This window comes from Homarus americanus, unplaced genomic scaffold, assembly GCF_018991925.1.
Source record: "Homarus americanus isolate GMGI-L3 unplaced genomic scaffold, GMGI_Hamer_2.0 scaffold57965, whole genome shotgun sequence".
NCBI classification, from domain to species: Eukaryota; Metazoa; Arthropoda; class Malacostraca; order Decapoda; family Nephropidae; genus Homarus; species Homarus americanus.
In genome coordinates this window covers 1,282,495-1,354,583 of record NW_024725031.1, presented here as the reverse complement: position 1 = coordinate 1,354,583, position 72,089 = coordinate 1,282,495, and the positions used below count along the sequence as shown (strand labels likewise).

Below are 72,089 nucleotides of genomic sequence, written 5' to 3'. Positions count from 1 at the left end.
CCTTCCTTTCCCTCCTTCCTCCTGCTCCTCCTCCACTTTCCCTTCTACCCTTCCTTCCTTGTAATCCCCTCACCCTCACCTTCCTCCCCCCCTCTCACGACACCCTGGATCTTCTTTCGTCCATTCCTCCCCCCCCCTCCCCTGCCCTCTCCCCTCCTGCCTCTCCCCTCCTCCCTCCCCCCTCCCTCCCCTCTCCCCTCCCCTGCCTCTCCCTCCTGCCTCTCCCCCCCATTCCTCCTGGTGTGTTCCCAGTAGTGCCCGTCATTGGGGATATTAACCCAGTGTAAGTTCTAGCTACTGGGGGGAGCGATGTGAGGCGGCTGTACACCCAATCTTGTCACTGCTCATCATCCTCCTCCTAACCCCTCTCCTCCTCTCCTCTTCCTCTCTCTACCCCCCTCCTCCTTCACCTCCTCTTCCTCCTCCTCCTTCTCTACCCCAACCTCCTCTCCTCCTCCTCCTCTACCCCAGCCTCCTCCTCTTCCTCCTCCCTGTTTGGATCCTCCCTGTTTGGATGAGATCAAAGCTTATCTGTGGAAAAGGTACTGGTGTAGTGTTGAGGTGTGTGTGTGTGTGTGTGTGTGTGTGTGTGATAATAATAATAATAATAAACGGTTTATTAATAGAATTACAGGGCTGTATAGTACATAAATCAGGAGTTGTTTATTATTTTAACAATAGATGGGAGGGTGCTGTTCTTATATCTATCGGTGCGGGCTCTTATGGGCTGAATTTTGTTGGAGTGGCGGACTGCGCGAGTTGGGTGGGGGGCTGCCGGTGGCAGGAGGTGGCGATGACAAGGAGAGAGAGAGAGAGAGAGAGAAAGAGAGAGAGAGAGACCAGACGAAAACACACCCAAAACGATGTAGTAGTTGTCATGTAAAATAATACCCTGCACAATTGTCGGTGTCATGTACTGTACAGTACATCTGTGTTTGTATATTGCCGGTGTTTTTGAGCGCAAGTGTGTATGATTCTAGGCTATATACACGAATATACTGTATGTATGTGTGTGTGTGTGTGTCGGTTGGAAAGGGGTGGAGGAGAGAAAGAGATAAGGAGGGTGAAATATAATGAGAAGGGGGAGAATGGAAAAGGAAGAAAATTTGGAATGGAAATGGGAATAGACATAAGGGGGAATAGAAGGGAATGGGAATGATCAGTGGGAAAAGGGATAGAAAGAAGGAATAGGAGGGAAGGGAATAAGTTCAAGTTTTAAAACACACACACACACACACACACACACACACACACACACACACACACACACAAGACAATCTTTTATCCAATCACGCGCAGAAATACATTGACTTTTGTGATCTGGTAAGAGAGCTAATTCACCACACACTTTTATGTGATGAGCATTTTTTGGGGGGGAGGATAGTGTATACAGCTGAAGGGGAGGTAACGTAACCCTACACGTGTATTAATCCCGTGTTGCAGTAGTAGTAGTAGTAGTATTGTTTTTATCATATTTTTTTTCTCTTTATATTCCATTACCACACATGATCATCCCCAAGAAAAGTTATAATTTTGTTTTATTACATTTTGGAAAGTAAGTCTCTAGAAACCACTAACAACATGTACGGGATTCATTGTTGGTGTCGGGATCGGAGTCGGAGTCGGAATAGGGATGGGATTACATCGGCAGAAGTTTAGAATTTAGTATGGATAATGTGTCCGCTAGACAGTTGTGCTTGTCCTATCAGCTGTGTCGTGAGTTTTGTAGCAGGTCTCTCTCTCTCTCTCTCTCTCTCTCTCTCTCATTGTGTGTGTGTGTGTGTGATGTATACCGGTATCAGTACATAATTAAGATCGAGATTAATTACCGCCTACCAATCGACTATAGCTCATTATCAGACGACATATTCTTGCTAATTATCTAGTCTTTGGTTAAAAGAAAAACTCTAGGTTGGTTTAACAAATTAATATAAATAAGGTTGTGTTTGGGTTTAGTTAAATTAGGTTTAGGTTGGTTAAACATAATCCCATAAAATATTAATTTGATATACGGACTGTGGAGAGGAAAGTCCATTATAGCGAGGGTCGGTCCATTAGATGTAAACCCTCCGTTATATTGAGGTTTCACTGTACAATCACTCAAAAAAAAATATCCATAGAAAATTGTGTTGAGACAATATAACACAACGGACGAAGGATTTGGGAAACTCTACCGAGACAACAGGAGTCGTAGCGTTCATTCGGAAACTCATCGATCACCCCGAGTACAGATAGTTTTATTGGGTGACTGTACATAGGAAGACACGTTTAACATGGATCATCTTGTATCTTGAGAGTGTTATGTTGTGGCCTATCGAAGAGGAGGAGAGTCAGAGCAGGAAGTGTCACTCTTAGCTTCTCCAAGTGACATTTCTTTCACAATGGATTAGAGATTATGTCTCTCTAACCTTTAATTGTTGATGACCACCAGTGACTGTACTGACTGAAGATACGTGCTTAATGACCTTAGTCGTTGGCACGTACTAATTCATCACCAACATGTATACTAACCTAACCAAACTTAACCTAACCTAACCTAAAGCAACCTCTAACCTAACTTACCAAACATAACCTAACCAACCTAACCTAACCTTAACCTAACCTAACCAAACTTAACCTAACAGCATAGTCTAACCTAACATTCCCTAACCAAACCTAACTTAGCATAACATAATCCAACATAACCTAAGATAACCCAACGTATCTATAAACGTCACGTAGAAGAAAAAATCCCCAAAACATTAAAATCAGGAAATTAATATTTAACGAAAACATCAAAATATCCCCAGTTTTATAACAATGAATATATTCCCAGAAAAAACAAGTTGAGGTCTATATCATTAAGTGATTCGTGTGATGATAACCACTGTGTTGTATTGACTCTGTCTTCCTGATGTGATGTAGAATCTTAGTGTGTGTGTGTGTGTGTGTGTGTGTGTGTGTGTGTGTGTGTGTGTGTGTGTGTGTGTGTGTGTGTGTGTGTGTGTGTGTGTGTGTGTGTGTGTGTGTGTGTGTGTGTGTGTGTGTGTGTGTGTGTGTGTGTGTGTGTGTGTGTGTGTGTGTGTGTGTGTGTGTGTGTGTGTGTGTGTGTGTGTGTCAATATAATAGTAAATAAAAGGGATACATTACTCGTGTCGTTTTTAGTATTATTTTTTTTACGTGTACTCCGATAGGGTGCGTTGATGATAGTATGAGATGAAGTGTAGCTGTCTGTTGATGATGACAGCACGAGATGAAGTGTAGCTGTCTGTTGATGATGACAGCACGAGATGAAGTGTAGCTGTCTGTTGATGATGACAGCACGAGATGAAGTGTAGCTGTCTGTTGATGATGACAGCACGAGATGAAGTGTACTCTCTTCTTAAATAAAGCCGTATATTAAAAGCAGTTCTCAAGTGATGATAACAGAGGAGGTAATGTATCTCTACTGACGACAACACGACAGACCAGGCAGCACCGAGACGAGCTTATCAGTCGACAGAGTGACAACGGATGACCGAGAGCGTGACAAGTGCCGTATCTTATTTTGTCAGGAGAGTGAGTGAGGAATCTTGCTCAAAGAGTGTACATCCGGAGGACCCCCTAGGAAGGCGGCGTGGGTGAGGCAACATCTCGCTCCTACCGACTCCTGCAGGATGTGGAAGGATGCCACTGTTGCCTGTGCCTTGGGGCCTCAGGTCAACAGAGGACTGGTGGTGGCTTCGGCGGCGGTGAGGATTTTGGTGGTTCTGTGGGTGCGTGTTAGATACTGTACACGTACGTACACACACACACACACAAGTGTAACGGTAGACAACAATATATTACCGAGTATATATAAAAATATACAGTACAGATTTACATAACACCTGTACCAGAAGTTGCGTGCATCACACTGACGATCACACCACTTATAAATCGTGGAGAAAGTGTTATAACTGTCCTCAACACCCCCAGTTCGTATACCAGCAACTCAATTCAACTTTTTTTCATCTAAACAAATTATTATGTTTCTTCATGAGGGCAAAGGATACTCTCCCCAAATCCTTTAATTAATTTACTCACTACAGGATAATTTCATATAAAATCCGTCAATAATCGGTATTATGTGTTGAGCGTGTGAAGTAGTTGTTTCTGTAAGGATTCTCAGATCACACAGTACAGCTCTGCCTTGTGTGTATTGTAGTCTTGTCAGTTGTGGTGCTTCCCAGAGCAGATAACCCGCCAACTTGAGGCGACACAGCGTGTTATTGTTATTGAGAAAACGGAAATTCCAGAAGACAAAACTGTATTTCTTGCCAATAACGTTAAGAAGTATGATTTAATTAGTTCTCTTGCAACACCTCTAGAACAAACAGGTGTTCATATCGAGCATGTACAATACTTTGTGAAATAATTGTCATTGTTCAAAGAGTCTTGAGTCTTAAAAAATGAACATGACAGTATTCATGTTACTACCGGTGACATTGGTAGTATTAGTATGAAAAAATTATGTAATACCACATAAATCATAATACTGAAATCTCACAGTAGGAGAAGATAACACACACAAAAACAATAGCACTACTGAAGAGGACTGTAGGTTACGGTCCAGATATACAGAGTTCTTGTTTTTCTGTGTTTAATCATCACCTATAGTGGGATTTCAGTGTTACGGTTCCACAAGTCAAGACAAACTGAGTTAGTGTATTTCTTGTTTATTGATGACGTGTTAGGATGTGGTACAAGAAAATTAGTTTATTGGGTGGTTAAAACTCAAGCCTTAAAACAACTGGTCCCCCCCCCCTCCCAACGTGTAAGGTCCCACGTTACTGCCCCCCAACATGTAAGGTCCCACGTTACTGCCCACAACATGTAAGATCCCACGTTACTGCCCCCAACATGTAAGGTCCCACGTTACTGCCCCCAACATGTAAGGTCTCACGTTACTGCCCACAACATGTCCTGTTAGCCCCCAACATGTAAGGTCCCACGTTACTGCCCCCCAACATGTAAGGTCCCACGTTACTGCCCCCCAACATGTAAGGTCTCACGTTACTGCCCACAACATGTAAGGTCCCACGTCATAAAGTTTGGTCACAGATCATCGACAAAGTGTGAAATGTAGGAAGTTGAGGAGAAATTCAATTGTCTAACTGTACTTCGATGAAAACAAAAAATCCAAGACCCAGATGAATTGCGTTATCTCGGTGTCATTTCAGCCAAATATGTCAAAGGTGAACGTATGTCTCCCGATAGCAAGACGTGTCTGCGAGTACGCCACCGCCATCCTTTGGTAACATGTGAAGACAGAGTTTAATAAAGAAGTGTTTGGATATAATATTGCAAAGAACTGTTACAACACGACTCGGATAATGCTACCGGACCGAAGGAATTGTTGTGGTGTATCATGTTCCTGTAAAAATAACGAGAATTCTTATGCATCTTACACTCGTTTAAAGAAGAGATTACCGTAAGGCTACCTTCATTACACACCTGAGTATCCGAATACCGCACTTATATACCTGTATACCACACCAGCCCAGCCACCCAACACACCCTAAAAGGATGAGGCTCGTATAGATAAACACAAAATTAATAGTGATTTATCATAGTAGGAAACCCAAATAAGTCTTAAAATGCCTTAAAACTTAATAAAAAGAAATGAACTGTACGCAAGTTTGCTATGATCAGGGAAGGTGTAAACACGGTTCAACACACTCCATCATATGTCCGAATGTGGACAGGTGAAGCGGCGTGACGTCAGTGCCCCAGGTGTAGGTTCGATCGCACGTCAGAAAAGTGTTTGTTGGGTGACGCGAGTTGTGTGGGGTGTGACAGTTTGCTTTGCACGGGTTTTGTGGGAGATTTGGGCTTAAATACGTCATGTGATGTGTGTTGGAGGAGGTTGATAGCTGCCAGCCTCAGGACACGCGCTTCATGGTCACGGTTGTCACCTCATTATTATACAGTTGGTGGAACGGTGATGTAGTCTTAACTCTTATGCACCAGTACACTTGTAATCCAGTGCTATTATATCCCAGTATACACGTACACCAGTTCTTCCCTTACACCAGTCTAACCCCTACACCAGTTCTTTCCCTACACCAGTTCTTTCCCTCCACCAGTTCTTTCCCTACACCAGTTCTTTCCCTACACCAGTCTAACCCCTATACCAGTCTAACCCCTACACCAGTCTAACCCCTACACTCGTTGCTCCCAAACACTAGTAAACCAACACTCGCACTTACCAGTTTAGAATTCCTCTTCCTACACTTGTTACACCCTCCCTCTACCACACCAGTACACCCTCCCACTACCACACTAGTACACCCTCCTCTACACCAGTACACCCTCCACTACACCCCTCTACACGTACTGTTCACAAAACACATCCCGACCAATACAGTTTATGATACGTTACCTCAACAACATGATGAAATCCTCTTGTAGATAAATGAGTGACCAAGTCTCTGTCATTCTCTGGTCTATTTTTTTTCCCTTGGTTCGTTATTACCTTTTATTGTACTCGGTTGTGAAGACGTGAGAGTCAGAGCCTCCGTATCCATTTTCAGAGACACACAATATGACAGTATCCAGGATTCCACTTAAAGTTATCCACTACCGTTAAGGAGAACAAGTAAACACGGTGTTATTATTACCAGCCTTATGTGTCGGTCTATGAGTAGCACTTTACTGTGAAAATAACGCTTCCTGTTCGCTCTTAAGGATGGAACGTATCGTTATGTGAAATAAAAAAAGTTGTGACGTGACATCAATGTATGAACGAAATAAGTTCCCATACACCATCATTAACTCGAACATGGTGGGAAGCTACAAGTATAGGTTGGACAGATATATGAGCGATAGGGGTTGGGTGTAAACGGGACTGCCTAGTATGGGCCAATAGATTCGCTGCAGTTTCCTCCATTCTTATGTTCTTATGACCGTTGCTGGAAGTTCATGTTGAGGGTTTGGTATTTGTGTAAGTGAAATGCTGTTAATGATGCTGTGTGGGTTTTTGTTTTCTTTCTTGTAAGTTATTCTGATATTTCTGTCACGGCTGCTGATCTGTCGCTGCATCCTATAAGGTGGATCGGGTCTTTACCGTCTACCTTCCCTGTCCTCCTCCTCCTCCTTGTCTTTCCCTTTCATTTCCCTTTCCTCCTTTCTCTTAACCATTCCCTTCCGACCCCCTTACCCTTACACCCCCTTATTCTTACACCACCTTCCTCCTCATCCTCCCCCCCTCCCATGTAACCCGAAGTGAGTTTTAGACCTGTCGTGTAGAGTTTCCTGTCGGGATGTCGGTTTTTTTACTTCCGTAGGGGGGGAGGGGGGTAAGAGTCCCTCCAACACTACTGAAGGGGTGGGGAGGAAAGTGGAGGGATCAAAAGAAGTCACTGGAAGGAAAAAAAGGAAGGGATTACCAAGAGACTCAGGGAGGGTGAGGAAGGGAAGGGAGGGTAAGTAACAATGAGAGGGAGGTAGGTAATAATGAGAGGGAGGGTAAGTAACAATGAAAGGGAGGGTAAGTAACAATGAGAGGGAGGGAAGGGAGGGTAAGTAACAATGAGAGGGAGGGTAGGGAACAACGAGAAGGGGGGAAGGGAGGGACACTACATCAGGTTCAACAGTCTCACCCTGCCCTCGACTACACACACCTCGGAACTTAACTGCTATATGTCGGTCTGTCTGTCTGTTTGTCATAAGGTAGCTCTATGATTCTTACGTTTATCCTTTCACCGTAGGGAAGATAAGATAATATACAGAAAATCTATTGTGCCCTCGTTCTGTTATTTCTCGTTTCATTATTTTTTTGACTTCATTTATATCTCGTCTCTATTTCATACAGTCTACCTGAAGTTTGCACCTGATGCGGTTTGACAATGCGCTTCTGTGTTCAATTGTTTCGGACCCTTGTGCCTTCCTGTTGGCCTTTTTGTAGAGAAGGTCAGTTAAATGAATGAGTGACTGTCCGTGGTGGCAAAACGGCGCCGGACAGTGAAACTCGGTCCCTGGGTGAAGATTGCTGGCCAGACCAACTTAATATCAGCTGAGCCACGGCGACGAGTCTTTTAGGGTGTAAAGAATGAGAGCGAATGAAAGGAAAAGGTGTGTGTGTGTGTGTGTGAGACTAATACTAACTTCATATTTTCTGCATTTTTTTCTAGTCTTTTTTTCATACTTTCACTTTTTTTCAGTCTTTTTTTTAATATTTTAGTATTATTTTTTTAACCTTTTAATATTTGCTAAATATTCCGTTTTTATCGTTGTCATTTTACTTTTTTATACTTTCATTTTTTCTTTCATTATTTTTTCATTCATTCATTTCTTTCTTTATTCTCTTTACCACATCCATTCATGTATAGACTTTCTTTTACCTTTTTCTTCTTTTTTCATTTGTTTTCAATTATTTTTCTCTTCCTTTCATTTTTGCTTCATTTTTCTATTCAGCAATTTTATCTCAATTTTAATCCATTTTACTTTTATCCTATTTCTTATTTATCCTTTTCTACACTTTAATTCTGTATCCGTGTTTAATTACAGCACAAAAACACCTGTACAGCCCAAGAACATCAGTACAGGTGTTAGCAGGTCCACACTGGTATCAACGACATTAAAGATATATATATAAACAGGTGTAAAAGGCTGTAGATATATGTTAAACAGGTACCAGGTGCTATAAACAGGTGTAAAATGACATGAACGGGTGTAATGCTTTGTGATTAACAGGTGTATTAGTCGTAACTGTTGTAATTAGAAGTATAGAAGCCTTAGGAGGTGTGAATTGTTGTCAAAATATTAAGTGGCTGTAAACACGAGTATACACAGGTGTTAACTAGTGTAAGCCGTTGTAAATATATGTAAATTCATGTAAATCGCAGTAACTACTTGCGAACCAGTTTATACACACGTAAGTCAACAGATGTAAACTAGAAAGAATATTAGTAAATTTATTTCAAATAACATATAAATAAAAAAAATTTGAATAAACAGTTCTAAATCTCAAATGAACTTGTGTATGAACGAACTAAAGTAAACAGCTGTGAACGTGAATGAACTTATATGTAAATGAACCAATGGAAATATGTACTAAAACCGAGATCCGTGAGGCGTTTTTACACATATATTGAGTGAGATGATAAATAACAGTCATACGTACAGATAAAAGATAATGTTCACGTCTCATGTATTATAGTTGTGTCCGTCTAGTAGCTAGTTTAATAGGTTTTCCTCATGGTGTTGGAATCTCTCTTCTTTTGTTTTCATCCGTTATGCATTTTATTGTAGGCCTTTGGATTCTATTTGTTTTTTGTTTTTATGGGGGGTTGGAAGGTGTTTTTTATGTTAGGTTTTTTTTTTTTTTGTTAAATATTCAAAGTCAATGATTTTTCCTTGTGGCTTTAATATAAAATTAATTGAATCTATTTACATTATGTACGTAACAACAAAAAGAAACAAATTTCATATAATCTGGTGGTATAATGCCAACCGTGGTACCTTAGATAACCCCCCTTCACCTCTGTTATCCTTCGTGTCGTGGCAGGATGTAAGACCTGACAACTGACACACACACAACGTTCTATTCCTCTACCGTCAACGAGGAAGAGAATAACACGATAAAAAATAAAACTGACAGACAAATATAGATTTCAATATCCTGTATACTCGTTTCGCACAAACAATAATAAAAAGTACTAGTAAAAATAAATTGTAATCATCAGGTGTACAAAAGGGTTCATCTATATAAACAAACAAGGCGAAGGAAATTTTTTAGATTTGTGAAAAAAAAAGTGATTTGCCCAACATGGCTTCCAAAGAGAAATTCATTTATATTGTGATTGGGTGATATTCTAAACCTGTTATTGAGGCTTACAATATACTACGTGTGTGTGTGTGTGTGTGTGTGTGTGTGTGTGTGTGTGTGTGTGTTCTTCAGGTGGTCCGCCACACCCCATCAGAAATCCAGAGTAAACATATCAACAACCTTTTTTTTAGATAATTCTCTAAAACTTCACCATACGAGAGTTTATGATTTCTACATTTTTGGATGAATTCGTCTCTCTGTGAAGCTTATAATTATTCTTTTAACACTTTGTCTCCCTCCCTTGGTGCCTTAAATCCAGGTTCCCACTCAAGATAAATTGGGGTTACGTTTCTTCCTCTCTCTCTTTCTCACCTCGCTCACAGTAAGAATCTTATTATTATATCTTCTTAGTTATTCTCTCTCTCTCTCTCTCTCTCTCATTAATTATCATTTATTTATTGAGTTACCATCAAACTCGCATTAGTCTTGGTAGATATGTTTCAAGATGACTTTTCATTTCTTCATCCAAAAACTCTTTAAAATCCCAGCCTCTTGTGTCTTCTTTATACATCCACAATGAGGAGTTTATTTTACTGTAGCTCTGTATTCATTCATTTTTTTCGGGGGGTGGGGAGAAATATAGAAATATTTTTTAGGGACAATGGCATATTTAGCAGTGATTAAAAACATTTGTCTAAGTACTATTTAAAAAAATTACGAAAAAGAAAAATATTTGATTATTTGGTTCATTATTCTTCTCCTGACTCTGAACTGGAGGCAGAAGAGACAGTCCTCCTGAAGCCGTCTTTGTTTATCACTCTACAAAACCCGGAAAAAATGACTCGCTGCAAAACCTCTCAGCGTTGTTGAAGAACTTGGCTACAGAAGAAGAAACATGAGGGTTATGAGTGACGCCTTCAGGAAACCAGTTATAAGGTAGTGTACTCTTAAGCTATTAATGTCTGGTATATCCGGGTCAGGTTCTCCATATTTGGACGCTTTGATTCTTTGCTTCATGAATTGCCTTAGGTAATTGTACATGTATGTTTTCCCGTCTGTGTGTGTGTGTGTGTGTGTGTGTGTGTGTGTTCACTTTCTTAAGACTCATCAGAGATAATTCTTGCCGATACTTGATAACCATCGCTAATTTCCCCAGGTAATTACTCTCTCTCACCTGGTGGTACCGGTGGTGTAGATGAGGCAGGTTGGTCGAGGCCCCGGCCGCGAGGGGCACCATGTATCACCGTGTGTGTGTGTGTGTGTGTGTGTGTGTGTGTGTGTGTGTGTTACCTCAACCCGGGCCTTGTAATGACCGCCCAACACCAGGGATGCGGCGGTAGAGTGATCGTAAACGCTCCAATGATGACCATCTGCGGCTCGTTCCTGCGTCGTAAGTCAGCTGTGTGCGCCGTAATTGTACATGAAGTGATCGCCAGCCCTGGTACCTGACCTCAAAGGCGAGGTCTTGTTAAGGCAGGAGCGACTCCAGGTCTTCAGTGAAGATAAAAGGTAATCAGACATCGGATGGTGGAAACAATCTTCTGTTTACACCATTCTTACACGTGACGCCTCCACGTCTTGAAGGTGAGAGCCGCGCCTGGCTGTGATGGGCTGTGAGGATACTGAGTCTGCTGTCTTCGGCGACTTACTCAGGCTAGCACTTAACACTGGTCGAAAAGCCAACTGGCTCAAGAGGCAGTCTACCCCGAGCATTCCGGCGATCAACTGATATCTCAGCCACGGATATATTTAATGGCGTTAAGCAGCTCAGAACAAAGGGTGTAGGTGATGGACGAAGACATTAATCGTGCTGTTAACACGGTAATTAACGTATGGTAATGTTACACTTTGTCAGGAGATGATCAGGATAGCGGAGCCTCCCCCTTTTTCCTTCTGCAGCAGCGTGGTAGTGCCACTGGCCCGCGACGCCCAGGGTAATAAATAGCCCAGACCCTTGAGGTGAGTTCATTGTAGTTATTCTTTTTTGTTATGATCTTTTAATTTCTCCTCGGCTGGAGCACGCCAGAGCCATTTATCATCATAACCAACAGGATCATGGCCAGGATTTACTGCCGCGGCGCGAGTCAACACAATCCCCTCAAATCATTTTCCGAGTCATGGAGTTCAAGGATTATTTTCCTGGTGTGATCTGTAAGATTGGTTTAATAACTTCCTGTGGTGGGTTATTACCATCTTGGACAGACAATAGTGGCGTGGAACATCATGTGAGACGACAGGTGGCAGCATCTACCACCTTCTTATCTACTTCTGGAAAATTGTGTTGCGGCTCAAACAAGTTAAGGCGATAAATTCACACGTTAAGGAATTACGTCCCTCACACACCCAGCATACTGATTATTTACGTCTTTACCGTTACCTGTTGTTTATGGTTTTCCCGTCTCAAAGTTTTTCATAAAAAATATAAAATAGTAATAACTCAACTGTACACTTGGTGCTTTGGTTTATTTTGTCATAATAAGAAATTTGTAATGATGAAAACTGCTCTCGGAATTGAATAAATATTGAGATATGGCAGGTAGTTTTGTGTCATTTATTTTACCATTTGGGGGAATTAAAATGAACACAAGGTATTTTTTTTCAAACGACTGCATCCTAATTAATGGCTGGAATAAACTTCACTACAGACGTGTATAATATTGTGTATAAAGATTAGTAATCGTAAATCGTTTATTCTTGTGGTAAACTAAACCAGAGAATATTAGGACAAGTTAACAGAAAGTACAGTGGAAAGTGAGTGTTATCTTCAGACGCTGGTGTTCCTGCCTCGATCTGGGTGTGGTGGCGTCGATGTGGGTGTGGTGGCGTCGATGTGGGTGTGTGGCGTCGATGTAAGTGTGTTGGCGTCGCACTCAATGGGGGGTGTGCTTTAGCTTACCACCTGTCAACTGTAGTTCTTCCGTGTGAGATCCCCATCCCTCCCCCCTCCCCCCCCCCACTTCTCTCCTACTCTCCTCTCCCCTCCCCCTCTCCTCTCCCCTCCCCCTCTCCTCACCTCTTTTCCTCCCCACTCACCTCCCTTCCTCACCTCTGGTACATGTGTTTATATACAATGACAGTCACCAGCTGTTTCGTGTTCCCATCCCCCTACGACACACTCACACACTTTGGTAATAAGCCATAGTGGGAAACTGTAGCATATATCACAGGCGACCGACCAGCTGTGAGACCAGCTTGGTCCACACCTGCTCTGGCGTTACCGGCAGGCTAGGGAAATCTGTCTTCGGACCAGGAATATTTAATAGGTGGTTGAGAATTAATGTGAGAATGGAAGAGAAGAGTGAGTCTGGCTCATGTGACTTAATCATTGTGTCAGCTGCACTAGTTGATTCAGACGCTGCAAGTGAAATGGGCCCCAGTCCTAATAGACCCCAGGTTTCAAACGGGCCCCCAGGTTTAATACGCCCCAGCGTAAATCTAAACCAACCTTTAGGAGCGGGCCATTACACGTAGGGCCTTGCTGTGTTCTCTTCAGCCAGTCACCAAACAGTCGTACGTGTTGCCCAGACCAGAGGTAAACATTCATGTCTCTCCCCGTACAAACAGAATAAAATAATACCGACGCTTTTATTCTCCACCTCAGAAAGACACAAGTATAATTCCCTAACACACAGACAGACACACAGATACACAGAAATACTTACGGAGTTCATTTGCTTTACAGTCACCATAACAGACATACAGACTGACACTACTCACAGACAGACAGCCGACCAGACAAGGAAGAGAGATTAACAAAAGACGTAAGATACAACAGCCAGATGAGTCATACATACATACATACATACATACATGCACACACTTATGCTGAAGTATACACGTGGATGTTCAACTTCCTTGCAACACATCGTCTTTAAAGAGGTTCCGCTGTACTCAATACTCAGTACTGTATACTGTATAGTGAACAGCTAAGAATAAAAGTACGGTACTTAGCAGTTAAGTAATGTTCTTAACTATAGGAAATTGTCACAGTAAAGTTTGCTCAAAGATAATCCACTTAATGCGAAATTTGATTATGAAAATACTCCAGTTAGGTTGGGGATAACGATAGTCGTGCCCTCTGTTGAGAAGAAGTGTAAACATCATCTGCCACGTCCCCTTTGTATAAAAGCAACGCCTTGTCAACAGTGTGAGATTGGGTGAATACAAGGCAAGATTCTTACAAAATTAACTTGTATTTGTAGAAACTGGAAATATATCAAGAGTAGACTGACCGTAAACATGTATTTAGTTTTTTTTAAGTCAGTTGTCTAGATACAAGAAGCAGAGATGCTCCCCGCGCCATCTAGTTTCGGCAACCTCCTCCTGCAGCTGGTAACGATCGCTTGCCCACTTTCTATGAGGCACAGAAAACTGGTGCGACACAGGGACTAATATTGCAACACATTTCCCCTTTAATCAATATCTCAGTCCGTTTAATGATGCTGAGGTGTATACATCACTTCATATCAACTTTGTTTTCCAGGAAAACATAAATAAGTTAGCCTCGTGTGGCTATTTTAACAGGTGGTATAATAACTCAGTTCCAACAACAGTAACACAATTTATGTTAATACCAGCTTATTATGTCAATTTTGCCAGTTTCAACTCATGTGTTAGTAGTAATACATTCTTAAATAATTTATCTTAACACCTCTGTATAGCATATAATCCACATCAGAAAACATCCTGCTTTTGCTTCCAACTGGAACACAAGTAAAACTGATATACGGACGACCAAAAGTGATAAATCCAATTTACATTCTTTTGAATCAATATATATCCAAACCATAGTTAACTGTTCTGGCTGTACGTAGTCTTTGTAATGTATTCCTCTACGATATGGAAAAGATTTTCGTGAACCATAGGTCAATATTTCATAGCCAGGTAGTCATTTTAGAAGGATTCACGAAATACCTCTTCTGCATAACGTGGAATTATTAAAGGTTGAACTACAGAGAGGTAGAAGATCAGGGGTCGCTGGTAAACAGTGGATAGAGACTCGGTGAAGGATCTAGTCTAACGAGAGGAAGAGGAGAGTGATAACTAGGAAGATTATAATCAAAGCAATACTCGTAGAAGTAAAGATTAATTGAGGATATAGAAAAACTAAAGATTTTCCGTAACTTTTATTATACAAGAACAAACCAATGATGTAAATGAAACTACGATACATGTATACTTGTAAGATATGAATAAAATAAAGGAGAAATATATTCAATTAAAAGAACTGCTATAGAGAAGACGCGGCCATAGATCATAGTGTCGTCTTCACGTCTCAGGAGTGTCGGCCAGGGAGAGCGCACTGTACTCCAGACGTGTTCCAGCTGACTATACTAATCCTCCCATACTGTGTGTTTCTCCAGGGTCAACATCTTTAATTTCATTCATCTGCCACAGTCTCTCCCCTCTCCTGGTCCTCTTACCTACAGTTTAACCTTTTATTATCACGATCGTCATCCCCGTATCTTTAAATTTTATGACTAAATTGTCTCATTTTCCTTATTCTTTAAATTATTTCTTCATTTTTTTTTCTATCATTGTATCTTTCTTCTTTTTTCCTTTAACAACATATTCTGAAAGGCTCCTCGTCCTGGGGTCTGCCGAGTGTCTCTACCTTTCTGACCCAGACATTAGTACTGACCAAACCTAACATTCATAAATCAGATATACTTCATATATAGATAGGTCTTCAAACTTCCACAACCCATTCAATTAAAATTCTTAAACCAAACTTAACTTATTTTTCTTCATTAAAGTGTTTAATTTGGTTTGTATTCTTTCTTTAATAAAACTTAATACAAATAGCTGTGTAAACTAATGTCTTAAACTTTGTTCACTTTAAGACACCTGTATAGTGTTGGGTAAGAGAATAATTTAGTATAATAAATCACTGGGAAGATCTCCTCAGTTTAGTATTTTGATCTCACTAGTGTTAGAAATTCTGCTCAAAGGTGATTAGCCCTACAAACATTATATAATATTTGATTTACAGCTGCCTCATCTTACATCCAGAACTTTTCACTTTATCTAAATGTATTTGTTTACGTTACCTATCGTTATCATTATTTAGATCTTCACTATATGTTATTAACCTTTACTTCTTCTGCCTTAGGATCTTAGTATTGATTATTTTTATACTTCCAACCATTTTATATCTTCCTTTCTAATTTATTGTTATTTCTGTACATCTCTCTGCAATTTGTCTCTTATCGTCTCCCAGTATAATAAATAACAATATATCATGTCCAGCATTAGTGTATATTAAGATATATAAGATAACGAGGAGAAACAAACAGAATGCCAGGGACACATACACATGAACAGACATATACAGACATACAGACAGACATACACACACAACTTCAACACCCCCCCCCCCCTCCAATTTGTGTGTGTGTGCGTGAAATTACTTACATACTGTGTGGGTGCATTATGTTTAATAGTTCATTCAAGGTCAGGTCAGGTTAGGTCAGGTTATCGTTAGCTTAGGGTGTTAGGTTTGGTTATCGTTAGGGTGTTTAGTTAGGCTTAAGATGTAGTGTTAATCTTATCTCTATAATGAAGTGATCACCTTTACGAAGCACTCACCTGGGGGAAAATGTTGATGCCTGTACTTTAATTGTAAACCTTTTCTGATGTTTAATACGATTCATTAATAAACTACCTCCACTAATATGAGTTATGGCATCGACAAGATGGTAGATGCCAGTAGAACTCTCTTCCCATCACTCGCCTCTACCTCCACCTCTCCCCACAGTGATCTTTCTTCCTCGGCTCTCCCATCTTCATAACAACAACACCAGGCGCAAGAACCTCGTGTCAAAAGTGGGGGGGAGGTCGCCTGTCAACAAATTATTTAACGTGAGTTTCATTAACAACTGGCAAAATACCTGAATCCTTAAAATGATAAACACATTTATAACAGAAGTCCAGACGTCAACAACATGGGGGTAATAACACCGTAGGCCGTGTGTTTACGAGCAACTCATCTCAGGTGTAAGGAAGTTTCCGTAGATGTGGTCCCCGCCGGACGACCTACCATCCTCTGACGTCGGTACAGTTTTGTTATTGGTGTTGCTTGGCTGGCGTGGCTCTCACTCATCTGGCATCCTCTTCAAGCCTCAGCGAACTCCTCTACGTTTATTCAAGTAGCCATGAGGCGGTGACGTCAACACGTTGTTTACCATAGTGCCTGGTCTCGCTGAGATGTTTGTCGTTTGCGGTTGCCAGGGTGACGGCCAACGCTCAGAGGAAGGTGGATGGAACCAGTGACCACCTCCTGGCGTAACACACTTCTTGTCTCTCAAATAATCTCAGTTTTCAGCGTGTTTTTATTTTTATGGAGCAGTTTGTTGCTTACGTTCTAGTGTTGGAAAGGAAAGTGTGTGACGTACCTAGTTTTTTATGCTTGTTGACGGTGGTGGTGTTGACGGTGGTGGTGTTGACGGTGGTGGTGCTAGCGGTGGTGGTGTTGACGGTGGTGGTGTTGACGGTGGTGGTGCTAGCGGTGGTGGTGCTAAGAACTGTGATTGTTGTTGTTATTGTCGTTATTGATAGTTTGTTGTTTGCCATATTGTAATCGTTCTTATTATTATTGTTGTTGTTGTTGTTATTGCTTTTGTAATTGTTATTATGAAAGGTTTTGTTTTTACTACTACTACTACTACTACTACTATCACTTTAACCACACGCATACATGTACACAAATGCTCCACCTCCAGAAAACACACACACACACACACACACACACACACACATGCAGACACGTTATAATCATAGTAATGTAGTGTGCACCGTGGATGACAGGAGCCGCCCCCTCCCACAACACCTGTCTGCTGTCCAAAACTCATTAACCTTCTGAAAAACTCTGAATGTTCTTCCTACCTCCACACCTGTACACCTAATATACCCGCCAACACCTGTGCTAAACACTTGAAAACGGTTTTTTCTGTTAGTATGACTTTCTGACTGGTAATTGCGTATTAGTGTTCTTATATAATGGTGCAGGTGTGTGTTTCTGTAGTGGTGTGTGTGTGTGTGTCCCGAGTAAAAAAAACCCCAAGACATTCTCTTTATTCGTACAAAGTCAGGCATAACACACTAGACCACCAACACCTGTGAATTAATTTAGGGTGATGAAAAAGGTGAGACAGGTGTTAGGGTGATGGACAAAGGTGAGACAGGTGTTGGGTTTATCTTTCCACAGGTGTACCTCTCGCGTCCTTCGTTCCCTGTCCCATCTACCACCATCCACAACATATTCCCTTCCTCCTCCCTCCCCCTACCACCAAACCCCAAGATCCTCCCTCACTCCCTATCCCCCCCCCCCCACCCATTCTCCCAACCATCCCCGAATCATAGTTGAATGTGGCTGCTGAGAAGTAAATCATAACTTTTTTTTTTCGAATAAAATTTAATGGAATCACAGTGTCGTTACTATGGTTTGGGAGATCTGACTCACCAAATGATTAGTCTGGGTTAGATTAGGTTTGATATGGTTAGGTTATATTGGGTAGGATTGGGTTAGGTTAGGTTGGGTTGAGTTAGTTAGTTTTTAGATAGAATAGGTTAGGTTAGGTTAGGTTTATTGTTCGAGAAATAGTAATTAGGTTTTCGTGACCAGGTTGTGGTTTAATAAATAACAAAATAATATAACTAAGATAAATATAAAATGTCGATATCATTAATAGTTGAATTTATTGATATCAAGACTCCACATTGTTGGCACGAGTTTAAATTAATATTATTCACACATTTCCTAGCACTCTACCTTCATCATCACAATAAACACGATGAAAATTAAAATCAAAACCTCCTGTATATATCGTTCAGCCCACCCACTCGTTTAGAAACCCAATCATGTCGTCTTTAAAAGCTAACATATCAAATCAACGCACAGGCTACACAAATTACACCCCGTAAAAACAACAACAATATTTAAATCGTGTGATTATGGACAGAAAACCAAACAGCAAGTTGATAATGGTTGACAATGGGGAGTTTTTTTTTTTTTTTTTCGTGTGACATTGTTTTGGTGATGAATGGCTAGCTCTGATGCGGCCATTGTGTTGGGTCATAGTCCTGGAATAAACATATCATGTGTTTTATCCCGCCAACACAATGTCTTGATGGCAGCGGGCAGGAATAACAGGCTTCGGGAAAACAGGGAAAACCGGAAAATTAAACTGATTTTTTTATTATTATTTATCGCAAAAGGGGGAAAAAGAGAGGAAAAAAAGAGGAAAATACAGCTTTGATTTTTTTCCCCCCGAGGCTGATAAAGGTAGAAATTTATATAGTTTTTGCTGTTTATTACTAAAAGAAAATAGGAAAATTTGCTGTTACTTTTCCCTCTCTTATATGACTATAGAAATATAGGAAAATGCCTCCCATCCTTCTCTCGTGATGTGTTAAGCCATTATGAATTTTAATAGCGGATTTTAACGCACATAAAAGCAAGTAATTCAAACCCTTTTCATTTCCCTGGACCAGTTCAAGAAAATAGCTCATTTTACCCCCTTTCTTCTTTCCATTCTAATGAGACAATTAAGCAATTTAAATGCTTAAATGGAATGAATTTAAAAAAAAACTCAACATGGTCTTTTGCCTCAAGCTGGTTATCACTTGAGGGTCTACTGGTTGTTCGTTCGTGCTCAAGTGTTTGGTTCCCCCTGTATAGTGAATGTATAATATTACTCATCAACTTGTTCGCGTTAATAGTCAGTCTCTCTCTCTCTCTCTCTCTCTCTCTCTCATTAATCAAACATCAAGATAACAAACCGTGATACAGACAAGAGATACTCACTAGCTGTGTCTCTACCTCTCTCCCTCCCTCCCCCCTCCCCCTCTCTTCCCCTTCTGTTGCAGTGCTAGTTGGGTGATGTCCTCTCTCTCTCTCTCTCTCTCTCTCGTGCGCGCCTTATCGCTGCCTGTCATCGTCACTATCGCACAGTCTCTCGCACTTACTGTCCTCATTATCAACGCTACTCTAATTATCGTTATCAATCGTCAATATCGCCTCCATCACTCGCTGTCGTCACTTGAAGCAGTTTTACTATCGTCATCCCGCGTTTAAGATCGTCAACACCACACACACACTACTGTCACCATCATCACCATTCCCACCGCACTCAACATCAACACTATCACCATCTTCTCTACAACCAATAACATCACCATCATCACTATTCTTACAGTAGTCACCATCATCATCACCACCACCAGTGCCCAATGTTCTAAAAGACAGATAGATCAGTCACCCCCAGAAGTAGCCTCACGTTTAATATCTATCACCATTAAACATAGCACCATTAAACATCAATTAAACATAGATTTACCTTTACAGAAAACATCGCGAACATCAGGAGTTTGTGGTGGTGTGGTGAGAAGGTTGTGGTGGTGTGGAGTTTGATATTATGAGTAAAAATGAACGTCATCAGGAAAAACATCTTTTATCTATGAGGGCATTAATGGTTTTATAGATTATGTAAATTAAGCAGCTTACCTAGACAAACGTCAACGGGGGTTGGGTGTGGCTCAGCGTGAAGAGATGAGTGCATACCCTCCCCTCCCTTCCCTTCCCTTCCCTTCCCTATACTTTCCGTCTCTCCTTCCTTTCCTTCTCTCCCTCTCATTCTCCTCCTTACAGACAGCATCTACATTCTTGATTTCCTCTCTCTCTCTCTCTCTCTCTCTCTCTCTCTCTCTCTCTCTCCACACACACAGTTGCTCTTTCTAAACTAGGATTTGGATGTGAACAAATTCCTCTAAGTTCTGAACACCCGTGAGACAGCCAACTTGAGAAGGAAGGTATAGTATGGTGGGTAGGAGTGTGTAGTGTGTGGGAGGCGTAGAGGATGTACGGAGCAGCAGACAGTGTGATAGAGGAGACTGGTGTTGGTACTTTGAGGGAGAGACTGGTATTGGTATGGTTGTGTAAGAGACGTAGCACGGGTGGTAGTAGTAGTAGTAGTAGTAGTAGTAGTAGTAGTAGTAGTAGTAGTAGTAGTGGTGGTAGTAGTAGTAGTAGTCTGGTAAGATCACGTGATGATTAGACACGCCAGTTTAATTCACGTAAAGATTAATCACCTTAACGCTAAACTAACCTTTTTCTAACCTATTCTAATCTAACCTAACCTAACCTACATTAACCCTAATCTAACCTAACCTAACACCCCTCCCTCCAAGTAGCGATATGGTGGTTAATCATTAAATAGAATAAACTAGGGTGTCTAATCTTCAGGTGATCCGTCCTGTAGAGGGTTGGGACGTGACAAAATCGGGGAGATGGTAAAGAGAATGGCGAGAGAGAGATGGTGAACGGATGGTGGTGAAAGTCGGTGTAAACAGGATGACCGGTACCATGACGAAACTATGGGACCTAAACTGCGTAATTGGTTAAGGTCATGTCAAGTTTGTGTTCAAAACTTGTTTATGTTTTGGTGATAAAAGGTGAAAAATTGCTCATTATGATCCCACGAAGATTAGTCCAAGGTAAATTTAGGTTAGGGTGATTAATCTATAACGTAAAATTAATTTGTATTATTATAGAAGTGAAAAAAACATGAGAGATTGTAGTGTTTGGATGATGCAGTCAACATCCACGAAAGAAAAATTGGTAAAAAAAATAATGATAATAATTGGTTAGTAGTAAAAAAAAAAATGTGCGTATTTCCCAACTCCTCCACTCGGGGTGTCTCAAGTACGGAGAGAAGCATCATTGTCTGTAGGGTTGGTTATCATACCTTACAAACTACTGATGGAATGAAGAGCCTGAGTGAGTGAGTGAGTGAACGAACATTATCACAAGGCGTATGGAGGAAATTCCCTCGATTCTGACTGGTGTGAAGGATATTAAGATAATATGGAATTACAGGTGAGAGAGAGAAATGAAACGGACAGAATTCCTAAGACAGGTGTACAGGTAAGAAATGACCTGGAAATCAGCTGTATCGTGAGCTGAGCGAGTAAGTGAGCGAATGAGCGAGATATTTATTCACGTTCACAGTCTGTAAGTCAATGGACACACTAGGTGAACTAAGGCCGTAAGGGGAGACTCCATTCTCTTCAGTCGAATTAAACTGCACAGGTGACGAGGTCTTGTTCTCTTAAATCATCCGTTCAAGGTTTTTTTGGGGGGAGGTCAAAGGTTAAGGATAATATATCAGTGTATTTTCTGGTTTGTATGGTATATCCTTTAACTAGTGTGGTATGGTATTTCATCACCATTGGGGTTTATTTAGTAACTCATGAAATCTGTTTTATCACTAGTGGGTTAAATCTCTTCACCAGCATACCAGCATATCCCACACACCTGTCTAGCATCGATCACCTGGCCTCTCCCTCCACTCCTCCTTTTTCCCCACCCGCACCTACTCCCCTTCCTCCTCCTCCTCCTCCTCCAATGTCTCGTGGGCGTGGGCGGTCATTCCCTCAACTATACTCAGTTATACCTTAAACTTTTAGCACCGGGATTATAGCTTTTTTCAGGTTATATCACGGCGTAGTCAGCTTACAGAGGCCTGGGAGAAGGGGGTGTACATGGAGGTGGGGGAAGGGAAGGGTGTGTGTAGGGGTGGGGGGAGGAAAGAGTGTGTGGGGTGGGGGGCGCTAGCAGGTAGGGGAGAGAGTGTGTGTGTGTGTGTGTGTTAGAGGAGAGTACCCATTATCTAGAGCATTCGTGAGCATAAGTGCGTACGTGTGTTAGGGGAGTCCCCGTCAGCCAGCATAACACGAGGTAGGAGGAAGTGACGTGGTTATCCTCGTCCGTTATATTATCAAGACCTTCCTCCTGGTCTACTTCCTCCCTCCTGTTATAATATTATTGGCTCACTTCCCTTCTATCTCTTCCTCTTCCTCAGGACTCTTGTTTCTCCTTTATTCTTCTTTCCCTTTGTGTAGTTATTATTTTTCTTCTATATCGTATTAATTTTATTCCCTCGGTTATTATTATTATTATTTATTTATTTATTTATTATTATTATTATTATTATTATTATTATTATTATTATTATTATTATTATTATTATTATTATTATTATTATTATAGCATCATCCTTTTCTTTTCTTACTTTCTGTCTCCCTTTTCGTTTATTTTTTTCTTAACGTAACTAATCATGGTAGTGTTATTGATTCTTCACCACGGCATCACCACACACCCACCACGTCATCACCACGTCATCACCACGCAATCAATTCATCATCGACACGTCATCACCTGCACAATGTCAACAAACAATGTCCCGTTCACCGCTCCTCCACTAATCCACCATCAGTAGCAGTTGTTTTGTTATTGACAACACCTTACACTCGCAACGGTACATATGGCTCATAATTCGTCCATAGAAAACATCTAATACACCCTTAACAACACAGCCAGTGTGTTAAGGACGTGACCACCACACACACGTACTCTGCCACCCAACACGATAACCCCAACACTTGCATTTCGACAAGCAGGAGACAAGACAGAGGTCGGGGGCAGGCTTCACAGAACCCCGTCAAGGTATTCCCTAAGTCGTGCAGGAGTGTGTGTGTGTATGTATGTGTGTGTGTCCGGTAAGCGATGCGGGGGACAACGTGTGTGTGTGTGTAGTGGTGGACGGGGAGGGGTTGGGAGGGGGTCAACCTGGGGACTTTCCCCAGTCAGCCAGACTTATGAATGAAGCCGTACCTGTGAGCATGAATCACGAGGCTCCGGTGCTTTACTATATACGTCATGCTCAAGGTCGAGGCAGAACGGCATGAATGATGAGAAGTGTGACGTAGTGAATGGAGAAGAATACAATACAAACATTTATTTTAAGATGTCTGAGTTCGTCGGAGCTTTGTGAAAACTCCAAATTTAATTAGCAAATAAACCAGAGGACAGACGGCGGTAGCTCGTGAGTGAGACTACACATTCTACAGCTGATAAACCTAATCATGGCGACTTGACTGTCATGATAAGAACCACTGAGATAGCTGTACTAGTCGGGGATGGGGTGTCTTGACGAAGCTACTGGCTCGGCTGTTCTCTTACATTATCAAAACACTACTTTGTTACTCGCTAAGATCATTATAAAACTCCATTAACCCTTAAGTATTATTACTAATAGTAGTTTTTCTTACATACGCACATTTATTGATTCATAATTATTATTGTATATTTACGCCTGAAGCTAGTTGTTGTTTGTCATTAATTTCATTTTACTTAAAGATGAATGGAAGGATTTTATAATTAGACTTTGATAAGGAATAATTTTGTAGATGGATATAGGTAAGGATAGGTAGTTAATGAAGAGAGAGAGAGAGAGAGAGAGAGAGAGAGAGAGAGAGAGAGAGAGAGAGAGAGTGTGTGTGTAATAATAATAATAAATTTGTTGACAGACAGACAATCAAGTGGAAATTAAAGACAGGCAGACGATAGAGAGATATAGACAGATCAAATACATAAACTGGATACATTAATATCAAAATAGATAGAAGGATGGATAAACCTTTGGATAGATGGATAGAGATATATTTAAGATAGGGAAATGTGCGGCAGTTGACCCTGTGACTGGAGGAGGAGGGGAGTGAAGAGTCATCAGGAAAGTACTGTATAAATGAAGAGAAAGAGGGAGGAGAGAGAGGGAGGGGAAGGAAAGAAGAGTACTTTGTCCAGTTACGCCTCTCTCTCTCTCTCTCACACAAACGTTTCTTTCCTTCAACCTCGTAGATTTTTGTCTTAACTGAAACGTTTAAGTACTTTGTCTAAGGAGCCTCACATCCTGTTCCTGCCGCCTCGGGTGTCCCTACTACTGTCTCCTTCCCATGCAATTCTCTGTCCATCATTTGATACAGTGGGGAGGAAGCTGTAGCCACCCACACACGAACAGGATAAGAGTGCTGTACTGATTTCAATTGGCGATTATCTAAGCGTTCGTCAGGTGTGGGGTGATAGTTTGTGGGAAAATGATGCGCTTTTCGCTCGTGTTGCAGCCAGACCCTAGCAGCGCCGGAAGGGCCCCGCCTGCCTGCGAGCGCGACCCCGCTAGACTGACTCCGCTCGCCTCTGTCCCACTCTGGACACCAACGCCGAGCATTGTGACTCATATCCTCTGTTGTAGTTAAAACAATGGTTTTAGTAATCTATTTAGTTAATTATATATATTTAAAAAATCTGTTGGCCTTCTCGCAGTTCTTTTTCATTATCTTACACTTGGTTCCAACATTCCGAGGGTCTTACAGGGCGCAAGCGCTAGCCACCCGCACAAGCGACGTCAGCAATCGATGATGACGTATCCTCTCGTCATATATAGCAGCCCCAATCCGGGCTCGCGCTGCTGCTCACTCAGTCTGTGGTTGGTCTCTCACGCAACGACGTCACTCTGACGTAATGGGTGATGGTGGTGTGACGTCATCCATTTATATGTTGGTCGCATTCGGAGCAAAGCAGTTATCTTGTTGTGAAGACGGTCGGCCTCGGTTGTGGGTGTGTGTCGGTCGTGTCTAGAGCGAGTGTTAGAGAATATACAAGAATACATCGCCTATATCGTTACCTCTCTAGTCCTCTAGATGAGGGACCTGTGGTACGAGACCTACCTTGACCTGGATCAGCTCACCGACTCGGGGGTGTCCACCGCCGGACTGGGTGATCTGGCCTTCCCCCACCTGACCTCTAGTCACGTGACCTTTCCGACCCTGCCAGTGACCTCAAATACACCTTCACCTCCAGTACAGTCACTGGTACCACTCAAGTACTCACCAGACTCTCCAGAAGCGCCAATCGACTTCGGATACAACTCAGGTAAGTCACTTCGGTCCTCTGACCGCCTCAACAGAGGGTCCGTCACGATATGCCTTACCCAAATTCTTGTTGAAAAGGCAACGAGAAACACTTGTGTCGTTTGAATCAATTCACACAACAAAGTCCCCGAAGTTTACCACAAGACCCAGGTGTTGCCAGCACGAGCAGGCAGAGCCCAGTCTGTCAGGTGTCACGTGGGTTGAACCAGCAAAAACTTCTTGTGGGAGCGTGACGAGGCCGTGTGTGATCCGACCTGAGGCTGTGGTCAGTGTCTTCGGGAACTGTTGGGTCGTGCTTGTGGCCTTCCTATGCTTTTTTAGGCCTCCACGTGCCTGTGTCTCTCTAACCTTGTTGTGAGACGTGTCTCTCACCACGGTGATCACCCTTGATTGCCTTCCATAAACTGTTATTTACCAAGTAAAATCGTGTCAGTACGTTTTGGACAATGCCTTGTATTTATTTTTAAGTTTACGGCAGTAAGTATGTCATAGACGCATATCGCCCCCACAAGTGAACGTACAGTTTAAAACACTCATTTTGTAACTCAACGACTGAAATCACAAGAGATTCGTATCACCTTGTCGAGGTCCTCAATATCCGTGTTGTGTCACCTCGCTCGGTACCGTACAACTCTACCTTGAAATATGTGCCAGTGTCACCGTGTATGGGAGGGAGGGGGCGGGCCGACGGTAAAGATGTTGCTGCAGATACTGCCAGGGGTCGCTACAGGGGGTCTCACCACCTTCTGCGGGTTTCTGTACCTACATGAAAATATTAGCAGATGAGTGTAAGGGTAGAGGGTGTGTGGGGAGCTCGTTACCGCTCAGTCACACTCCCCACACTATCACTCGGTTCATCATCTGCCTTGGTATTGCTCTCTCCACAAGAGCATGACTTTAAAAGATGAACTATGTAAAATTCTAACAACTACCCAGCTGAAGAAATCTCTGAAATAAGTAAAAATGTATTATAAAGTTGACTGTTTCACTTGAAAGTACTTCTGTGGTGGTTGTGTAAGGACAAGTGAAATTATAGAAAAAAAAATTCCTTGTGAGGTGCAAAGTTGTGTTGACCCTTCCCTTGTTGACCCCTCCACCTCCTCAATCTAGATTCGGACTCAGGGTATGGCAGGTGGAGCTATGGAGCTGCGGGAGGTGGCAACTGTGAGCGTGTTAAAGCTGAGGGCACCTTACGGGTGTCAGCCAGGCGGCCTCGTGGTGCCTCCGCCGGGACACACCACCACCCAGGCAGACCTCGTCCTCTACATCACCACCTAGGCACAGCCTCACCCTCAGGAGGGATTTTATGTTATAAAGGAGACCATTGGCTTGGTTGAAAGGAATGGCTCCGGTAAACCATCACGGGAATAAATGAATATGTGTGATATGGCCCTAGATAACAGGGTTACCATATAAGTAGCTTTACACTTAAGTGTTCCATAAGTTTAAGATAAATAAGTATGGAGATGGAGTGCTTAGCGTCCAGTGTGGGAGTAGTGATGGTGGGAGTGTCAAGTGTGACACGACAGTGAGCACTCCTGCACGCCTCGTAAACAATCTACCCATCTCCCGCCCCTCCCTCGCCCGCTCCTCTCTCAGCTGGTGGAATGTCTCAAGACGCAGCTGTCGTCGAGTTCGTGCATCTTACTGGCCCAGATAGACAGACACCCTTTCAGACACAGAGTTAGGCAGTCCTTTTCCTGAATAATCTTGTTTAGAAACTAATCTACAGTATCTCACTCACCCACCCTGTTAACAACTTCTTTACTATTCCTCTGTTACTCATTGCCCCCACCCCCCTACACCCGTATTATAACTGTGTGCCGTCATACAAGTCTCCCTGCTGCGGTACAATTTAATCCAATATACCTCTCGCTAATGAGTGATTTATATGGTCATCACTTGCATTTTGACAAGCATTAATCAAACTAGGTATAGTAACGAGGTAGCGGCAAAAGGCGTGTAGGTCACGACCCACAGCAACTAGGTCAAAGAGGGCAGGGGTCAACCCAAGACCGCCAGGAGCCGTTCCTTCAGGAGGCTATAGCCCCTAAACCGAGGTGGGTGGGCGAGGGAGCCACTACCTGTTGGCTGCCTCACCCACAGGGGCGGGGGACGTGCACACAGGTGGAGGAGCAGGTGCGGGGGAGGGGACCAGAGTACACGTGGGAGCACCGCCCGCGCCAGCAACAAGTTCCCTGCCTGCCCTCCCTCAGCCGCCCATCAGGGGCACAACATCCACAGTTTCGTGACAATTAGGGGACCAGTGAATAATTCTCGTCTGCGGTCGTGTTTTCCAGTCTTGGATCTCATCAATGCTGCAATGTTTTCGTAAGGGGACTCAGGGCGTGGGACCAACTTCAACTTAGTCTGTGGTCCTCACAGCTGAAGCATGCCTACCCCTTCCCCGGGCACATCGCACTTTAAGTTCTCTCCTTAGTCGATACAAGCGTCCCATGCCGCTGATAACGTCATGGATGACGTCAACAAAACGTCAATACTGCCTCCCTCGTCCGTGATGTCACAACGCAGGCTGAACGCCTAAGTAAGCAAGAATAAAATAATTTGAAAACTGACACAAATGTTAATAAAGATAGCATGTTTTTGGTTAAATCTTATGTGTTTCTTATTATTGTACACACTAGAAAGAGAATTAAAACTTTATAACGAAATTCGCCTAGCCTGAGAGTAGCTATAGGAGTGAGGGGAGACTCCGTGATGGTTGGTAGCCCTGGTGGGTATCGATGCAACCGGCGCGCACGGTGACGTCATGGACTGCTTTGAGGGTGGCCACGCACATACGAACGCGCTCTCATCTTTACCGTCACGAACACACACACTTGTTATGGCTTCACACGAATCATTGCATGTGAAATACTTTAGCTGATTTTCTGACAATTTGCATGATACACATATGACTTAGTCTCCGTGTGCAAGTAAACACTTTCACTGATGTTACCGTACCGGATACATTTAATCAGTTGACGTGACAACATAATCTTTTTCACTTAAAAAAAAAAATATCGCATGCGTTTTTTGTTCATTTATACCACGATATGTTCGATTTCCACATAAACTTAGAAAATGTATGTATTTCCCTAGTATATGCAAGAAGTTTGGCACTGGTACGGCAGGAAGGGGTCGGCTTTCAGCGACACTTTCAAAGGGTCTTGGCGCCAACTTGCCTCCCGGTGGTCACGCCTGATAACACTCACATATAAACACAGATAAGATAAAGACCCTCACTATTACATGAGTAACTATAATCTCAGTTAATACAGGGGGGTGCCTTTTCTACACATTTGGCTGCAAAGCTTAAGAGTACTTTAAAGATGGACATATAAAATTTCCTTATCGGTTCCCTGGTTATATATATATATATATATATATATATATATATATATATATATATATATATATATATATATATATATATATATATAATGTGTATGTGTGTAATCTCCGGTCTTTACTATTATCGAGGTATGCTTTTCATTTTTTTTTAGTTTCTTCATGTTCGTTACTCTCTCCTCCACCAGGCTTTCACTCACCAACCACAACCCCTTGCCCTGCCACCACCACCACACCACCACCACCACACCCCACCACCCACACACCACACCCACACCCACACACCCACACCCCACACACCGACACGCCACACACCCACACCACCACACCCACACCACACACCCATACCACCACACCCACACACACCCATACCACCACACCCCCCACACCACCACACCCCACACCCATTCCACACACACACACACACCACCACACCCACATCACTTACACCTTCACCGCTTCAACCTACCATTACCCACCACCCCTTGCGTCCCTTCCTCCCCATCCCTCGCCTCCTTCATCACTCCCTCCCCCTCCACCACCTCCCCACCTTCCTCCACCCCTCGCCCCCCAACCACCCAGCCCCCTCCACCACTGCCCTCTCCCCCCACCCTGCCCCCGCCCCTCCACCACCCCCCCCCCTCCACCACCACCTGCCCTCTCCACCACCACACCCGCCCCTCCACCACCACCCGCCCTCCACCACCCCCCCCTCCACCCCTCGCCCCCCTCCCCACCTCCCTCCACCACCGCCCCCTCCACCACTGCCCCTCTCCACCACCCCACCTCCACCCCCTGCCCTCCACCCTCGCCCCTCAACCACCACCCGCCCCCTCCACTCACCTGTCCCTCCACCACTGCCCTCTCCACCCCCGCCCCTTCCCTCCACCACTCCACCCCTCTCACCACCACCCTCCACCCCTCCACCTCGCCTTCTCCACCACCTGGCCCCTCCACCCCCGCCCCTCCCACCACCCTCCCCACCACTGTCCCCTCCACCACTCGCCCTCCACCACCCCACCCCGCCCTCCACCACCCGCCCCCCCCACCACCACCCGCCCCCTCCCACCACCACCTCCCCTCCACCACCACCCGCCCCTCCACCACCACCCGCCCTCCACCACCTACCCGCCCTCCACCCCGCCCCCTCCACCACTCCCCCTCTCCACCACCCACCCCCTCCACCCCTCCCCTCCACCCTCGCACCTCAACCACCACCCCCTCCCTCACCCCTCCACCCACTCGCCCCTCCCACCACCCGCCCCCTTAACCCCTCGCCCTCCACCACCCGCCCCCTCCACCCCTCGCCCTCTTCACCACCACCCGCCCCCTCCACTCACTGTTCCCTCCACCCCTGCCCTCCACCACCCCGCCCCCTCCACCCCCGCCCTCTTCACCACCACGCGCCCCACCCCCACCACCTCTCCCTCCACTCCACCACCTGCCCCTCCACCCTCTGCCCTCCCCCTCGCCCCTCAATCACCACCCGCCCCTCCACCACCCCTACCACATCCCCCCCCACCCCTCCCCACCCCCCACCCCCCGCCCCCTCACCACCAGCCCCTCCACCCCCCCTCCCCCTCCACGCCCTCCACCACTCCACCCTCGGCCCTCCACTACCTCCACCACTGCCCCTCCACCCCCGCCCTCCACCACCCCCCTCCACCCCCCTCTCTCCACCACCCGCCTCCCCACCTCCACCACCCTGCCCCCTCCACCACCACCCACCCCTCCACCCCTCGCCCTCTCCACCACCCGCCCCTCCACCCCTCCCTCCACCACCCTCCACCACCTGCCCCCCACCCACCACCACCCCCCCTCCACGCCCCCTCCACCTCTCCACCACCCGCCCCCTCACCACCACCCACCAACCTCCACCTTAACTCCTCTACTACCTGGTACCACCCACCACCCACGCCTCCTCCACCATTCCTCCACCACCACCACCTACCTCCTCCACTCACCTCCTGTACCACCACCACCCCCACCTCCACCACCACCACTACACCACCCCCACATTACCCACCACTACCACTCTATCATCGCTGCTCACGGGATAGATAGATAGATAGATAGATAGATAGATAGATAGACAGATTCCAAATAAAGTATGGGCTAGTGATTATTGGCAGGACTGGTAAAATTAGCTTTTTTATCAATCACTTTAATTTGTAATGATTATTGGCTTATCTTATTTCTTTCTCTTTTTGGTGTTGTCAGGAGATCGATGCGAGACTCGGCCGGTACATATATACACCGGCCAGACCTCAATACACCTGTCACCCGGTATTGGCAAGAGGGAGTACAGATCAATTTGGTCTCCATTTGTGTGTGTGTGTACGTGTCATTCATTTGGCGTGTGCGTGGATAGGTGTGTGTACAGATTATGTCCCTTGTATGTGCGTGTCTCGTCACTTGTCAGGGGGTGTCACTTCACGTTGTGCATAATTGTTGACATGCACACATACAGGGATATGTAGCCACTTACATATATGCATTGATCGGCAAATGTACAAGTGCAAAGCAATATATATCGATATATACAGTATATATATATATATATATATATATATGCTGATAATGCACATACACTATGTTATGAATAATTACTTAGACGTAAATATATATATATCATCTAGTCGTACAATCCAAAAAAAAATTTACACACACACACACACACACACACACACACACATCGGACAGAGAGAAACACAAGTCTCTGCTATAGTTATTTAGTACTTCAGTATCTCGCCTTTAAACCCAGGTGACAGTCTTGTGGGTCATGAAGGTGCGGCCCCCGTGCTCCAGTCCTATGCATTGCCTCTGATGTTCAGTATGTTATCAGTTTCATTTTATATATATATATATATATATATATATATATATATATATATATATATATATATATATATATATATATATATATATATATATATTAAATACTTTTTACTAAAATTATTATTTCATATAATTTTTAGCTATTTTATATGTAGGGAGTATTATAGATATTTTTATAATTACGTCTTTCATGTATTATTATTTCTACTCAGAAATATGAAGAAGTGTTTTTGAGGTAGAGGAACCACTGTCAAGCATCATCTTGAGGGTGATCTCATCCTTGTTTTCTTGGGCCAGGCCTCGAGGGCTCCTCCACGGGAATCGATGATTGCGTCACGCGACAGCAGGGGCGGAAGGGTCGTGTGATTAGTCATTATATTACATTATTATTGCTCTAAGTTATTCCTTATCTTCTTACAATGTTCCCATTTCGCGCGTGAGTCATCGATAAGACCTTACTTCACCTATCCAGGTGTCTATCTGTCCGATAGTCGAGCTTAAGGAACATCATCACTTATTCGAACAATTACCAGAGACTCGATTGCATGTGTCGTCTGTCTGGCAAGAGCGTGTTTGATGTCTAATTCAGTGGTCGTGTAGAAGGAGTATTTATTTCTCCCTTGGCAGAATCAGTCGAATCCTGGCTCACACGGCTGTTTGAGCATCACTGTATCAGGGGCGGTACAGTTCTGTCTAATGCAACTCTTTTGGTCTCTATTTCAGTCTAGATTTTAGTATGGGAGAGTTTTCAGTTTGTAGCGTATAGGGTATATTGACCTCTGCCATGTTATTACCTGCCCTGCCCTACCCTACCCTGCCCTGCCCTGCCCTGCCCTGCCCTGCCCTGCCCTGCCCTGCCCTGTATGACATGGTCCTTCACTTCTCTTGACTTATGCCTTCCTGGCTCACCCTACCGTAACTTACGTCGTCTTGCCCTGGCTTGCCCTCGACGGCTGGTAGAGACATCTTTGGGTGTGGAGGAGGATGACCCACGCCCCGGGTGACCTACTTACAGAGGCCCGTCAGGAGCCGCCGTCGTGGGGGACAGGTTATGACAGGAACCTCGTTATTACCTACCCTGTTTATCTCCGGCCTCGGTACTGCCAACACTACTAACAATATATCTGGCAATCAACACCTTTCTAGTTTTAATGATCAGTCCTGTTGCTTCACTACGGTTGACAGTGATGTTTGGTGACAGGTGTGTTTTATATAGCCAGATTGATTAACTTTGACTGCCTTTCTAATAGTTTATCACTCCCCTGACTCTACTTTTCAAAGGACTTGTAATTTTGACAGTACCTGGGGGTCTGGTACTGGTAGTGTGTCCCCATATGCGACAGTGAGCGGGCAGAAGTCAACTCCGTTAACTAAGAAGGAGAACAGTTTTATGGGCGACTGTCAAAACACACCAAAAACTGGTTAGCTGCGAGTTTTTCGACCCCCGCCCACTTTCGCTCTCACTTCTCCCGGCTGCTTATACGGCGACGTCCACACTACGGCGCCCGCACCTGCCACGCCTCGCACAGTATAAACTTGTTTAATACAGTTACACCTACAGTAAACATCAGAATAATTGCCGTACTGTAAGTTTTGTTTGTATTTTAGGGATCCTGGGCTTAAACTAATGATGAAAATCATGTTTAAATAGAGAAAAAATTATTACTGCGCTTTCGTTTACAGTTGTGTCTCATGCAGCGGGGTTGAATGCATAAATATTCAGGAATAAATATGCGAAGAAAACACTGAAGAAATTTTAGCTGCGGCATTTTCTATCGCTTAACCACTTGATTAAAACCCTGGTGGGCATCGAACTGTAACCATTGCATGTGTTCGTGCCACAAATCCGCGTCGAGTTAGTCCCTTCACAAATCTACGTTGAGTTAGTAGCGAGAACGCCTGGTGGTGGTGATACTTGCAGCAGGTTCTGCCCCGGGGGGGAGTGTAGCAGCAGAGACTGGGCTTCTACTCACCATTTCCTAGTGAGGCAGAACATTATAGGTTATCCAACACGCCACCTCAGCCTCGCGAACTCTTGTTCTGGCTGTGAGGAGAGTGCTGGTGGTCATAGCTATTCTGCGTTCAGTGTGTGTGTGTGTGTGTGCTGGTCATATCATATCTTTGAAGAAGTTTGTAACGCAGGTATAACACAGAGACTATAGATAGGGTAGCTATGTATAGAGACGTACAGCCACCAGGCACAGGTTGCCCCTAGACACACCTCGTCTCTCCCTGGCCTCGTCTTCAGCCCAAAACCGCCTTACGTCACGCTATCGAAGTCGGATCAGAAAAAAAAAGATGAAGAAATGATGAATAACCGAGAAACAGAGGATTAAACATGCATAAAGGTAGTGAAGATGGAGAGATAGAGATAATAGAAACTGAAACACACAGACAGACTAACAAACAGGGGGTGTGGCAGAGACAGAAACAGAGGCGTGAGTGAGAGAGAAAGAGAGAAGCTAATGCGCGTTTTGAGTGAGATAAAAAGATGCGAGTGAAACAGACGTGAGGATAATGTGTGAGAGAGATAGAGAGACAGACAGAAGTGAGATTGGTGTAAGAGAGAGACAGAATTGGGTGAGAGAGAGAGAAAAAGAGAAGAGAGAGAGAGAGAAGCGGCAGGGGTAAGAGACACGTGTTAGTAGGGAAAGTGATGGCGAACACTTGCACCCGGGTAGTTGCGTCATGGGAGGGACCAAAACCGGTATTTTGTGTTGTGGACGGAGTCGATGTTATCACCTGTCAAGTCTTCCTCTCACAACCACGGCTTTTACACTCCCTTGTGACTGTCACCCTCTCTCTACCACTCCCTTCCACACCCTGTCACACCCTGCCATTATGCCATTCCATGTCACCTTTCACCATGGTACCTCTCCCCCCTCCCTGCCACCCGCTGCTGTCCTGTCACTCTAACCTAACCTAACCCAACCCAACCTAACCTAACCCAACCTAACTTGCCATACCTCTGCCCATATACTGTCACCTCACCGTCCTCTGTCATTCGTTAACAAAAGGTTCCAGATAGCCTTTCGTCGTCCCCTGTCTTTATCTCTTTGTTTCTCTCCAATTCCTCTCCTCATTCTTCTTACCATCATGTTTACTCACCTCCTCTTCTGCTGATTCGTCCCATCCCTTTACATCCTCCTCACACTTCATTTATTTATTTTCTCTGTCATTTGCTTCTTCTTTCTGCTTCCTCTCTTCCTTCTGCTCCACTTCTCCTTCACTTCCTCTTTATCATTATCTATTTTTTATCCTCTTGGGAGTTCGTTATTGAAGCACCGGTAACCAGAACGTACAAAGTAATAATAGTAAGAGGGAAAAAGTTCATAGTCGTGTTGGCTGCAGTAATACGAATCAATCAGGAATTATTTTTTACTAGACCTTAATTATAGCCTACGCCCTCCTTGGCGAAAATTTAACATGTCCTACAAACGGGAGTTGATGTTGGGAACTTAAACTGTATTTCTTTTTTTTAATTCTAATGTCAGTTTTTTTTCTCTTGTGGGGGGGGCGGGGTATTGTGTACTTAATGCTTGTTAAGAACCTCAGCTCAGTAACCTTGGCTACGCGCTCTGCCAATGTTACAAAGCTCGAGTGAAGCACCTGAAAGAGCTGCCACACTTTCCCACGTAATTTTGTTTCTTTCTCATGTTTAAAAGAGAATTGAGACGTTTCATTACAGCCAGACGTCTCCAATAGATGTTTACTGCTCGATATTGATGGTGAGTAGCCTAGGGGTCATAGCTGCCCTTCCTGCAGGAAACAAAACATTGAACGAATCCCAAGGAAACGAAATGGGCGACAGGTCTCCCCATGAACTAATCAACGCAACGTTTGTCGGGTTCACCCTGTTGGTCGTGCCTCCCTTTGTGGCCCTCTCCTCGCCTCCTTAGTTATGGTCCTAATCGGTGAGTAGAGGCAGGTTGAGATCACAGACCTCAATACCGCTGATGCTAAATTATAAAACAAGAGGCTCTCTCTCTCTCTCTCTCTCTCTCTCTCTCTCTCTCTCTCTCTCTCTCTCTCTCTCTCTCTCAGCTAGTGACATAATGAACACTTAGGGGAGAGAAAAACAAAACCAATCCTCACATTAACCCCGAAATAGTTTTCTTTTTGATACCACCAATTTTGATTGCCCAATAAGGGTGTGAATAATTCTATCGCGGCCATAAACTCATTCTCGTACAACACTCACCACTTTTTATGACTTGGTATTGTCAACCGCGCTAATCTGAGGGAGGGAGAGCCACGCCACCTGTGTTAATGAGTCCGCGTGGTCAGAGAGCGAGGGAAGGAGGCCCCGAAGCTGTCTCAACGCGGGAGAAGCCTGATGGAGGCTCTGAGGGAGAGGTCGCAGGAGGTAGTGACACACATCAGGGGCTCAGATGAGGGCGTCGACGACAGAGCAGCTAATCTGATGTGATGAACTGTGACTCCATGGCTGAGTGTGTAGAAGCCTTGAGGGTATTGATTGATTGTGGTGGCCCTTCCTCGCATATTGACCCGTTATGGTGAGTTAGAAACTGTCATCTATATCCAAGTATCAACAGAAGGATTGTGTATAATATGCGACAAAGAGCGCTAAGAGCTGTGTCTATGAGACGTGTGGTGAGACATGCTGGGTTCAGCTTAAGCTACAGGATCTACACTTGTAATTTGAGACGCACGATACAGCCTGGCTTTAACGTGGGTGTATGTAGGAGACGCGGAGGCAGCGGGGCGGCACGGAGGCGACAGAATTGTCCAGTCGAAGGCTCTTGAGACCAAACAAAAAGAAACTCAAGGTTGCAGCCTTTACTGAACGAAGGGAACTCACACCGTCCACCCGCTGAAGCTCTCCATCCTCCTTTTTCATCACAACTTTCCATTATCTCCAAATTTCTCACATTTTTCTACCGTCTCTCTCGTAGGCTCATCCTTCTTAACCTTATATTTTGACGTTCTTCTTAACTTAACACCCCCCCCCCACAAAAAACTAAATATAATGTTAGTTTACAAGACTTTTTTTTCTTCATCTCTTGTTCTCTCGGTTAAAATCACCTTTAACTTCTCTTTTTCTTTCGAATCTGTTAGAGGTTCAGTCCATTAAGGGTGAAACAGTGATGGCTGTGTTGGCATCAAGATCGAATCCTAATTTAGAGAATTAATGAGTTAATTCTAATGGTGTAGAGGGAGACACGAGAGAGAGAGAAGGGGGGGGGGACTGTCACACACGACTGCTCACCTGTACTCTGCCTCATATTCTTTTCTCACCTCTTATCTTTTTTTAGTCCTTCCCTATTCCCCATCTATTGTGTTTATTTTCATCATTCTCCTCTTCCTATCTTCAATCCTTCCCGGTTCACCTTTTCCTTTGCTCTTTATTTATTTATTTTTTAATCCTCACCTCCTCATCTTCCCTCCTTCACGTTGCCTCACCGTCTATTTCTTTCAATATTTTCCATCTTAATCACCAACACTTCTCTTCCCCCACCTCCCCTCCACCCCCACCCCCTCCCCCCGTGGCATGGAGAGCGGTGGGGAGGGGGAGGGGAGGGTAGGGTAGGGTGGTTGTCAAGTGATGGTAACTTTCTGGAATGTTTCAGTAATAACGATTCCAGGTAATTTTTGATGTGACTTGTCCGAAGAACATTAAAAGAATAAAAAAAAAGTTTCCTACTAACAAATTAAATTACATGTTACGTAGGATATATTTTTTCTACAATAATTTACGTAAAATGTTTTAATGAAGGAAATGTTTATTTATTTATTTATTTATTTGTTTGTTTGTTTATTTGTCATGTTACTAAAAAAAAATAGATCCTAAGATTATGATTTTTTTCTCAAGATTTCTCAGCTTTCTTCTTGATTTTTCAACTTTAAATCTGAGAAATTCAAAATAAGAAACCTTGTAATAATCTTCTGAGAGCGTTATCCTTCCATCCTTGTCCACGATATATACAGAATAATATATCTATATATATCTGCAGGTGTCAGATATATGGTTCAATGTCGACTCTTGTTCCACATTTCACTCATATTTGTTGTTATATGTATGAAGTATATCACTATATAGAAACATTATATATTTTAAGACAAGGCCACTACCCTAATAATTTCGTAAAACATAATAATACTATTAGTTAAGTACAGTTATTTATATACACACAGATAGATAGGTTTCATTATTTCACAAGTTATAAATATAAGATTTTAGATTCTTACCAGATTCTTTTAACAACACAAAATTGGGGGTGAGTTTATGATACAGCAAGCGATACAATCTGTTGTATAATACATCGTTGTGATCAGGAACGATATTGTATTCTCTGAGAAAAATATTGACCCTCTCCCCGTTTTTAGTCTCTCTCTCTCTCTCTCTCTCTCTCTCTCTCTCTCTCTCTCTCTCTCACTTGTTTTGTTATCGAGGAAGATCGTGTTCGCTCTCGTAATTTTGCGTAAGATAAGGGCTTTATCCAGTCGATCTAAGGGTCACCATTGTTCACTTTGAGGGGGAGGTTCACAGTTCACCGCCGGCTATCATGTGTGACACTGGAGGTCGCCGCTGTTGTCACTGTCATTATTGTTATCGTTTGTCTTCGTCATCTTCTTCAGCCGTCGTGATTGTCTTCTTCTCTGTTTGTACTCTCACCTTGGTTGTCTGTCTTCCTTATTTTTTTTATTTTTATTCTGCCTCTACGATTTGTTCTTTACGTTGTCACCATTACCCTCAATCATTACTGCTGTTGTCTATCACCACTTTCACTGCCACCAATCATCACAATCGTCACCTTCGTCATCACCACACAATCATCATCTTCCTCATCACCATCGTCACCTTCGTCATCACCACACAATCATCATCTTCCTCATCACCATCGTCACCTTCGTCATCACCACACAATCATCATCTTCCTCATCACCATCACCCCAATTGTTAACCTCGCACCATCATCACCACCACCACCACCACCACACATCATCATCTTCGTCATCACATCAACACCATCAATACTCAGCTCCCAGATACAGTGAGTCTTGCATTATAGATTCTTAGTGATATGAAGCAGGATATTTTCGAAGGTATTTGGGAACGTCCGGTTATTTCTCCCCCGACAAGCATGGGGAAGTTGTCTGGGGAGGGAGGGGGTGGTGGTGGGAGGAGTGACATGGGTATTGGGGTGGGGAGGGCTGTAGATGAAGGGGAAGAAGGTGATAAAGATATGTTAAGAGTAGGGAAGTTAGGGTGTGTTGGGGGGTGTGGGTGAGGCTGGTGTGGGCTGGTGGGTGGGTGGGGAGCGAGTGTGGGGTGGGTGGGTGGGGTAGAGGGGGTGAGTGAGTGGGTGGGGTAGAGCGGGTGAGTGAGTGGGTGGGGCGGGCGTGGCGGGTAGGGTAGGGTGGGTTAGGAGGACGCGGTGAAGGGACTGGTAAGTGAGGGAGAGGTGTTGTAGACTCTCACTTCTCAACACCTGCAACACAGCGAAGGAGAAGAAGAAGAAAAAAACACAGTACCTGAAGGTTTCTTAATCACATCATCCTTGATAGTGATGAAGCTAATTCACCTGATATAAACAAGAGTGACAGTTACCACACACACTCACATCTTGCTGTAGTTTGAAGCTGAAAGACATGACAATAAATCTAGCTAGCCATCGTAGAAATTCACTTGAGAACCCTCCCCACCCCCGTTCCTTTATGTAGGTCCTACGTAATTAAATCGACCCCTCCAGTATACACTATAATAAGCTTCTAATCGGACCCTGCGTAATGGTATATTAATTGGTCTCACACAGTTGTCTTACCTGTCTGAAAATGAAAGTAGACCTCGGTAGTGAGTCCCGCGCCACAAAAACTACACTGGCCTGAGACACCTGCTAGTCTGCCTGTGTTGATGAAAGCGGACACAAGCCTCTGTCCACGCCATACAGGTTATGTGGGCCGGGGGTGTTGCCTGCTTCTAACATACAGGAGATGGGATTCTGAACAGCCATTGTCAGATTAATATATATATATATCTCCGATTAGCCTTTTTTTTTCATATGGGTGGAGACTGGGTGGTACCATGACCCATAATACAGCTGTGTGACCACTGTACAGGCCACCTCCCTCCTCCACACACCTACACTACTCACCTATGCCAATCGCTCTCCTCATAAGCTGCATCTGTCTCCTGTTTTCCGGGACATCAGTAATTTTAGAAACCGTTTTCGTGCGTTATTCAGTGACATGACAAACTGTGACGAATAGTCCAAGATATACATGTCTCCTGTCTGTCACTGTTCGTTGTTCTGTCTATCTTTTTACGGATGCCTCGTCAGTGACCTCTGGGAGAAACAAAAGGGAATTGTGTGTACGCTATTCGGGTCATTGGTTAGCCTACATTATTAAAATTCACTCCTCTTGTTCACGGTCAGGTATATTGGGCTATTGGGTGCACGGTGTTGTTATTTCTATGAACTATTTATGCAGCCAAGTCTTGCGTTTTAGAGAGAGAGAGAGAGAGAGAGAGAGAGAGAGAGAGAGAGAGAGTGTGTCAAAAATATATAAGATAAATCTGCAGGTAAATTAATTAAGAGCTGTGTCCTGTGTGGGCCTCAAGGTCGGTTAGGTGCCAGTAACCTTGCTGGGTAAAAAGGATATTTCCCCGAGACCCGTTCCCTATGTGATCGTTTTTGTGACCCTCGCCAGGAATTACCTCCCGGCGCTGTGCCTCTTAACCTCCATCGGTGATTTTATTGAGTCTTGTTGGTGAAAATAAATCACTTTTACTCCTTTATAATTGTATATCTTAAACATTGTTCAGAGATCATCATCTAACGAATGGTTTCTCTGTATACTTTTTTCTATGATTGATTGGTATGGGTTGGGTTAGGTTAGGTTAGGTTAGGAGTAAAAGAGAGTGTTCGTCGTGTCATGACCGTCGTTCACACGTTGACTCAGTTGACAATGGCGTCGGTATGTCCGAGGTGAGGCCGCAGTTAGCCTTGGGCTGCGTGAACCACTGCCCAGATTCCATGAGACGTTATGGTGCAGGGATTCAGTTGAAGGGCTCCAGGCAAGCGTGAAGCTCCCGAGTATGGTTCTTGAAGCCGCTTGGCTACGATCAGCTGGTCTGGTGGGTTCATTTTCGGTTACATTACCTCAATGTTGGCATTACCAGGTGCCAGTCGAACCCTGCAATCAAGACACATTTCCTTCCCTAAAAGAGTAAAATAAACCGTGTATGAAGTTGTTTAGGTACAGTGTGCTAGCTAATATTATAAGGACTGGAGATGGGGGTGTCCGGTGTGGGCCTCAGAGCTATACTGTGTGTGTGTGTGCCGTCCGTGAGCAGCCGGTCGACTTAGGAAAGAGAGTATTGTGGAACAAGGATTTGTCTTGTTTTACCTACAAGGCCGCGGAGGCTTTGAGTCCAATAATGCCTGCAACTCGGCGAGGTTAACCGGCGCACAACAAAGCTTACCAAACATTTATTTTTTCCTCTCCTACTTTTTCTCAAACGGCCTTCAAACTTACCTAGAGAGAGATTCTTTGTCATGAGGAAAATTACATACGTGCTGATGACATTTTTACACTAGGTCACCATTGTATACCCGCTTACCATGCAAATTTTTGGTGTGGCATCAACCACAGGATGAACGCTGGAGGGGCTCGCTGCTCCCCGTCTTTTAATAATTCTGACCCTCAACACAAAAGTTAAGAACATCATCAGTGTTTCCCGGAAGACTTGTGTTGTTACTGTGGAGAGCTGCTGTGTCCTGTGGCTCCTCTGTGTGTGTGTGTGTGTGTGTGTGTGTGTGCAGTAATACCCACATAACTTCCCTTCGTCCTATTCGTTGTGTTTACATACATGACTGTGTACGGATATAATAGCATATGTTGACACCATTATCATTCTTATGTATTTGTGTGAATGTAAATACCTATACAGTATATCCTTATGTACATTATCCATTAATATTGTGGGACACTCACCTCTTCCACCCTCATAAATTACACGGTATTACAGCCTCCTTGTATGACTCAAAGGTATATAAAACAATAGCCAATACAGACGTGGTCCTTCTCCTTCCACATGAATGATTTACAAACCCAGCGTAGACATCAACTGTGTTCCTCAGCACCCACTAACACAAGGGTAAAAATCTCGTTGCCTCAGGAACCTGATACCTGTTTGTGAGACCTGAAGGGGCTGGGTATGACCTGGGGCAAGGGCACGGTGTGGGGGTACCCAGAGAAGGAAGAACAAGTTGGGGAGGGTGGGAGGAGGGGGAGGTTGTAGTCGTCTTGGTAGTAGGGTAGTGTGATCAGCTGATGCGGTTTTGGGTTCAGAGCAGTACCTCGGGGGGTGAAAAGTCTACGGTAGTGAGACGGCCTTCATCAGTCTTGTGGCCTCGAGGGTGTAAGAGGGGGAGGGCTGACGACGACATGGAACAGGTGAAGATCTATTGCATACCCTTCCAGATACCTTCCGAGAGAGAGAGAGAGAGAGAGAGAGAGAGAGAGAGAGAGAGAGAGAGAGGTTCCATTCATTTAATAGTCTTCTATAACCAAAGACTTGTATACAACACTCAGCTAATTCTTTACTATATGGCCTTTTATTAACTGCTTGTGACGCACGTAGACGAAAATAACATCATTAAAAGTTGTTAAAATTTCTTAAAGTATCGTTAATGAACTTGAGTTAAATTTACCGTGTATTAACAAGCGAGTAATTTGGTCAATATAAATAATATGAATGAATCTGATATGCTAAGGGATCTTATTATATTTTTTTTCATTACCAAGTTATACAGTGAATAATTTTCGTAGGACACTGTAAATGCTTTTTTTTTTTAATATTTATTGCAATTTAATAGTTGTATCTTGTCACTTTGTAAACAACTCACTTCTTTGGGGTCACTTTGTAAATCGCTTTTTTACGTTTGTTTACACTTTCATTTTTCATCGTTCTTTTGATTCCACCTTCTTCCCTCACCACACTCATTCATACACTGGTCACACTCATTCATACACTGGTCACACTCATTCATACACTGATCCCACTCATTCATACAATGGTCACACTCATTCATACACTGATCCCACTCATTCATACAATGGTCACACTCATTCATACACTGATCCCACTCATTCATACAATGGTCACACTCATTCATACACTGATCCCACTCATTCATACAATGGTCACACTCATTCATACACTGGTCCCACTCATTCATACACTGGTCCCACTCAGGCATTGATCAAGCTTTCAAACGTGATCATTAATTATGTTTTTACGTTTAAATTTCATCAGTATTTATGTAGTGTAAATAAGGACAAACTTGAAGAAATAAACAAAATCTCAAACAACGTGAATAAAAATGAAAGTAAAAAAATCCATTACTGATGAAGAAAACCCAAATCCCAGGTATTTTCATTAAAGTTATTAAAATACTATTACAAAATACCAGGTAATCCAAGTTGTGGTGTTAAATAAAATCCCACAACTTAATTATTTTTTGTTTGTTTTTGGTAGTAGTTAATAATCCTAGGAAGACTAACGCCATTATAACCCTGAATAAATTGCTAAGTTGTTTTATGTCCACTATTTACCTCACCTGTAAGTGATGGGGTGTGTGTGTGTGTGTGTGTGTGTGTTTGTGTTGTCTGTGTGTGTGTGTGTGTCTGTCTCTATCACCACATTCTCAAAACCATCACCATCTCTCAACACCATCACCATCTTTCACCTCCATCACCATCTCTCAACACCATCACCACTACAACACTCATCAGAACACACAACATCAAGCAATAAATCTTCACTATATCACCACGAGGTTGAAGCACAAGTGGCGTGCATTAAATAAAGGAAGTCAGTAGGGTGGCCCCACCTTGCTGCTGGCACTGTCTTAGTGTGGCTGAGCAGCTGCTGTTATCACTCACTGTTCATTGGTTTAGTGACTAGGGTGTTAGTAGGGTGCAGTGGCGGCCCAGCCTGATGTTGCTTTCACCGTTTTAGGATGAGTAGAGTGTTAGCAAGGTGCACAGAGGCCCCACCCTGCTGCTGCTCTCACTGTGTCAGGGTGGCGAGGCCGCTGGGGGGCCCCGCGCTGCCCTCCGCCTCGCCCAACACTGTTACCACCAGGTACTTGACTTAGGGGATGTATAAACCTCTGTTGATGTTCAGTTTCCGTGGTCAACCTCAGAGAGTTTGGGACAAAAGGCGTTGGTCGGTAACCCCAACGGCTTTTTAATATAAACATGTGCGGTCGGCGGAAATGAGGTCAGGAAAAGACGTTTGTGTAAAGTCGGACGCCAAAAGGTACGTAGGAAGCGGTTACCCCTCGCCCAAATTATCGGGAATAAAAATCACTTCCTCGGCTTTGATCGTCAACAATGTGGTTTGCGGGAGCGCACGTGGCCAGGCTAACCTTTGGCTGCAGGTGCGCGGCTTTGAGGTACGTTGGCGGCTGCAGGAAGTACCAGCCAGGAACTGAAGCGGTCCGACCCTCCACGCCAGGTTCCGGGATCCTTACCTGTCCTGCAGCCGCTGTCACCGTCCCCGTTGCCGCCCAGGCGGGCCGTGAGGGACCCCGGGGAGGGAGGCGCCACCCTCCTCGCTACTGGCACAATTTATGAAGACTTTTGTTGTGAAATGAACTATTTTTGCTGTGTATCGTTGGTAAACGAAAAATGACGCCATTGGCGGAAGGTGTAGTTGGAGCGTGCGGGGATTGGTTGGTGGTGAGAAGCAGCCACGCCCCACGCGAGGGGTGGAGCCACTCTGGCCCCACCCCGTGACCCGCTGACCCGTCCTCCTCTGCGCATGCGTCGCCACCTGCACACTTGTGAATGATAGCAAAAGTGAGCGGGTGGGGGACGGCGTGGCAGGCGCGCCATTCCGCGTGAAATGAGCCGTTAGTCAGAACGGTACCATCGTGGTGAACACACGTGTAGCCCGGAGCAGCTCGCCCAGGCTCTCCGCCGCCACCACCGCCCTCCACACACCCGCGAAAGTGATATTACATTGTTGGCTGGCCAGTTTTTGCCGGTGCGCCCGTGGTGGCAGTGCTCGCGGACCAACGCCTCACTCCGTCCCCGCCCGGGCCCGCAGCACCACCTCCGCCTCTCCGACTCCGTCTAGTCAGCCTGGTGGTGCCCGGCCAAGGGTACTGCCTTCGGCACCCCCCCTCCACTGCCGCCCCCGCCTGCGCCACTTAGGTCTAGCTGTGACGTCACATATAGCACCGTGCCCTATACTACGGCACGTGTGCATGGCGCCCTGATTACTCAGTGTTGGACTTGGAGTAGAGAGAAGTGGAGGGTGTTCCCTCTCTCCTAGTGTTAAGACAGTGCAATAAGAGTGACAGTTGCAGGATACTTAGCCACCACTAGTGCCTCGCTTGTGTTTACCTCCGGGCAGTGTCCATGCCCAGGACACCCTCAGCCCATATTTAGAAACCTACTTGATCGCTTCCGTCCGACCCTGTTTAATAAAGTGACTCAGCGCCCGTATAACTCTGAAGGAACTTAACCACGGCTCGGAGATCGATGTGAAGGATTTAGTTTACCTCTGTACGACGTGTTTGTAAATGAACCTCAACACAAGGGCGACGGTGACTGCCAATGTGCTGCTTGCTGCGTGCCTCCATGCTCCTTGTTGAAGGTAAGGCCAACACCAACTACCTCGCGCGGCACAAGAGCACCATCGGACGCTCTTGAGACTCACGATGCTGTAAGTGTAATTTATGTAAATTTTCCTAAAGTGAAAGGCGCGCACTTGATGTCTCACCTTCTCAGACACGTAAACAAATACTAGCAGGAGGTGTAACATCATCCATCATGACGACGACGTGTAGAGTGCGGAAGCTGTCATTTACCAACGATAATCGACTGTGGCGGAAGTCAACCATTTGTAGACTGTTCTTAAAATGTATTCCAACCGCTAAACAAGCCATTAAAGCTAGTTTATGTTACCCGAGAGAGAAGGATGCAATAAATCTTGGTGTTCTTGGTGCGTTTTGGCAGCTCGACCTTAAGATTTATATCCGCAAGATGTGCTTGAGTGCTTCCTGGACGTTAGCGTGACCACTACTCTGTTGTAAGTGGCCGTCGTGTTTAACACAGCTCACACAGGTGGTAATTAGATGTTTCTGGAGTTCTCTGTGGGAATTTTGACAGAAATGTAATGTAACTGATTGTCTTGTTGGTCTGGGTGTCAACTGCGCCATATTTCGTACTTCGAGTCGCCTTAGATACAGCTCCAGTGTTCGCCCGTCAAAGTGCCAAGAGCTTTAGGCACTGTGCAGCAAAGACTCTTTGTAAATACAGTGCCACGGGGCGTTATGAGGATAATGCCACGAGTAATCACCACTACTGTGTCGAGAAAACTATAATTTCATCAACAAACTGACATAATGCGACAATGTCTGAGTCCTTTTAGTCATATAGCCAACAGTATTCATAATAGGGGTGCGAAGAGTCGTGTTAATTACTCTGCCACCAGCGTTTATGACAGAAACTCAATGGCCAGATTAACGAGTCTCAAACATCTTTAGAATAAGTGCCAATAAAATTCAGAATAAGAGCCAAATAACAGTAATACTTCGGGTCATAGTGCCATGTACTCCCACCGTTAGGGGCAGTAGGTCATCAGTCGTAATAACAACTTTACCGAAACTCTGAGGAGTAATTATTGTAACAATTGAATCAGCATTATGGTAATTCAGGTGTTCATCAGTGCTAGTGTAATTGCCTTCTTATCGTGAGTAGCATCATGAACAGTGCCACAGTTTATATGGCACTCTGACCTGTCTCTGACCATTGACGATAGGATAAGATATTTTTAACGTATGCAAGAAGAGAAAGAAGAGGAATAGGCTGCATAAGCAAACAAATAGAAAGTTAGAAAGTAAGTTTACAAGAAAAAAAAATATATTGTTCATTTTCATTTTAACAGAAGAGACAAGACGTATATATGGGAATTGGCTAAAAGACGCTGTTAGTGAGAGATCGTTTTGGTTACTCACTCCAGAAAAGTTATAAATCGAGAGGTTGCAATTGCTCTACAAACTCTAATGTCGAGTCTCCAGTTAGATTGTTAGTTACGAAGAGAACTAAAGACTCTTTAACTAGTTATTTGAGAAAAAAATTTTAATAAGAAGTTAGTGTAAGTATTGTTGTGCATCACTACAGTTAGGAAATTTTTGTGGTCACTTAAGAGAGATTTAGGGTAGCAAAGTTGAGCATGAGTTAGGATACTATTCTTGGTCTTGGTTTATTATAGTCAACAATTTTCACAGGAGTGGTAGAGAGAAAATTCCTCTGGTATATAATTTACAGGAGTTAGTTGTAGGACTTAAGGCTGAGATAAATTCTTTAGTATCATTAAGATGCGTTCGGTGTCTGGGGGTCTTGGTTTACTCTTTCTGGAGGTCTTGATTTACTCTTTGGTCCAGGAGGGATGGTTTAGCTTTCTTCTGCAGGTCTTTCGGTTGTCTCAAATATCTAGCAGTCTTAGTAGAGTGCATAGTTTAGCTCCTCACTCAGTCTTGGTTCAGTCTAGTCCACAATTATGTTAAGTGTACTACTGGAGTGGTATTTTGAATGGTTACTGTAGTCCAGATTTAGTGTGACGCTGTAATAGTCTTTGTTAAATCAGACATGCATAGTTAAGACCAGTACTAAAGTCTTCATTAAATCCAGTACTACAGTCTTGAGTTTAGTGCTTAAGTATATAGTGTTAGATTAGTGTTTAAGTGTAAATAGAGCATAGTAGTATATGAGAGGAGGAGGCATAGTTTAGATACATGACCCACGTATGTAAGGTCAATTCTTGCCTTAAAACACTAAAGGTGCATCAGAGGAGGAAATCTTAGAGTACTGGGTGGAGTAGAAACGAAGGAGTGGCCTCAGACTGTAGTTAAGCACACTTCTTTTTGCTTGCGAGTTCTTGAACCGACCGAAAGCAGCCAAGTGTGAAGCAAACTCTGTGGCGTAACCCCTGCTTATTGTGTGTTCAGGGCCATGAATAATTTGTGGTGCGTCATTTTAAGACTGCTAAAGTCAGTTAAGAGAAATAAAAAGATAAAATGGAAGGTTTTAGTCCTGTGGAGGCCTATTGTTATGAAGGGGGAAGTCCACAACATGTGTGTTTCTGTGAAGGTTGAATCTATGTTACACTGTCACGATGTGTTGTGCTATTGTTATTGTACACGTTTGTCCACTAATTATATATATATATATATATATATATATATATATATATATATATATATATATATATATATATATATATATATATATATATATATATATATATATATATATATATATATTGTTTATGGGATATATAACTGGTATGATAAGACTTAGCCAGCTGAGTACCGAACATGGCGTGAACCTCATGCAAATCAGTGAATCAAATCATGCGAACCAGCGAACCATATCAATATATTTGTCTACTATGTTTGGTGTTTGTTTACACCACGAGCACGAGCCATGAGGCAGTAAACTAACAATACCCCCAACAAATGAGTCATACATTCCACCAGTGCTCGAAGACGGCAGTGATCAGCAACAAGAGTCGCTTACTACTGTACGTCTCACGTGCCAATGAACCACAACATATACGCAACACAAGGGAGATTTATGAACCATTACGCAGGACAGATCTATGAAGCATTATGACTGGGCAGATTTATCAGAGGCTTAGACAATAGGCAGTCCTGTATATGTCACCATTACCTGTAATTGGTCGCTATTATAAAGCATTGCCTCCGTCATGGTACAGCCCCGAGCTATACAGCGTGCATCAGGGCTCAGGTACTGGACTAGCCCTTAATTCTGTATACCTTGAGCCTAATAACAAGGTTTTACGTAACTGAGCGACTTTAATACACGGAATATTACTCCAGGTAGGCATTAGCTGATTGTGACGCTCTGTGTTTGTAATCAGTTTATAGATTTAAGTCACTTGTTACTTTTTGTTTCCCCGTGAGGCAGGTCACGTAGCTGGTCTATAAGGGGAAGTATCCACAGGTAAGAATTCTTAGTGTGGTCGGATCGTTACTGAAGGAGGCGTTCAAATCCTATATCGTTCAAGACTCAAAGGATCGTGGAAAAAGATGAATTCCCATAAGTTTTATTAGTTTCGTGTGTGTTCCTCATAGTTTGTAGAGTTCTTGTAGGAGTATTTGAAGCTTTGGTGTAGGTTGTTTTAATTCAGATGTGTATTATGAAAACTTATTAGTATTTTACGAGCAAAATATCCTTCACCTCAGTCTTGTTGACACAAAGGTAATAAAGAAAATCTCCAACAGTGTGGCCATACGAGTAAAGTAGAGGTATTTATGGTTGATAATAATAATAAAAATAATCTTTGGGAACTTCTTCAAGCATTTCTTGACCACGAATGTATATAAAAAATCAAGATAGTGTATTAGAACTCTCGAAATAAGTGCATTACGACAGACTAAATGAAATTGAAATTACATTTGCAATTACAGCAAGGCCAATATTTATATAAAAGAACAGCGGGAAATATTATTGGAACCCCGGGAACATAAATCCGGAGTGCGTGTTGTTGGCCAGTGACGCCCGCGGCCACGCACAGTCTCCCAAGCTTTTTCATATATCTTAGTCATGTTCCAGATCTCTTACAGGTGGATTGTCTGTTAATCATACTCACATCCCATTGATAGTATTCATTTATGCTCTAGGGAAGATCGAATTAATTAAAAATCCACTAGCACCTGTATTGAATATTGCCTGATAACCATCGAAGTATACGGGCAACCAAACTGCTTCATCATCGTCTGGTGACAAAAAAAATAAAATACTTGATCGTACGCTATTCGTCCGCCAAGTTTCATTTCCTTAGCGTATTGTATCCCTCCTAACTGTGTGTGTGATCGATGTAATCTGCAAATGACCGATCGATGCCGAAAATGGAGCAGAACTTTCTTGTAGTCATGTGGCGCTTAATAAGATTGTTCTTTGGCCATTTTGGCACATCCGTTTTCCATTCCCGTCCGATATTTTTTTTTAATAATATCAAAGAATAGAGAACCATCACTCGCACTGAATTGTCCTGCAGACATTCTTATTTAGAAGTGTTTGAGTCACATGGTTGAGTTTAATCATTTGTCGGAGTTATGTTTCTTCACCTACAGTATATTTAATTAGAGTTTTAAATAATTTATCTGTAATATGAATGTACAACTCGAATTGAGATTGTTTAAGAGTTCTAACAGTTGGTAAGAGTTGACGCTCCCTTGATGGCAGTGTAAGCGACCAAACATCATTTCCTGTTGTCACATGTTTTTGTTGTTGTTCGATCAGCTGTCATGCCAGATGCTGATAATAGCATAACATTTGTGTCATTGAACACATTAAATGTGTAAAATGGTATACATAAATTTATCACATTAGTTCACTATATATATTACATATCTTTAAGAGTTTTTAAATATTCCTAATTCTAGAAAGCTCATTCATATTTATTAATAAAATAAAAGTTTGTTTGAAACTGGGAATAGATGTGACAGTAACGCAGGTGGATGGAAACCACTTACACAGGTGTACACACAGATCTACAAACAGGTGTCTGGCGTTAACTAGCAGTTCCTCACTGTGTAGAAGTATGGGTGTGTGTCACCAGACAGGTTTCTAATTGCCTCCTTTATTTTGTTTTATTTATCTTATCTCTCTAATCTATCTCAGTAAATAAGTATACGTCGCTTGTACACACACACACACACACACACACACACACTCAGTATGACTCAGAGGCGGGGATAAGACTGTTGAGAGTCGTACCGTTGGGCGTGGCAACATCCGGACCTCCAGATCTCACACCTCCTTATCCTTACATGGGCGTGTGGCGTGTATCCTGACCTGTACTGTAGGTAGAGGAAGTGGACAGTATAAGTGAGAACAATGAAGAGTTGGAGATAGAGAGGGAGAAAGAAGGCGAAGGAAAGGAGAAAGGGGTGCAAAAGAAAGGTGATAAGGAAGCGAAGGAGATTGAGGAGTAAGCAAAGGAGAGAGAGAGATGATGATGATGAAAAGTGAGAGGGAAGTGTTTTTATCAGGGTGTGTTGTGCTCACTTCTGCTGCACTGTATTACTAAGGTATCTTCTAGCTAACTTGTCTGACATAGACTCTCTCTCTCTCTCTCTCTCTCTCTCTCTCTCTCTCTCACATCTTGTGTCGTTTAATAATAAAGATACAAATGGTCGAGAGGGCCCCCCCAGCCACTCTACAGTTTCACCTAATAAAATGTGGGTTACCTTTCCCCGCCGTTTTAATGGTGCTGGCATTATTGTGTGGAGTCAACAAGGATGAGACACCCTCAACAATAGGCACAATAAACCCTCAATAGACGATATGATCGCGCCCCAACCCCGCTACACTGAACCCCCCAGTCATCTATCATCTTCGGGTTGGATCCTCTTCCTTTTAAGATCGGATTTCCTTCAACCGGAATTTTACTCGTTATTCCTGTGTTTTTGTGGACAAAGAGGCGAGAGACTGAAGCCCAGGAAGACTTTGATACAATAAACTAGTGGGAGTAGTGGGGTAGCGGGCACCAGCGCGTAACGAGCTGATTCGGCCGGGTATTCCCTGAGGCAGCCGACACACCCTAACCGGTTGGCCAGTCTCGCCGACTTTCGCTCACACCGGTTGATGGAGAGGACACCCGGACGACGCTGGCCACCCCTGCCGTGCTGCCAGGGCCCAGCGGCCACTGCGGCATTTTATCTCACCACTTGAGATATATAGTAAAACTTTATATTTTTTTAGGATGCTGAGACATTTTTTCTACTGTCGGCAGTTTGTTTCACTTTAATCCGTGATATAGATACTGTGTCAGGTTTTTTAATGATATAGCAGCGGCATCAATTAGATAAAGTAACAGACAACGCGACGACTAAAGGAATATAAGGATTTAACAACATATAGTCATAAACAGTCTTTTGTGCTACCGTCCGAAGCTTGGAGGAACGTGCCTTAGGCCAGTGGGACGGGTGGGTCGCGCAGCCCTGGGCGGGAACAAAGCGCGCGCCCGCACACCACAACAAAACTGCTGCACTAATATCTCGTCAACAAATTAAAACAAGCAGCCGCGAAATGCCAGCAAATTTATGCTAGGGTCCCAAGGGTCCTGCCGTCACCTTTTATAGGAGGGAGCCTGGCGTGAGGACGTCAAACGCTCGCGTGTGTCGGCGGCGAAGGGTGTGTGTCGTATAGGAGTCGCAGCTCCAGGTTACTGCCAGGCTCACTGGGGTGATACACAACAGCCGTGATATAGTCATTGGAAAGACGGGCGGGTGCTGTACACAGACTCAGATTACCGTTCGACCAACATTGTTCTTCAGCTCAAATTGCTTCACGCCCTCGAAGGAAATTTTTGATAATATTATGAGGTGGTTAAACTGCAGTAAACGTCTGGGGACAGGTTTAAATAGCAAATTATAGTTCTGAGTCGCCGGTAGGTGTGAAGCAGGTGTACAGGTGTCCTCGCAGCCATGGTGGATCACTGGACTTGGCAGATGTTCCTGAAATATAAATAGTGTACAGTATATGTGTGTGTATGTATGTATGTGTTTGTGTGTGTGTATGTATGTGTGGTTTCACTCGTCAGCAGTTGATGTATTACTGAAACAAATTTGAACGGTGTCGTGTAATTTGTAACTCTTTGTGTGTAGTCCCGAGTGGATGAACTCTTGTTAGCTTCACTTATTTAGAGCGTGAGTAGCGTCGAAAACGAATACTGTAAGCCATACTATGTAAAAAAAAAAGTATACAAAAATATTTATACACAAATATTTTGATTAAATCGACACAATGTGAAGCCCAGCCGTGAGATGAACTTAACCATTTTATTTGTATTGTATAGACGAGATGATTGTATTGGCTTAATTATATTGGCCGCCGTGATTTGTAACCAAGGCATCAGTTTAATCAAAAGCCTAATTAGCACATGATATAGTGTAACCCTGAACATAGTATGAAGCCTAAATTTGTGCGCAGTTAAGCCTAAAACAAAGGCTTTACACTACCAAATACCTTAAGGCCGTAAAAACAAAAAAGCTTATCTCATCCCCAAAAGCATTATCCAAAAGTAGAACTCGGTTAAAGAAAAGCTTTGAATACCATATATAATAACGAATTTGTCAAAAAAAAAAGATTTGTCCTTCATTTTAAAAAAGCTTTGTACACCAGAGTCGAGCTTCACTGTGACCTAAATAAAAGCAACGTCATCGTGTCGAGGTGTTGAACTCTCCAAGACGTAACTTGGTGACTCGGGGAGATAATTAACGTTAGGAGGACCTACCTGCCTAAGTCTCAATGATCCCCTGCGTCACCTTCCACCTGGGGCAGTACAACCAACTGTTTGCCATGAACCTTGAGGGTAAGTTTGTTCAGGTGCGTGTTGGAGACAGGTGCTTGTTGGAGACGTGTGTTGGAGACAGGTGTGTGCTGGAGACAGGTGCGTGCTGGATACAGGTGTGTGCTGGAGACAGGTGCGTGCTGGAGACAGGAATGTGTAGAGACAGGTGTGTGCTGGATGTAGGTGTTTGATGCAACACCAAAAAGTTTCATATTGTTTAAATTATTAATTCTTATGGACGCCATGTAAAAACCATATTATCGTCGTCTCTTTATTCGATTTAACTCAACCGGTCACTTCCCCTCCAAGCTTTACACCCACTTCTTTTTTTTTACTGTGAACAAACGAGGAAAAGTCTACGGTTTATCCGCAGCACTTTTGATTTACTAAAAAAAATGGATCAACTTGAATTTAACCCCCGAGCTTATAGCACCTTAAGATTTAACACCCGAATGCCAGCCTAACTTAACTTCATCATAACAAAATATAACAATAACGTAACGTAACATAATATAACATAAACTGACCTAAACCTCCGGGTAGTACAGGTGAGGGAAGCTATGTGGCTGATCTTCAGATGATCGAGAAAAAAAAATTGAGACAAAGTTAGATCGATAAAGATACGTGAGGGTTTTATTGCTTTTTAACCGATGAGTTTTGTGTTTGATCATCATGCAAATTACAAGGTCTATTTCCTCACTGTGGTGTTAGTAATTAACGTAAAGTGGCAACACCTGTGTGGGTGGAAACGTATCATTATGAAATTCAAGTCGTTTGTGGCAAGTGTTGGTGTCCTCTGATACTTCTGTTGCTGTTTGTACCTCTTCTGTGACTCCCCTTAATAACTTCAGTGGTTATAAGTGTATCAGTGACTTTTATTAGGTCTGTAATGTTTTTATCAAGAGCCTTTCAGTATTTGTAAATCCATTCACTAACAACCTTGTAAACCTGGACAGTTTCAGGTAGCCGCAGTGTTTCCCAACGACCACCAACAGCAAACCTTCAATTCCTCCCACACATTGACCACGAGACCCTGATGAAATAACCCACGTTTCTATCTCGCTGACGTGTGGACGTTTATGTATCTCATACCTCTCACGATAACAAGTTAAGAAGTTAGTCGTACTGATAGCTGTTGCCTACCTGGACTTTGTCTCTGCTGATAACACGTCACGCGCTGATAACGTCACGTGCTGATAAAGGAGTTGTTGGGAGGTGCTGACTCGAGCGCTAATGTGAGGTATTTGTGTCATGGGGAAAACGTTTACTTGGAAGGGGAGAAAAATTATGTGCCAGTATCATACAGAGTCTCAGGAAGTTACGACTGGCAAGAGAAGAGAAAATATACGCACAAAGTGATAAATAAAATAGTCCGTCTTCATATTATATTTTCGAACTTTCTTATCGCCTTAGATAACGTTGCCAAGATACCTCTCTTATCACTATTCACATCCACGGTAGTGACGTCACAAAATAGTTGAGAGAGTCACGTCATAGTTAACGAGGTAATGATGTAGTTGGTTCAGTAGTGATGGTATGGTCTGGCCAGGAGGGAAGTGTGTCGTCACGCTCCCTTGGCCTGAGTCTCCCCAACCACACCCGGAGATCGACCGTCTTCTTCGCGATCTTTTGGGTAAGTCCCGCCAGCGATGTCTTGTTGATAACTCGTGACGTGTCAGTTGAGTTTCAGCGTCAGGAGTCCTCATCTCACCATTCCATGACAGTCGAGACGAGTTTCAGCTGCTAACACTGTATTGAAGTGCAATTCGTGACCTGGAGAATCATTTCCAGCTCCCGGGGCGTTGTTCACACATAATCCGTGACCACCTGAGTTTCAGTCCGCAAGGTGTGGGCGTCCTCCAGGCCTGACCTTCTGGGCAAGGTTCACTTACTCACCTGACCTCTTTGTTGATTGTTCGGTCCTTGGCGTGGTTAATCAGGTGATTTTGGGGGACGTGTTCGAGACTTGTTATGGTGTCAGCTGGTAAGCCGACCTTGGTGGGATGCTGTCTTCCGCTTCCACTTCTGATGTATGAATTAGGAGATAAAAAGTTTCCTTCACGTGATTGAACAATAACTTTTTTTTTTTACTCATTTCCGCACCAAAGTATTAATATTTCCATATTTTAAGTGAATATATTTGTTTTGTTCTCGATTATTGATAATAATCTTTAATTATGTCCATTTACAGGAACTGTATTTAGTAATGTTTTATTGTAGTAGATATAGAATTCACTTAGATTTTTCTTCATTAAATTTGTATATAATAATGATATATTTGAAAAATTTTCCATATGTTACAAGTGTCTAGTTGTTCTGTAATATCTTAATTATGTTGTGATATATGTATCTGTGTTTTTTCGTAAAGTAATTTGTGAATAAGCTTTGATTTATCATGTTGAATGCATCATACACTCTTCTTCCTAGAAAACTACTCTTGCACTCTACTAACTTTATGTACTATTTATTCTATGTTAAATGTCTTTACTCTCGTCACCTCTCAGATTTGCCTCCAAGTATTGTTACTTTTTCTTGATAAATGCTTCACCATTTGTCACTATATTTGCTATTTAAAACTACGTCTAGATGTTCTCCTATATGTTAATATTCCTACACGTCTTTTATATCTCACTAAGCTGCTTTATTTCTGTGTATTCATAACTTTTTATAGCGTTGTATATAACGGGTATTGTGTTTTGCAGGCGTGGACGTGACGCAAGAAAGCCCCCTCGCCCCCGACGACACGCCTGCCGTGCCCCACCCCTCCTTCACACCGCCCCACAGCCACGCCCATAACATGCTCGTCCTCCAGCCACAGGTAAGCATCACTCTGACGTCATCACTTGCTCGGTGTCGTCACTCTGACGTCACAACTTGGCCACTGGCACATCCCACCCGTTGAGTCCTGTCTACAGGTCAGCTGGGGAAGTACAAGGTGTTCGCTGTGGAACTAATAAGGTTCATATAATATAAATACTTTGCAGTCATTTCAAGATTCTTGGTATTGTAATGTAACCAATGAAAGCCATAACCCTGTATGGTACCACTGACTTATAGACGGATTAAAATGGTAAGTGGGTTTAGTTATCACAAATAGAACGAATGAGTTAATGAAAAGAAGTAGTTTTGGACTTGTAGTAAAGTAGAATTGGTCAAATTTAGCACCAGTATTACAGGGCGAGTAGAAGGCACCAGTGTTGGCAGTGTCGTGTAGTGACTCAACTCTCTCCTTGACCTGGCACCCACGAGTTAGATTTAGGATAAAGGGTTTTAGTTTAGTTATTCAGAGTAATAGACAGTTATTCGGTCATCTGGAATCACGGAATTTGAAGGGGAAGTTAGTGGGCTCCAGACGTTTATGATTTGATGACGGCTGCTTAGGGTTTCTCAGTTGGATTATCGGAATTTTCCCGCGAACTCATGAAATATGGAACGGATAACCAGAATTTGTTTACGGACTCCAGGAGTGGTATTCTCATTCCTTTTCTTTTCGCAAGAACGCAGTTTCTATCGGATGTAGGACAAGGGGCTGTGAGCGTGAAGTACCTCTCTCGCCAGACCTTGAGGCTCCAGCCAGCCGAGTGAAGGGTGTGTGTTGGGTGAGGGAGGTGGGGGGTGCAGGCACTGCTTGCTCGGCACTGGGTGTGGTTCTCCATGGCCTAGTGCCAATGAAAGTGACAACACGGAGCAAAGTGGAAAATCTGCTTGATGCGCCTAGTGTCACAGTGCGGGGAGGCGGGTGGGGCCGTGTGCAGGTGTTGGTGCCGCCCGGGCGTCGCCCTCGTAGCTGCGGGAGGGATGTGAGAATGTTTCTGTTCTCTCAATCGCCCGTCACAGGGGTTCTGTTGAACACCTACACCATTTGGTACTCGGCATTGTTAATTATCAACGGCTGCGGATAAGTAAGAAGGAACTGCAATGCAAAGGAGGTCAATTTTTTGTGTGGCTGCCTCTATCTTGTAGGATCAGTAATGAGTAGCCTGAGCGTATCAGGCGAGGGCATCAAGGGTCACACTCTTATTGTGGCTGCGGACGGCCGACCACAGCGCCGCCACTGACTCGTCTCACAATGTTTAGTGCGCCCACAACGGACACCGCCTCCTACTTGACCCTTTCTCTCGCCTGCCACCGTTGTTCTCGTCGTACATCAATTGTTTTTTATGACCCCAGTAATACGAGGCATATTTACCGTCGTGGATAAATGCAATGACTTTGCGATTTATGATTGTATACTGGTGAGTGAGGCGGACAGGTTATCGGGGAATGAACGGAGGTGAGCGGTGTTGTGGAGGCGTAAGAGGGCTCTAGTGGGCACCCGTACGCCTCCGACCGGGTACTCGGTAAAACAGCAATTATCACTTTCTTGCAAATCATTGATCGAAATTAATATCGAGGCGGTAAAAGGAAGGGGGCAAAATGCGAAGTCTCTTTACAATACATTCATTGTCCGTTAAGCTGATGGTATCCGCCCGGAGTGGTCACCTGCACCCAGTACTCCCATGTCCTCGGCTGTTGGTAAAAAAAGAGTTCTTACCCTGCATATTTATGCGTTGAGGATAAATGATTTTTTCAGAGTCCATAAGATAAATGATGGCTAAACTGAGTACGTTATCTTTGTGTTATATATTTGATGGAATAACACTAGTTGTGTGATACCGGCGTTGATATTGTCCCAGGTGAAACGCTTGAGTGGACGGGCCAGGAAAAAAAGATAGCATTTTGATAAAGAGGAGTGGATAGTGAGGATCAAACAGGTAGTTGGGTTGGTGCTTTCAGCCGACGTCTGCCAATTACTGGGGGCGGGTGAGCTGGCAGGACTCACCCTCGAGAAAAAGTGGACACTGTCGTGAGGTGAAGAGAGAGCTCCACCCCACCTCCTCCCTGTCTCCCCGCGCCTCTTACCTCACCTTCACGACCCACCTACCCCTCCCATGCCCACCTACCCCGTCCACCTACCCCGCCCACGCCCATCTACATCTCCCAAGCCCACCTTCCCCGTCCACCTACCCCTTCCACGCCCACCTACCCCTTCCACGCCCACCTACCCCTTCCACGCCCCCGCCCACCTACCCCTCCCACGCCCACCTACCCTCCCACGCCCACCTACCCCTCCCGCCCACCTACCCCTCCCACCCTCCCACGCCCACCTACCCCTCCCACACCCACCTACTCCTCCCACGCCCACCTATCCCTCCCACGCCACGGTGACCCGTCTTGTACACCGCTCTCCGTGAGGCTCCTGGGCCCTCACCTAACTTCAGTAAATCACGACCCGCCCTCGTAATGGAGGTTGAACATTCCAACAAAGCATCTTCCACGCCGCCTCTTTCCACTGCCATCGATGAACACTCAAATTCTCATTCACCAGTTACTCAATAGGAGCTTGATTAGAGCGACTGGCCAGCGAGGGCTCATAGAGCTTCCGGTCATGAGGTCACACGCTCTGTTTGATGATGTCAGACAATGACGTCAATCCCTGTTATCCCCTACTTGCCGTAGTCCCAGATGACCGTACCTACGAAAGGGAATAGGGATGGGGCGGTAGATTAATCATTTGATATTTATTATTTTGTTGAATACCTTCAGTAACTTACTATAGCTTAAAGCCGATTAGTCTTGATATTAGGAGATGATATATATATATATATATATATATATATATATATATATATATATATATATATATATATATATATATATATATATATATATATATATATATATATCAATTAAAGGAATCCATAAATTATTTTATCAGTTAGTTAAGAAATATTGGACATAGAGTTGTGTTTCCTACAACATAATTAATAGGTGAGAGGAACATTAGTGAGGTGTTACTAAAGTTACCAATTATATTTGATACTTTATTAATAGTAAGGTATTAATACTTTATCAATGTTAGGGATAAGTGATACTATCATCCAAGTAACTTAGTTGAAATATTAGGGATAGTTATTATTGTCCTTTCTGGAGTAGTGAGCTAGTTTTAATCTTATTGGATTAGTTATAAATACGAGAGAGAAAATAAAAGCCTGTTTATTTACTACAATATATTATCACCCAAAAAGATTAAATATAAGAATGTTTGAGATATAACCAGTACAGTACATTATCATCCCGGTTGGTTCATATTAGACATAAAGACACATTATCCTTCCTGAATTAGTTATAAGTGTCAGGATGAGACATATTTTCCTCCTAGCTAGATGAGACAACTAGGGAAGGACATTATCTGTCTTATTGATTTGCTTGACCACGTATCCGTTTATTTATATCCTGTCATAAGAAGCGGCCATGCACGCCAAAAAAAAAACAACAAACCTTGGTGCTGTGGAGACCAGGAGGGGGAGTACCTGAGCCTGAGACCTCTCCCCCCTCCCCCCACACACCCCCTCCCACCAACCCCTTCCCTCTCCTCTTTCCCCCATATCCTACAAGTCAAGATACAGTAAGCAGTATTTCATTATTAATGCCGTAGTTCACTTTTTGTTTAAATAACTTCATTTGTGAGAGATTAGAAGGAAAAGTTGTTGTGTAGTTGTCAAATGTTAGGAGAATAATCGTGTATATTGGCAGAGAGTAAACAAGAGAGTAATGAATTTGAAATTATTTATTGAAGGAAGTATAAAGTTGTCATTTGGAGAGTGAATTTAGTTCTGCCTTCCTTCTCCCTTATACCGTTACCCTCCCTCACTCCCTCCCATGCCCCCCCCTACCCCTTGCCTCACTATTAACAAGCTTTAATTCCCTCAAAATTCCTCTTCCTTGTTGCTGCGCTCCTCTTCGAATGGTGTGCGTGTGAGAGCACACACACACACACACACACACACACACACACTTACCCGTTTTATTTGTTTTGGTTGTTACCTTTCTTCATACTCACTATGGTCTCGCTTTAACCACCAAACCCTCCCTCTGCCACCCCCACCACTACAAGCTATTACCATTACCACTACTACTATCACCACCACCACCACCACTACCACCACTACCACCAGTATCATCATCATCATCATTATAGTTTTGTTGCTGTTTATTTATTTATTTTAATTTTATTACCTCTCATGCTTTTATCTTCCTTCCTTTCCTGATTCCTTCATATTTTATTTACGTTCACGGCTCCCAGTTGCATGCATGCAAGCAGATCCTGTAGTGTGTTGGGTTGGTCGACGCAGTAGTCACCGTGCAGATGATATTAGGTCACTACACTGGGAGTGAGCAAGGAGATGGAGGAGGAGAAAGAGAGAGAGAGAAAGAGAGAGAGAGAGAGAGAGAGAGAGAGAGAGAGAGAGAGAGAGTAAAATTCAAAAGAAACATGAACTCGAAAAGACGTAAGGAAAATTGGTAATGACAGAATGTACTTAAAGAGAGAAAAAAGTGGAGGAATGGATAGAAGGATGGCGAGAAGAGATAAAGAGAGGTGGTTACATAGAGAGTCGGAGGAGGAATAAGCAGATTACTGGGATAAATATAGACACAACAAAGAGAGAGAGAGAAAGAGAGAGAGAGAGAGTTTGTGTGGTTGTATATGGGAGGGGGAAGAGTCTGTATGGATGGGTATGAGAGAATTGAGTGTAAGAGTGTATGTGTGTGTGTGTGTGTGTGTGTGTGTGTGTGTGTGTGTGTACTTTGATGATGAGAGAGAGGATGAGGAACAGCGTGGCTGCCCCTGGGTAGCACTAGCGCGGGTCTTCGGAAGGCGTGGCAGCAGTAGGCGTCGCCCCCCACGTACGCACCGCCGCTGACACACCACACCGCTTCTCAGCCCTTAGTTCACTTTTCGTGTTATTACTTTTCAGTGAAAAATATTATGAGAGAAGTATAACTAATAATTTTTACCTTTTCTCAAAAGTTTTAAGTAAACAATTTTGATAATTATGTTTAAAAGGTTTTCATGAACAGTCAGTGATTTTGAAAATGTTTGTAGTTAGAATTATTAAAGTAAATTCTGTTTTTCATAAGAAATAATAAATTCTTTGTAACGAAGACCTCGAGAAACACAAAACTTGATACATTAAAGATATATATTGGCTCACTCGCTAACCAATGTCCACAACAACATGTATCAATAATCCTTTTGAAGTGGGGCGACGCAGCGGAGTGTTGAACCAGCAGTTTACCGTGTGGCCTAGACCGTGGGCGTGGCGTGGGCGTCTCGCTCCCCACCCACCGCCGCCACGCTCCCGCTCACTGCCGCCCACTCACCCCTATCACTGACGTGGGTGTGGCCGAGCAGCTGCAGGCCAGCACTGATGGGGCGTGAACTGGACTACCGCTGCCACACCACCCCTGACCACAACATGGAGGACAAGCCGCCCAGCAGGTCGCCCTCGCCGCCACACTCTCTGGCTACGCTCCTCCCCGTCAACCTCAGCATCTCCACCTCCCAGGCCCTGGTGGTGGTCTCCACCCTCTCGCCCTCCACCTCCACACCCATCACCGTCACGCCCGTCCTGCTGACCAGCGAGGCGACCACTCCTCCTGTCATGGCCACCCTGGTCACCTCCGAGGATCGACTAGAGGGCACCAGCAGCGTTGCCGCGTCGCCAGAGCCGGTACGCACTACCCACGCCCGCACCCACTGTCCTGCGGCACAGTGTAGGTGGCGACCAGCCACAGCGCCGCGTGTTACGCCCGCGGCTGCTGGGGTTTCCTCATGCCGCAACCGCACACTGCATGACAGCTGCTGCTGCTGCTGCTGCTACTACTGCCGCATATTAATATGCTCATGTCTGCTCTTGCTCGCACCCCTCTGTATCCTCTTCTCTTTTTCTCTCGGTGTCATTGCATGTTTACGCATGATCTGTGTAGGAGTGTGTATAAGATATTCTCTGTTCCCCACTAATGTCCTCCTCTCTCTCTCTCCACAGCAGTCGCTCCTCCACCCAAGTGTGGCTGAGGCCCTGTCAGCGTCATATACCGCAACCTTCGGTGATGACTCCCTCAGCGGGACAACCGGTGATGAGTTCAAGTTAGGGTCAGCATTCACAGCAACTCCTGCCCCCATCTACGGTGAAGGTGGCAGCGAAACTCCCTTCAGCGAAGTCTTCCAGGCTGAGTACCTACTTGCGGCGCCGCCCCTGGAAGACCTTAAGCCTGTCATCACACACCCACACTCGGGAACACCACCACCAGGCTCCCCAGGTCATGCAGCCTCCACTACCATATCAGCCGCAGCAGCTGCTGCCGCGGCTCTGCCTAGCTTCCAGGAAACTTACTCTCCGCGGTACAGACCGCTGGGCTCTACTGAAGTTTTCACGTTTAAGACTGACGAAGGAAGACCTGTAGAATACCCACAGCCTCCACCAGCCCACCAGGCCTTCGCTCAGGCTTCCCCACAACACCAGCAGCAACAACCACAGCTACAACAACAGGCTCAACTCTCACAACAACAACAACAGCAGCAACAACCATCAGCGCCTTTCGAGCCATACTCTCATGCGTCACAAGTGTACTCTCGGCCAGCGCCTTATCCAAGCCCTTCCGTGCCCGTCAGCCACGCCTATAGTGGTCCATCCAAGGCATTCAGCAGCGAGTTCTACCCCGCTGCTCCCACCTATGATGCTCTCCAGCCCCTTCACCCTGAGCATTACCTTCGACCATCTACATCCCACCATTACACTGAAATGGGCGCAGCCTCCACCTCCGGCACACCACCCATGTCTTTCCTTGCCCGCAAAGGACCCGGTGAACACATTGACCCGGGCATGATGCGGCTTCACGCTCCCCCTATGGCTGCCTGCCGCCCGGGGTCGGAGCAGAAGCCACAGTCGCCAGCACAATTGTGTGCGGTTTGCGGCGACACTGCTGCTTGCCAACACTATGGTGTTCGTACCTGTGAAGGCTGCAAAGGATTTTTTAAGCGTACCGTCCAGAAAAATGCCAAGTATGTGTGTCTTGCTGACAAGAATTGTCCTGTTGACAAGCGACGTCGCAATCGTTGCCAGTTCTGTCGATTTCAGAAGTGTCTGGTCGTGGGTATGGTGAAGGAAGTTGTCAGGACTGACAGTTTGAAAGGTCGACGGGGCCGCCTGCCAAGTAAGCCCAAGAGCCCACAGGAGTCGCCCCCATCACCGCCTGTGTCGCTAATCACGGCCTTGGTGAGAGCTCATGTCGACACTACCCCTGATGTTTCCAACCTCGACTACTCGCAGTACAGGGAACCTTCCAATGGCGCTGAATCTCCCTCCACGGAGGCGGAGAGAATTCAGCAGTTCTACTCTTTACTAACATCCAGCATTGAGGTCATCCGACACTTCGCGGAGAAGATTCCAGGTTATCATGATCTGGCACGAGAGGACCAAGACCTTCTATTCCAATCAGCATCTCTCGAACTCTTTGTGTTAAGAGTTGCATACAGACTTGTGTAAGTAGTTGTCTTTTATATATCCCAGCATTTATCTATATATTGCTTATGAATATTTAACAATACAGTATCATGAAGTGTGATGAGAGAGAAAGGTCTATACACTGTTACACATGTTTGTCTTTCGACATCAAATCACATTATTAGGAATGATGATGCTAACATCAACTCTCCTTCCTGCAGGAACAATCCAGATGACACTAAGTTCGTGTTCGACAGCGGTCGAGTGCTTCATCGGTCCCAGTGCGACCGATCTTTTGGGGAGTGGCTACAAGGGATTCTCGACTTTTCTGCCTCACTAAAAGCAATGGATCTGGATATATCTGCATTTGCTTGTCTCTCAGCGCTGACAATCATTACAGGTAATTAATGTTGCAGCTTGTAATAACGTGTTTATGTACAAAATGAATGAAACGCCTTTCAATATTTATTGTACACAGCCGCCTCCCCACCTCTTCCATTCCGTCTCCAGGTGCCACAGGATCGCTGAGTGATGTACAATGAAAGACAAAAGTCGTGTCATGAAATTTGGTGAAAACATATGCCCAAGGGCTAAACTTTTGGTGCGCTCTGCCTTGTGGTAGGGGCTCTCATAATGTTTCACGAGTTATATTTAATCTTCGGACAAAACCGCGACACGACTTTTGTCTTTGATTGTACATTGAACGTATCATTACTTCTTTCTCTTTTTCTTGCTGTGCCTATACTTTCCCATACACCCTTTTATACCACCCTACTTTTTGGGTTACTAATGCTCGACCTTTTCCCACAGAGCGACATGGACTCAAGGACACCAAGAAGGTGGAACAGCTACAAATGAAAATCATCAGCTCTCTGAGAGACCACGTCACCTACAATGCGGAGGCGCAGAAGAAGCCTCACTACTTCTCTCGCATCCTCGGCAAGCTGCCCGAGCTGCGGTCCCTCTCCGTACAGGGACTCCAGCGGATCTTCTACCTCAAATTGGAGGATCTGGTCCCTGCCCCTCAGCTCATAGAGAACATGTTCGTCTCCAGCCTTCCCTTCTGAATTAATAAGAATCCTCTGAGTCTTCACCTTACTGCCATGGGCTCACCAAGCTTCCTACCCGTCGCTGCACCCCCGTGGTTGACCTCCAGATGAAGCTGTGGGGCCTCGGCTGACCTGGAGCCGTGGCCCTGATACAGGAGCAGGTGGTGGCTCGTCAGTTTTGTCTCTGACCCCAGACCCCAAGACCTCGTCTCCCCCCGCCAGGAGCAGCCACCACTGCCCACACGCACACGCCCTCTATACCAAATCCACCCCAGCATTTTGGGTGTTCCTCAGCAAGAGACCTCAACCAGGAAAAGACGACTTCCTCCCTCAAGCTCTGTCTCTCCCTCGACGGGTGATCCTCGACGGGTGATCCTCGACGGGTGATCCTCGTTGAACCTGCATAAAAGTGCATTGTGTTTGTAGCTCGCACATAATGATGAAGGGGCAGCGCATGCACACACACACAGTTCGTTTACAGACTTTTATTAAAATATAAAAACAATATTATTTTTAATAATCGGTAAAATAAGATGGTTGGATGGTAGACAAGAGGCGCCAGGCGAGTACGAGAGAGCACTCGGTGGTGCGTGTGTGAGACTTGTCACTTTGGCGGAACGCCTTGACAAACTAGTCATTCTGTGATTTAATGGAAAATAATAAAAAAAAAGATTTTGAAGGATGAGTAATGAGAATATTGTTTATACTTTGAGCTCAGTAAAGCTTGATTACGTATTTTTGTAATTACTTTTAAGTCAAACTAGGATAGTCTGAAATATAATATTTTCGGCCTTACCTTGTGCATAGGTGACTGTACAAAACCTTGTAGATAAATACTGATTTACGCTCCTTGAGTCGCAACAAGGCGTATTATACAGGTACCTGTAGGTACGCGTCATGACAAGGCCCAGTCCCAGCAACCGTGAGCAGTAGTACCAACACACAACAAAGAATCGGTAATGAACGAGTTCCTTGGCTGCTGGTGACGTTGTGGCTTACGTGCCAGCAAGCCTCCTGAACCTTGTGCTCCTGTGGGCTCTCTTGCCTCCGTAATACTACTTAGTCAAGTGGTCTCTGTTGCAAGTTTGTAAGGAATATAATATATATGATTAGGGTGTCATGGATTGATATTTTTTATACTGGAAATCCCGCGTACAACTCATTAGCTCTAACCTTCATGGTGCTGCCACTATAGCATTCCATCAGGAAACTAGACGATAGTTTTAGATCGCATTTCTTTACTAACCGGTGTGCACGGTTACTTGGACTGCCCTTTTTACCGGCAACATGAGAGGTGATAGCCGCTCTTCGTCAGTAAGAGGACCTTGAGGCCTCATTCACTAGGACGTGATTCCTCCTCTTTAGGGGCGATGGTTGCCAAGTTTTGTTTTCTAAGCTGCTCTGTGTCGTTGACTGTCTTGCCCCGGTGATAATACTCTAGAGTAACCGACCTACTAACGCTTTTTTGGTCTAGCTGGGAGTTACATAGAAGGGTTTCAAGTCCCCCAACGTGCTGCTAGAACTAATTTTTCCTGTGGAAGTTCTGAGTACCTGTAGCCTGAGCGCGGCGCCCGTCTGTAACCCTGCTAAAGAGAGTCTATTGTCGTTACGGCTGCAAGCCTATATGGTGTCCCAGTTTTAACGTTGTCTGGTCACTGTTTTGCCTTTTATGTTTTAGTCAGTATTATGTGTCATTTCGTGTCATATATTCAGTGTTTACAATTTCTTCAACGTAACGTCCACTGAATCCAATCCATGTGCGGGGAAGTGGGTCCTGGTCCAGTAGACACCAACGTCACCGCTCCTGACTGCCCAGCTCTTGGTGAGGGCGTTGAGGAGATGGACCGGGGTCTCTCTCCCCATGCGTTTTGATCTTACGTTTACTCCCATCACTATAGTTTCCATAAAGCAACAGTACGAGATAAGCCATATGTATGATTCCACAACGCCTCTACCCCAGCCACACGACATATGCTGGTGGAAACGATACCTATCTGCATGTCCAAAGAAAGTGTAATGAATCCCCAAGTAACAACGGAATTCCAAAGATATTGGTGTCCAATAAGGTCTCTTGTTGTGTAATTGTTTTTGAATGACAATCCAAGAGTTATTGTTCAGTTTATACCTTATTTACGTCTGTGGTAGCATTTTAATGTTTCATCACAAACTGTTCACACACACACACACACATACCTGCACACACGAGCAGGTGGCCTGCAGTGAGTGCAAGAAGTGCGGCCAAAGTCGTGCTTCTTGCATACTTGTGTTTGCTGATGGTTTGGTCATGTCTCGGCCAGAAGGAATGACAAGGTCTGCAATCCATGACAATTTTAATAGTAGTGAGGTCTTGGAAGGGTATTTAGGTCATCTGATAATGTGTGTATAGTATATATTTTTGCCTTGAGCTTCTTCGTAGCAATAACCTGGAAGAGAGAAGGCTGTAGTCTCGCCCCTCCAAAGTGCTTTGGCCAGAAGTGGGCGAAAACAAGTTCTCTGTGTCAATAGTGTCGTGGAAGTTGATATAAATCGTATTTATCAGTGTTGATGACAGAAAACATTTGTAAATGTGAAAAAATTGGTGCTTTATCCGATATCCTATATAGAAACAACCTAACATTAAGACAGCCTGCTGGCCAAGCAACCAAACAAAGGCGGGACGTTGTCATGCCATTCTCTCTTCCCCGTGAATTGCGGTTGCCGTGATGTCACTGAAACGATCTTGTGCAAGTATCCATATTTTCTACTGCCGTCTCTACCTGGCCTCACCTTTATGTGACGTCCGCTTATAGAGTTATCTTTGTTCTATATATATATATATATATATATATATATATATATATATATATATATATATATATATATATAAATATTATATAGCAAATATATATATATACACGCACCGATCGTTGCAGTGACTATGGCGTTCGCACAGCCCAGCCACCTTATGCCGAAAGACAATATAATTAGTCTTTTAAGTATAAAATCACCCTTTCGTAGGTGGATCCAAGATCATCCGACATTGGTGGGTGAAGTTCCTGTTGTAAATGAATCCAACATTGTGGATATCAGTGCTCGGCGACTCGAGGCTGGTCTGTGCCCGTACCGACAATGTTACCAGTCATGCAGAACCTATTCTAGCCTTACATGTGGGTTACCATCTGTTTTTAAGAATAATAGTATAATATATAGAGTAATCCTAGTTGGAGATGCTTCAAACATACATGGTCCTGTCGCGTTGAGCATAATCATTGTCTTCAGATCATATGTATGTGAGTAAAGTAATTTATTTTTCTGTCCAACCTCGATATTGATTGTATATAATAGTTCCAGCGACACGGAAGTGGTTAAGCTGTCTAAGAGAATTTTTTAAGAATTTATTTTCACCGCAATTTTTTGTGCTACGTTCGCTGTGTGGGTGGCAGCGTCTGTTTGTCTGTCTACATTTGTTTCTAGTTGGGTGTGAAGATAAAAAAAAAACGAATTTTTATTGAGGCTGAGTATCCTTAGAGCTAAGGAAGGATTTTCAGCCTAAGTGCCCGACTATGTATACTACTATTTTCGCGTCTGAACGGTCCAAGTGTCTTAATGACGTCATATCATCTGAGAATTCAAAAGGGCAAAACCTGGTTTGTTTTTTTGGTGTGTTGAGTCATAACTGATCATCATATTGAGTGTATAAGTGTTCATATGATTGTTAACGCCTACATGTTGAATAAAATTCCTCTTGTTGTCATAAAATGCGTTATGTTATTCATCTTACAGTGAAGAAAGTGTTTTTGGATACAATGCCTATAGCCTGTAGGGGCTCCTTTCCCAACAAGGTTCACTCACGCTAGTGTATTAAAAAAATAACTTATTTTTTCATGGATTTGGATAAATTTAAAAAAGAAAAATGTCACTGATCTCACAATCATTGGACCAACAAAACAATTTATAGTGCACCTTAGGATAAAAACAAAGAGTCATAGAGAGAAATACGTGTACTTGTAGAGAGGTCAGTCAGACCTCAATTGTTTTGCATTATTATGTACAATGACTATTTCCCCCAACCCATTCCTACCTAATGCTTCCTCTTCCTTACTTCTTCTACCTCACACACACACACACACACACACACACATACATATATATATATATATATATATATATATATATATATATATATATATATATATATATATATATATATATATATATATATATATATATATATATATATATATATATAACCAGTTTCCTCCTCCTCTATTACCCCAAAATTCCCTTCCTCCTCTTCCTTCCATTCACCCTCGCCCCTTTCGGATTGTCCACACTTGTGATATCAGAGTCATTTTGTAGATGTACCCGGCCCGTCAGGGGGGTCTTTTGAACAGTCCTTTCCGGAGGTCCCATCAAGACCCAGTGCAGGTCTTACACGGGCCCCTCAAGAGGTCCTATAATCGCCTGTCTCATCTGCTGTTCCCACTTTTCCTATTTTTGAGATAATATAAATGAAAGAACTAATTTCTGTTGTTTCATTCCTGTCCTTCATCACGGCAGAAGTGTCAGTTGATGATGTCAGTCAGAAAAATCATAATAGTCTTTATTAAAAAATGTTAAAGACGATGTTTATGATAACGTACAATAAAAACTGATAATACAATGGTGGTTATAAAAGAAACAGTGTTCATTAAGAACAATCACCATAAAAGTATATATTAATTCGATTTGACATTTACTGGAGAGAGAACTTATGAATAAGTCAAAAAGAGTAACCTGTTACATGCAGCCTTAACACCACTTACACACACACACACACATCTATGAATCTAGTGGAGCCAAAGACATGAAGTTTATTTTACATATCTGACTATAAATCTCGGCGGGGGGGGGGGGGTAACCCTATATTTCTTCATTGTCATTTATACAAAGAGGCTTCATTGACTTTTTTACCTGGAGGAATGAAAATACTATGACATATCACTTACATTTCGTGGGGTACACTCTCATACACACAGTATATGCCTTTGCCAAGTTACGGAATATATAACCAATAAGCCACCAAGTTCTAAAATCTGTGACCATTCACACAGTGCCTCCAGCACTTGTGTCAGGGCATAAATCCGTGCTGACAGTCCTTCAAAAACTCTCGCATTTTACATACTATGAAGGTAAACTTCCCAGGTATGTAATTATTCGTATAGTAACGCTCACCCATTTTGAGAAATGGGACCTACTTTAATCTTTCTGAAGACATGTAACATAACACTTTTCCCACACACGGAAGAGGCTCCCTGCTAGGCCTGATGCCTGTCAGGTTGGTGTAGTCACACGAGTCGAGGCTTTTCATCCCACCTCTTTAACCAGAACTAACACGGAAACCCACTCAGTCTGCCTAGAGATCGAACACGGACCAATAGACTAATATTACGCTGATCGCTTACCATATAATTGTATACAGGTATAATATGACTAGAAGTTTTCACACTACAGTAATTTTGCTTCACCTTGTGTTTTGGAAGGGTTTTTGGTGATACACGTTGTGTTAATACTTGTACAGTAATGAGTTTCCCATTTTATTCAGTCATTAACTATATGAAGCTCTTCTATATGTCAGTACTTTATACTTTTACTTTTTACTTTATCCTCTTCACCACTGATCGGCTCGTTAGCCGTTTGGGCGATCTGTCACGTCTCTGTTATGCACTGTTGGCAAGTACTGGGCATGCACTGGCTCCTGAATGTATCTGAACCTACCCCAGTGCTTGTCAAGTCTGGTCTTGAAAGAGCTCACAACACTCTCTGGCAGATTGTTCCAAGAGTTTACAGCTCTCACTCCGAAAATGTTACCCCTCACGGTTTTCTGGGCTTGCGGCTTTTTCAACCTTGAGCTGTAACCCCTTGCGGGGCGAGCATCCGCCAGCTCCAGGTGAGGGCACTTGACTGAGTAGTGCCCCTTGAGATGCCAATACAACCTCAATTCGGTCTCCCCTTGCCCGTGTGTAGTATAAGCTAGGCGAGTTCAGGCGCTCCAATCTCTCAGGGTAGCTGAGGTGCCGTTGTGCAGATACCAGCCTGGTGGCCCTCCTTTGGACATGTTCAATCAACTGACAGTCCCTAGCATATTTCAGGGACCAGACGGGATGACAGTACTCCAGATGGGGAAGCACTTCACTCCTGAAGATCGCTACGAGGGGCGGACCGTCTAGATATCTGAACGACCTTCTAATAAAACCTAATAGTTTAGTTGCTTGATTTACCTCCTTCTCGCAATGGCCCGAGAACTTCAGCTCATTGTCAACATACACACATAGGTCCTTTTCACATTCAGCCTCAATTAATGTAGTTTCTTCGACCCGTTGGGACATATGATACGCCTTCTTACCGTTGGTGCATCCTCTTACACTTCGTGACATTGAATCTTAACAGCCATTTCTTCAACCATTCTTGGAGCTCACAGAGATCCTTCTGCAGCTCTTCACAGTCTGCTTGGTTCTTAATTCCCGAAATAACTTAGCGTCATCCTCAAACATTTGTATGGAGGAATGTACAGCGTCAGGCATGTCATTTATGAAGCAAACAAACAACAGCGGGCCCGCTTGTGACGGGTACACATGATGATTTCATGCCATTAATCACGCTAGGACATTTCCCCGAATCCCGTACCCTTCCACTTTAATTTTCAGTCTTTCATGGGGTACACTGTCAAAGCCTTGGCAAAATCTAGGTATATATTGTCGATATTACCACCCTGTTACAGAGTATGGGTCTAAATATCCAGTACCTTGAGTATTTGTGCTAAGCAGGAGCGCCCCGGCATAAAACCGTGTTGGCAATCCTTTACAGTGTTGTTTCATGGCATCTCTTATACTGCTCTCAAGTACTTTATATACTGTGCTGGTTAGGATCTCCGGTCTATAGTTGTTCGTGGAGTGATGATCTCCCTTCTTGAAGATAGGTGTCACATAAGCCATTTTCCAATCACTGGGGACCTTTTGTTCATCCAGGCATCTTCAGGGGCTCAGAAAGCTCGTTGCACAACTCTCTTAGACTCTAGGATGCACCATGTCAGGTCCAGGACTCTTATGGACCTTTAGCCTGGACAGTTTATTTCTAATACCCTCTTCTGTGAACACAATGTGGGTCAGTGCTGTGTCGAACCGTCTGTCCTCAAACGCAGGAAGGTTAATCGCATCCTCTCTTGTGAACACAGAGGAAAAGAAGCTGTTCAATGCCTCAGCTTTGTCCTGGTCAGAATTTGCGTAACTACCATCTTCAAGCCTCAGGCCCGATACTCCTACTCGCCTTTTTAGTTTAGACTTTGCATAGCGATAAAACGCCTTTGGGTTTGATCTGACCTCGCTTACAACCAGCTTCTGGAACTCCTTTTCAGTCCTTCTACACTCTGACTTAGCTTGGTTCCTGGCTCTTGCATACATCCTCCTGTCATGCTCATCGTTTGACTTAACCTACTCCTTGAATTTCTGGGTTTTCTTCTTAGCTTTGTCGACCACCGCAGTTCATATGTAGGGGTCCCGTTGTATTCCTAGAGGCACTGGGTTTGGTCTTGGGTATATATTTATCGATCAAATGGTTAATTTTACTCGCTATTATATTCAGCAGCGTGTCTGCGTTCTTAT

The 72,089-nt window shown here is 43.9% G+C and overlaps 1 protein-coding gene across 5 annotated transcripts; it reads left to right on the top strand.

Moving 5' to 3' along the window:
* Positions 1–25,185: 25,185 nt before the first annotated feature.
* LOC121864628 (probable nuclear hormone receptor HR38) lies at positions 25,186–68,973 on the top strand. 5 transcript variants are annotated; one of them, XM_042363721.1, is made up of 6 exons: positions 44,593–45,362; positions 55,796–55,911; positions 61,177–61,648; positions 61,964–63,459; positions 63,643–63,821; positions 64,232–68,973. In XM_042363721.1, exons 3-6 carry the CDS (start codon positions 61,346–61,348, stop codon positions 64,486–64,488), a joined length of 2,235 nt encoding a protein of 744 aa, XP_042219655.1. In that variant the 5' UTR covers positions 44,593–45,362; positions 55,796–55,911; positions 61,177–61,345; the 3' UTR covers positions 64,489–68,973. The 5 variants fall into 5 exon arrangements, with proteins under 5 accessions (XP_042219654.1, XP_042219655.1, XP_042219656.1 ...); XM_042363722.1 differs by having other exon boundaries at positions 44,593–45,431; XM_042363720.1 differs by lacking the exons at positions 44,593–45,362; positions 61,177–61,648 and adding an exon at positions 25,186–25,538.
* The last annotated feature ends 3,116 nt before the right edge of the window (positions 68,974–72,089 follow it).

Bases quoted from the DNA above. Each gene is read 5' to 3' on its own strand.
- LOC121864628 (XM_042363720.1), top strand. From the start codon at position 25,307: ATGAGGGACCTGTGGTACGAGACCTACCTTGACCTGGATCAGCTCACC. The intron at 25,539-55,795 runs GTAAGTCACTTC...TGTGTTTTGCAG, and splicing joins CGACTTCGGATACAACTCAG to GCGTGGACGTGACGCAAGAA. The intron at 63,822-64,231 runs GTAATTAATGTT...CTTTTCCCACAG, and splicing joins AGCGCTGACAATCATTACAG to AGCGACATGGACTCAAGGAC.